This window comes from Nerophis ophidion, linkage group LG01 (genome assembly GCF_033978795.1).
Source record: "Nerophis ophidion isolate RoL-2023_Sa linkage group LG01, RoL_Noph_v1.0, whole genome shotgun sequence".
Lineage (NCBI taxonomy): Eukaryota > Metazoa > Chordata > Actinopteri > Syngnathiformes > Syngnathidae > Nerophis > Nerophis ophidion.
In genome coordinates, this window is record NC_084611.1 from 68,495,529 (window position 1) to 68,567,617 (window position 72,089).

At 39.3% G+C, this 72,089-nt stretch overlaps 2 protein-coding genes across 3 annotated transcripts; both read right to left on the minus strand.

Moving 5' to 3' along the window:
* Window positions 1-245: 245 nt before the first annotated feature.
* LOC133538007 (P2Y purinoceptor 1) lies at window positions 246-7,912 on the minus strand. Its single transcript, XM_061879270.1, has 3 exons — window positions 7,676-7,912; window positions 7,256-7,610; window positions 246-4,394 (listed from the first exon to the last, which is right to left on the minus strand). The coding sequence occupies exons 2-3, from the start codon at window positions 7,601-7,603 to the stop codon at window positions 3,867-3,869; spliced, it is 876 nt and encodes a 291-aa protein (XP_061735254.1). The 5' UTR covers window positions 7,604-7,610; window positions 7,676-7,912; the 3' UTR covers window positions 246-3,866.
* A 2,839-nt stretch (window positions 7,913-10,751) lies between these two features.
* On the minus strand, window positions 10,752-41,552 carry sun2 (Sad1 and UNC84 domain containing 2). 2 transcript variants are annotated; one of them, XM_061909594.1, is made up of 16 exons: window positions 41,422-41,552; window positions 31,816-31,924; window positions 31,629-31,732; window positions 27,700-28,089; window positions 27,581-27,628; window positions 22,403-22,477; window positions 22,137-22,288; window positions 21,407-21,463; window positions 21,185-21,220; window positions 20,915-21,109; window positions 20,691-20,828; window positions 19,412-19,505; window positions 19,230-19,345; window positions 18,983-19,156; window positions 15,545-15,634; window positions 10,752-15,468 (listed from the first exon to the last, which is right to left on the minus strand). In XM_061909594.1, exons 2-16 carry the CDS (start codon window positions 31,920-31,922, stop codon window positions 15,349-15,351), a joined length of 1,896 nt encoding a protein of 631 aa, XP_061765578.1. In that variant the 5' UTR covers window positions 31,923-31,924; window positions 41,422-41,552; the 3' UTR covers window positions 10,752-15,348. The 2 variants fall into 2 exon arrangements, with proteins under 2 accessions (XP_061765578.1, XP_061765572.1); XM_061909588.1 differs by lacking the exon at window positions 41,422-41,552 and adding an exon at window positions 41,236-41,415.
* Window positions 41,553-72,089: the final 30,537 nt, after the last annotated feature.

Genomic DNA, 72,089 nt, shown 5'->3' on the forward strand with positions numbered 1-72,089 from the left:
GATTAATTTTAGAATTTTGATGACATGTTTTGAATAGGTAAAAATCCACTTTGAAATACGATTTGAATTTGATTCTACAGATTTTCTAGATTTGCCAGAATAATTTTTTTGAATTTTAATCATAATAAGTTTGAAAAAAAAAAACAGACGCTAAAATGAAGAATTTAAGTAAAATGTATTTATTATTCTTTACAATAAAAAAATTAAAGAAAATACATGAACATTGATTTAAATAGTCAGGAAAGAAGAGGAAGGAATTTAAAAGGTAAAAAGGTATATGTGTTTAAAAATCCTAAAATCATTTTTAATGTTGTATTTTATCTCAAAAAATCTCTTTCTCAAAGTTATAAGAAGCAAAGTAAAAAAAAAAAAATTGAATTTATTTAAACAAGTGAAAACCAAGTCTAAAATATTTTCTTGGATTTTCAATTTCTATTTGAGTTTGATCTCTCTTCGAATTAAAAATGTCGAGCAAAGCAAGACCAGCTTGCTAGTAAATAAATATAATCAAAAAAATAGAGGCAGCTCACTGGTAAGTGCTGCTATTTGAGCTATTTTTAGAACAGGCCAGCGGGCGACTCAACTGGTCCTTACGGGCTACCTGGTGCCCGCGGGCACCGCGTTGGTGACCCCTGGTGAAGTCAATCTCATACACATTGTAAATCTCATGTCTCAGCTGCAGAACCTAAATATTAAGTGTTTAAAATAGTTATTTTATAGGGGAAAAACAGGATTTTCTTTAAAAAAAAAAAGTTTACATTTCAAGTGTGTAAAATAGTAGTTCTAAGGCAGGGGTCAGCAACCCAAAATGTTGAGCCATATTGGACCAAAAATACAAAAACAAATGTCTGGGGCTGCAAAATATTAAAAGCCATATTATATACAGATAGTGTGTCATGAGATATGAATTAAGAGGACTTAAAGGCCTACTGAAACCCACTACTACCCACCACGCAGTCTGATAGTTTATATATCAATGATGAAATATTAACATTGCAACACATGCCAATACGGCCGGTTTAGTTTAGTAAATTGCAATTTTAAATTTCGCCCTGAGTATCCTGTTGAAAACGTCAGTATGATGACGCGTTCGCGTGACGTCTCGGATTGTAGTGGACATGTTTTTCCAGCCCGACCCCCTGCTATAAGTAGTCTGCTTTAATCGCATCGTCTTTCCTCGTGCACCTGTCAAAGAGGCAGCTGCGTGGCTTCCCTCAGAGACACTGGCGGTCGCCACACCCCTCCAACTTTCTGGTACGACAGTATAATCTCACTAAAACACTAGTAACACAATAAGCAGATAAAGGATTTTCCATAATTATCCTAGTAAATGTGTCTATTAACATCTGAATCGCTCCCACTGCCCTGTCTTTTTTTTTCTTCTAGTCCTTCACACTCTTTCCTCATCCACGAATCTTTCATCCTCGCTCAAATTAATGGGGAAATTGTCACTTTCTCGGTCCGAATCGCTCTCACTGCTGGTGGCCATGATTGTAAACAATGTTCAGATGTAAGGAGCCCTACAACCCGTGACGTCACGTCTGCTACTTCCGGTACAGGCAAGGCTTTCTTATTAGCGACCAAAAGTTGCGAACTTTATCGTCGATGTTCTCTACTAAATCCTTTCAGCAAAAGTATGGCAATATCGCAAAATGATCAAGTATGACACATAGAATGGACCTGCTTTCCCAGTTTAAATAAGAAAATCTCATTTCAGTAGGCCTTTAAAGCAAACTAAATGATATGTACATATAGTTAGCCTAAATAGCATGTTAGCATCGATTAGCTTGCAGTCATGCAGGAACCAAATGTCCGATAAGCACTACACACAAGTCAATAACATCAACAAAACTCCCCTTTGTGTTTTCACGCACAACGTTAAACGTTTGGTGGACAAAATGAGACAGAAAAAAGAGTGGCATAAAACACGTCCTAGAAAGTCAGAGAAAGTTGTACCTGTAAACAAACTACGGGGAGTTCAAGGACCGCCAAAATTATTAGGACAAAACGGCACTCGCCAATTACGTGAATCAGTGAAGAATGTTTAATATAAACAGTGTGCTTTATAACAATTAGGGAGGTTTGTGTCATGTTTGTCCTCCTACAGAAACCATGTATTTTTTTACCCTAATTTTTTTCCATTTTTCATACATTTTTGAAAAAGCTCCAGAGCCACTAGGGCGGCGCTAAAGAGCCGCATGCGGCTCTAGAGCGGCGGGTTGCCGACCCTCGTTCTAGGGTTGATTTGTCAACGGGTAATAATCTTATGTACATTAAAGGGGAACATTATCACAATTTCCGAAGGGTTAAAACCAATAAAAATCAGTTCCCATGGCTTAATTTTCGAAGTTTAAAATTTTTTTTTACCCATCGTGGAATATCCCGAAAAAAGGCTTTTTAATGTGCCTGATTTTCGCTATCTGTGCAGCCACTGTCCATTTTCCTGTGACATCATCCAGTGATATACATGCTATCCATGCGGATAGTACAGCAAGATATAGCGACATTAGCTCGGATTCAGACTCTGATTTCAGCGGTTTAAGCGATTCAACAGATTACGCATATATTGAAACGGATGGTTGGAGTATGGAGGCAGATAGCGAAAACGAAATTGAAAAAGAAACTGAAGCTACTGAGCAAATAGTTATTAACGCTATTCAGCCATGTCTGCCTTAGCATAGCCGGTAAAATGTGCAGACCAAAAGATCGGGACTTTCGCATCTTGTGATACCTGAGCAACTTAAATCCGTCGATTGGTAAGTGTTTGTTTGGCATTAAAGACAGGGTGGAGGGAAACACTGGATGCAAATATAGCTACAAATGTACATACAGCTAGCCTAAATAGCATGTTAGCATCGATTAGATCGCAGTCATGCCGCGATCAAATATGTCTGATTAGCAGATAAGTCAATAACATCAACAAAACTCATCTTTGTGATTTCGTTGACTATCGTTGGAAATGCATCTACATGATACCCATACATCTCTGTGCCATGTCTGCCTTAGCATCGCCGGTAAAATGTCCAGACCAAACGATCGGGACTTTCACATCTTGTGACACTGGTGCAACTTCAATCCGTCGATTGGTAAGTGTTTGTTTGGCATTAAATGTGGGTGGAGGGAAACGCTGGATGCAAATATAGCTACAAATGTACATTCAGCTAGCCTAAATAGCATGTTAGCATCGATTAGCTGGCAGTCATGACGCGACAAAATATGTCTGATTAGCACATAAGTCAATAACATCAACAAAACTCACCTTTGTGATCTCGTTGACTTTACGTTGGAAATCTCTGCCATGTCTGCCTTAGCATCGCCGGTAAAATGTCCAGACCAAACGATCAGGACTTTCGCATCTTGTGACACAGGAGCAACTTAAATCAGTCGATTGGTAAGTGTTTGTTTTGCATTAAATGTGGGTGGAGGGAAACGCTGGATGCAAATATAGCTACAAATGTACATTCAGCTAGCCTAAATAGCATCAATTTGCATGCCGTGCTAATCAATGCACAGTCTACGTAAATCAACTTGAATCCGTCCCTGATCATGTTGTTACACCCTCCGACAACACACTGACAAGGCATGATGTCTCCAAGGTAGGGAAAACAGTCGAAAAAACGGAAAACAACAGAGCTGATTTGACTCGATGTTTATGTGTTTGATAAAATGGCGGTTGACTACCTAGGTGACGCCACAAGGTGACGTCATCGCTCCGAGAGCAAATAATAGAAAGGCGTTTAATTCGCCAGAATTCACCCATTTAGAGTTCGGAAATCGGTTAAAAAAATATATGGTCTTTTTTCTGCAACATCAAGGTATATATTGAGGCTTACATAGGTCTGGTGATAATGTTCCCCTTTAAGCTTTCAGACACTGACATTGTGTGGTTTCCTAGCAACACAGCATCCACAGCACTTGGCCCCCACACACTCCATCTTGGTGATGTACAGAAGCGGCTCGATGCTGCAGCTCAGGTCCATGATGGAGTAGACGCTGATGCTGATCTGGCAGCGGAACTCCACAATGGAGTAGTAGGGCGCAAAAGGCATGAGCACCGGGGGGAGGTAGTTGACCACGATGATGGCCAGGATGATCAGCACCATCTTGAGGGCCTTTTTCTTGACCGGGTGCATCACCTCTTTACCCGTCACAGAGCGACGGAGGATCCAGATGATGGAGATGTTGCACAGGACCATGACTGCGAAGGCGAAGAGGATGACACCGCTGAAGATAGGGTTGACGCTCATGGATCCCAGGATAGACTTGGCCAGGGCGTAGGCTATGATCAAGGCCCAGACCACCACGGATATACCAATGCGGATTTTGTTGTGTCGGATGCCGGTGAAGAGTATGGGGTGCACCACGGCCGTGTAGCGGTCAAGAGAGATACACACCTGAACAAAGGACATTGTAAAAAGTTGAATACTATACACACAAGGTGTCAATTTTTAAATTTTTTTTTGAATGATTTACAATTTTTAATTGTAACGATTTTAATCGAATAAAAAAATGTCTAAAATCTTTTTTTATTTTTTATTCCTGTCCATAGCAATCATATTGTTGATGTTGATGCCTATTTCTGCTGTACAGATGTACTTCAGAGAAGACTTTATTAAAGGCCTACTGAAACCCACTACTACCCACCACGCAGTCTGATAGTTTATATATCAATGATGAAATATTAACATTGCAACACATGCCAATACGGCCTTTTTAGTTGACTAAATTACAATTTTAAATTTCCCGGGAGTTTTGTCTTGGAAACGTCGTGTAATGATGACGTGTACGCAAGACGTCATGGGTTTTTAGGAAGTATAAGCACTGCACACACACACAGCTAAATGTTGTCTGATTTAACGGCATAATTATACAGTATTTTGGAGATCTGTGTTGCTGAATCTTTTGCAATTTGTTCAATTAATATTGGAGAAGTCACAGTAGAAAGATGGAGTTGGGAAGCTTTAGCCTTTAGCCACACAAACACACGGTGATTCCTTGTTTAAAATTCCTGGTGGTGAAACTTTATTATGGATCAGCGCGGTCAAGCCAACATGGATCCCTACCAAATGTCAACCAGCAGGTTTCCGTGAGAAAATTGTGGTTAAAAATTCAGTTCTTACCGGAGAAAAGCTGAGCTTGTGCCGTCCGTAGCTGCCGTCGACTCCCCTGAGACACTGCGCGTCAAGACACCCGTGGAGACACCCTTCCGACTATCAGGTACTATTAAACTCACTAAAACACTAGCAACACAATAGAAAGATAGGGGATTTCCCAGAATTATCCTAGTAAATGTGTCTGAAAACATCGGAATCCGTCCCAATGGAATCAGTTTTTTTTTTTTTCTTTTCTAGTCCGTCGCTATCAATATCCTCAAACACAAATCTTTCATCCACGCTCAAATCAATGGGGAAATTGTCGTTTTCTCGGTCTGAATAGCACTTTTTGTTGGAGGCTCCCATTAAAAACAATGTGAATATGTGAGGAGCCATCACACGGGTGACGTCATCGTCTGCAACTTCCGGTAGAGGCAGAGCATTTCTCTTAGCACCGAAAGTTGCGAACTTTATCGTGGATGTTCTCTACTAAATCCTTTCAGCAAAAATATGGCAATATCGCAAACTGATCAAGTATAACACATAGAATGGAACTGCTATCCCCGTTTAAATAAGAAAATCTCCTTTCAGTAGGCCTTTAAATGTTTGAGTATAATTTCATTAAACAAAGCCTAATTTCTTTTAATACAGAAATTTATCACAGCTGTTTATTTAATGGAGGAATGTAGTTAATCATAGAAATGATACGCAATGTTATTAAAAATGATGGATTTTGAATGGAGAATCATTTTGAATCAAGAATCAATTTGAATCGAATCGTGCGGTGCCCAAAGATTCACCGCCCTAATACAGACCGGGTAACAAATTCCAGCAAATGCACTTTAACGCTACAAAATAAATCTTGTTTTATGTTTAATATGGACATGATCCCAGTAAACTGAATTACTAAAGGAAATCAGTCAAATCCTTCATTGCCGAAACTGTATTTTGTTATACTTGAAAAATCGCAACTAAAAAAAACTAACTTTCATTTAAACAAAATGTACTTTTTATTCAATGTCTCAATATTTTAATCATTACATTATCTGTTAAATATAAATGACAATATATTAGAAAATATATATATTCTACAAGTATATTATTACAAATAGAATATATGAAAAAGGTTCCGCAATGAACTAAGGGATAAACTCCATCCTTCGATTTTCTACCGCTTATTCCCTTTGGGGTCGCGGGGGGCGCTGGTGCCTATCTCAGCTACAATCGGATGGAAGGTGGTTTACACCCTGGACAAGTCGCCACCTCATCGCAGTAAGGGGTAAACTGAAAATGATTAATTTATGAAGTGACTAGTATATAATCTAATCATAAAAGTTATACTAAATACAATGTATGAAATCATGTTAAAGTACTGCATAAAAATAAAGATTTAATATACTCAAAGAGATTAAACAATTGTTGCCAATACATGATTATTTTTTTTAACCAAATCTGTTGTAAATTTTACTATATTTGTATTTTAAATATAATAGTTAGGCATATGTTGAAAGGAAAACATGTTGCAGTCTAAATTACTAGAACTTTAATTATGCTGAAAACATTTGAAAAATTATTGCAATATAAGTTGTATTTCCAAGTATTGTAATGTATTTCCAAGTATTTAGGTCTAAATTTAAAATATAGAATAGAATAGAAATTACTTTATTGATTCCCTGGGGGAAAGTCAGCATATATACATATATATATATATATATATATATATATATATATATATATATATATATATATATATATTTCTATATACACACATACATACATATATATACAAGTATATATATTATATATGTATACATATATATATATATATTATATATATATATATATACACACATGTACGCATATATATATATATATATACACACACACAATATATATATATATATATACCAATATATATATATACCAATATATATATATACATACACACACATATATATATATATATATATATATATATATATATATATATATATATATATACACATATATATATATATATATATATATATATAAAATACCATTGTTCTACTAACTTCTTATAATGGAAGTTAACATTGTGCTTTTACCGGAAAACAACCACAATAAGTTTCTACAGAGTCAAAAATGAACTTCATAATAAACATGCAACTGTAACAACTCACCAAGAAAAACACCCCCGTGTCCTTGACGCCGTATGCAAACCTCTGCATGTACTTAATGGACGTGTTGTCCAGCAGCAGGCTGTTGATCAGCTCGATGGGCATCATCAGGCAGAAGTAGGCGTCCAGCAAGGCCAGGTTGAGGATGAAGATGTCGGAGGTGGACGCATCCCTCTTCCTGGTGGCTATCTGCCAGATGACCTGACTGTTGCAGGGCGTGCCTACCACCAGGTTGAACACCTTTACGCCGTAGTAGAAAATGAAGCCGTAGGGTGCCACGGCGCACACTTCATACTGGTACCAAAGTGGAGGTCCTCTGGTGCTGGTGAAGTTTAAAGTAGAGTTGAACATGGTAGTGCTGAAAAAAAGGAATGGTAGTCTGGTGGGCTGTACAGAAACACATGTTCAAATTGATGAGGTTACCTTAAAGGACAATGCTGCACTCCGCGGTAACTGGAACTTTCTGTGCATTAGTAGCAAAATAAAAACACACAAACACACACACACACCATTTGGGTTGGGCCAGGTGGTGGCGTTGCACCTTCTCAGCTTTGCAGCCTCCTCTCATGAATAAATCATACGGGACGTTAGCGTGCTCACAATAGTTGCATCAGGGCCCTGACATTACCGTTGCATTGTTGAAGCTGAACCCTCAGGCTACTGTCCTGGTGCAAAGTCATCGTGCAGTGCAAACAAGTGACGCAAGGCGAGAAATCCAACGCAATGTGTTACAAAGACGTGTAAAAAAAAAGGGGGGGGGCCTCCTAGGAATAAAAGAAAATCTTGCTAAGTCACAAAATACAGTAAACACACAATTGCACGCTCTCCCTGACCACCTGAGGTAAAGTATACTGTTTGGCTCTTATTAGCGCTTAAAACAGGGGTGTCAAACATACGGCCCATGGGCCAGATTAGGCCCGCGAAAAGGTTTTATCCGGCCGGATAAAACCAAGTATAAAACTTAAAGGGGAACATTATCACCAGACCTATGTAAGCTTCAATATATACCTTGATGTTTTTTTAAACGATTTCCGAACTCTAAAAGGGTGAATTTGGCGATTTGAACACCTTTCAATTGTTCGCTGTCGGAGCGGTGACCTTTCACCCGTGACGTCCAACGGGAAGCAATCCACCATTTTCTCAAACACATTACACACACTAGTCAAATCAGCTCTGTTATTTTCCGTTTTTTCGACTGTTTTCCGTACCTTGGAGACATCATGCCTCGCCGGTGTGTTGTTGGAGGGTGTAACAACACGATCAGGGACGGATTAAAGTTGAATTACGTGGAGTGTGCATCGATTAGCACTGCATGCTAATCGATGCTAACATGCTATTTAGGCTAGCTGTATGTACATATTGCATCTTTATGCCTCATTTGTAGCTATATTTGCATCCAGCCTTTCCCTCCACCCACATTTAATGCCAAACAAACACATACCAATCGACAGATTCCAGTTGCACCAGTGTCAAAAGATGCAAAAGTCCCTCGTTTGTTCTGCACATTTTACCGGCGACGCTACGACAAGACATGGCACAGAGATGTGTGGATATCCTGCGACACTCAAAGCAGATGCATTTCCAACGATAAAGTCAACGAAATCACAAAAGTGAGTTTTGTTGATGTTATTGACTTATGTGCTAATCAGACATATTTGGTCACGGCATGACTGCCAGCTAATCGATGCTAACATGCTATTTAGGCTAGCTGTATGTACAATTGTAGCTATATTTGCATCCACCGTTTCCCTCCACCCACATTTAATGCCAAACAAACACTTACCAATCGACGGGTTTAAGTTGCTCCAGTGGTCAAAAGATGCAATCGTTGGTTAGAAGGCAATCGCCAAATAGCTTCAATAGCTATTCGCTCAATAGCTTCAGTTTCTTCTTCAATTTCATTTTCGCTATCTGCCTCCACACTCCAACCATCCGTTTCAATACATGCGTAATCTGTTGAATCGCTTAAGCCGCTGAAATCCGAGTCTGAATCCGAGCTAATGTCGCTATATCTTGCTGTTCTATCCGCCATGTTTGTTTGTATTGGCATCACAATGTGACGTCACAGGAAAATGGACGGTGGATTTACAGATAGCGAAAATCAGGCACTTTAAAGCCTTTTTTCGGGATATTCTATGATGGGTAAAACTTAGAAAAAAAACTGAGAAAAATAAAATAAGCCACTAGGGACTGATTTTTATTGGTTTTAACCCTTCTGAAATTGTGATAATGTTCCCCTTTAACCTGACATTTTTAAATGAAAGAAACTGTTCTAAATGTGTCCACTGGATGTCGCAAAAGCAATTATTTGTATCTTTGTAGCTGATATTACTACATATGTACATAATAACCCACATGATGTTAGTACATCAGCTGAGGAAAATGATTAAACTACATAAATAACATCCTGTAACTTAATTGTTGATATGTTTTTATCTTGATAGATTGTAAGTCAACACCAGAGAGTTGACTGATGAACATTATCACATAATTTATTCCAAAAATATAAATAACGACAAATAAAGGTTGAATACTATTTAACCACAACAAGTGGTTAAATTGTACAACTTTATGATTTGTACAATTTCAGAATGTGCTTGTTCTATTTTTTAACAAAGAAAACAATCTGAAGTTGTCTTTATTTTTAAATTATCGTGCCGTGATTTTACCAATCCGGCTCACCTGGGAGTAGATTTTATTCCATGTGGCCCCCGATCTAAAATTAGTTTGACAGGCCCTGGCTTATAACAAAAAGCTGAAGGCCATCCAGAAAAGCAGTGTGCCACCATATCCAGCAGGTGGCACTGCCGTGAAAAAAATCTCATGTTTTCAATAAATCCAGTAACGTACTTCTTGTCGGGATCCCCAGCAAGAGCATCCAGAAGCTGCAATACATACAGAATAGTGCTGCTAGGATCCTAATGAGAGTGCGGAAATATGACCATATCACACCAAGTCTCAAATCCTTTCATTGGCTTCCTGTTCCACTGAGGATTGAATACAACGTCTCCCTACTAACCCACCAGTGCCTCCATGGAAATGCCACCCTCTACATCAAAGAACTACTCACCCCTAAATCCTCCACACGACACCTCCGCCCCGGACAGGCTAACTTCCTGCAACCGCCGAGAACAAAACTACGAACAATGGGAGACTGGGCTTTCTAATCCGCCGCTCCCAGCCTGTGGAACGCTCTCCCTGACCACCAAAGGGCACAACAGACTGTGAATGCTTTTAAAAAAGGCTTAAAAACCCTTCTTTTAAATCCTTTTTTTTTTTAGATATATGCATACTAGTTCGAACTATTAGGCTGTTCTATTTATTTTTATATTTTTTTTTACACCGTAGGACTTTATGAGGTTGTTTACTCAATGTAAGGTGCTTTCACAAATAAAATCCATTATTATTATTATTAAATTTGGATGTGGTGTTTTGAAGAAGCTCAGTTTAAATCTAAAATAATTGAGTATCAAGAGGAATCACTGCAAATCACACAAAATACTTAAAATATTTTATTCAGATCATACATTCAAAAAGTAAAACTTGTGTAACAGCAATGATTAAATATGATGGTCAAAGCCTTATAAATAACATGAACTTGCCAAATATTATACACACATTCCACACTTATGAACTTTTCTAAAAACAATGACACAAATAACGAATAGGCCCTTTTCCACCATATGAATTGTTTTCGTTTACCAGGGAAATTACAAGAAATCAGCAAATTTACGCAGGTGACATTTTTCCCAGAAAAGCTGCGTCGTAGTAAGGTGGGTATTTTGAGAAACCCTGATTTTGTTCACCCACCATGTTTAAGCTAGCAAAGAGAAAAGTGAACAGACATACTTTATAAGCCTAACGTATGGTGGACGTATGCCTTACTATTAATTATTTTACCAGGGTAAAAAAAAAAGTTCCCGGTATTATTGGTGAAAAAGGGAGTTACGTAAATGATGCTGTACGTTTTCCACAATCCAATGTAGGACTGGCGTCTTTTTTCTCATCTTACATGTTTTTTTTAAAAACAGTAGATTTGTGCTTTATTCAGCTGCAATACACACTTAGTACCCATTTACATTCCATCATAAAAACAATATTGAACACTGCAAAGTGTCATCCAACAGGAAAACTGAGAAGCTGACTACTTTTTGTGTGAGACAATTCATCGTACAACCTTGCAGGTCATTTACATTTCAAATACATGGAAGCATTTTTCTCCAAATAAATATTAAGGCCACACCAAAACGAAAAAAACAAATAATGTCAGATTTAAGTTACACAATAATATTCTTTAGAGGAAAAAAACTATATTATAGTACATTAAGTCACATATTTTTGTAAAATAAATTATATTTCTGTAAAGTACATTTGTTTTGACCTATGATGATTTTAATCTACATTTAAAACACTTCCTTGTGTATTTATTAATTATAGATTGTGAACACATTTTGCCCCAGGCACATTTTCGGCATGCTTGTGTGGAGGCGTTCCCGGATTACAAATGAAACCACACCCCGCCCTCTCCAAAAGTATAATTTAGCTTTTAAAATGCACATAATTTAAGAATATACCTTAATATCATCGCTAATATTTTCTTTTTACCCGGACACGGTCGGAATTAACTTAAAGATTCACTTAGTCACACCATTAGGTACACCTGCACACTCGCTGATCCATTCAGAGCTGCATTAAAATGTCTCCGCATGTTGCACGTCTGGTATCATGTGCATGATTAGATGTCAATAATATTTCATCCTACCATTTTTTGTGACATTTACTTACTAAAGTAGTACATCCAGCTCGTGGTGATGTCATGACGTAGCCAGATTACAAAACACAGCGAACAGAGGCATCCAAAACTGTGTGCAAGTTTTACAGACTTGCCAGTTTGTCCGGCCCATGAATATGTTGCGGCTATCTGAGCAGATAGCCACGGCTTTTAGCTTGGTGGTTAGCATGCTCGCATTTCATGCTGACGCCTATTCACGCAAGGTATGAGGAAACAACGCAGACTGCTACACGAATGTATCCATCTTATGGAAATCATTTTACGGCAACGGCATGGCTAGTTCTAGTTGGGGTGCTTATAACAAACTGCTGGGTGGGCTGTGGTTATCTGCCAGTGACTCGAAGGTTCCAAAACACAAGTTACCCAAAGGGCTCGCAAAGCTTTGTGGTGCCCATCGCACTCGCCATTCAGACTGAGTGGTAAGGTTAACGGCCATCTGTGCGCTTTTTAAAGGGATCACAGTTTGATCACACGCAAGACCTTCCCACTCTGCATGGATACAGTTTAATGTCATGCCCAGGACTAAAGTCCTAACAATATAAGAATAAAGTATTTGCAAAAATAGTGGTCATTTAAGAACTCACACATTTATGAATCAAGTATTGATATTATCAGGAGACGAGTTGTAATTTTTTAAAACAGCCGATATTTATGGAATTAATGATAATATTTACGAGAATAACGTTTCAGTATTACCAGAAGTCGCTAAACTGCTACTATCTGCTTACTTTATCGCGGTACTATACTAATACCGGTATAACAGGGGTTGGCAAACCTTTACCACTCAAAGAGCCATTTTGACCCGTTTCACAAAATAAAGAAAATAGTGGGAGCCACAAGACTCTTGAAATTTATAATAAAAAAACACTGTATACAGAGTTGTTTTTTTTTGCTTTGTGCTATGTATAAACCAGGGGTCTCAGACACGCGGCCCGCAATTAAATATGAAGGTTTGATGTTAGTGCGGACAGTGAGTTTTATATGAATGTCCCTTGTTAACATCACGCATACAATTCCTCCCGATTTGACCGGGAGACTCGCGGGTTACAAAGTGACTATTCCCTCGGACGTGTGCTGAGCAAAACCTAATCAACAGAAATAAGGGCGTGCTACGATGGTACTGTCTTTAGTGTCCTCGACAAATTGTACAAAACAGCTTACCAGTCAGGTAACGCGTGGGATGTGACCTCTGCACACGCTCGCACACATGCAACTGCAGGGCATTCTTGTTCAACAGCCATCCAGGTCACACTGAGGGTGCCGGTTTAAACAACTTTAACACTGTTACAAATATGCGCCACTGTGAACCCACACCAAATGAGAATGACAAATAAATTTTGGGAAAACATCCGCACTGTACCACAATATAACAAATGCAACCCTCCCCTCAACCCCGCCCACCTCAACCGACGCAGGAGGGGAGAGGGGGTGGTGGTAGCGAGGTGTATATTGTAGCCTGGAAGAGTCAGAGTTCACAGTGTGGCGCAAATTTGTAAGAGTGTTAAAGCTGTTTATATCACAACCCTCAGTGTAACCTACAAGGCTGTTGAACAAGTATGCCTTGCAATCGCTTGAGGATTGTAATAGAGGTTTCACACAATACGTAACCTACCGGCACGCACAGTGTTGTGTAACAGCGGGCACAGCTACATATATTAGAAGATGTTATGGATGTTACCATCACGGACCGCCCTTAATGTTGCTGTCCGAGTGAAAGTCACAGTATGCAAACCTCAGACACTTTTAGAGGAAGGCACTGAGGTCAGAAATCTCCCGGTAAATTCGGCAAGTTTACAGCTGAGCCACAGCAGAGTGATCAAAGAGCCGCGGGTTGCCGACCCCTGCGGTATACCGCACAGCGCTACTACAATGTTACTAAAATATAGAGGAATTGTTGTAAATTTATACTAAATTAATTAAATTACAATAAAGTTACAATATTTTACAAAAATACATTTGTAATATTGGGAAAATAAAGTCGTGTTTTACATTTGGAAAAGTCCTATCGTTCTTGACGGCATTGAAAATAAAGCTCTGACATTAAAAATGTAACGTCCTAATTTGTGATGGGTCAAACAATACAGAATTATTGATGCCTGATTAAAGTGATACAACTTGATGTGTGAGCCTAAGAGAAAAGACACATGACCGGTCGGATAGGACTGCTGTGTCGTTTGTGAGGCGCCAAACAGAGGAAATGCTTCATTTCGGCTCACGCACAAATAACAACTCATCCTGAAAGAAGACAACGATCTAAATGGAACTAAGAAAACTTAAAAGTTCCACAGAGTCAGATCATTTTGATCCTTAATATTCTTACAAAAAACAAAAACGACACCAACACGGTATCAGTGTGGTGTCAATGCTGCTAGTGTGACACACACTCACAAAGGTCTTGTGTACCCAACACTAGCTCAATAGTTATGAAAACAAGGTTTTAGTAACAATAAATTTGTGATTTTACGAGAAGAGAAACATTTAAATTTTGCCTTATGACATATTCGGGAATAGAGTAAGAAGACTGAATTTAATGTAAAAAGGTAAAATGTTTAAATATTACAATAATTAAGTTATGACATGGTGACAATTAAGTCATAATTTAGTTAGATTTAAGTGGGACTTTATTATACTTTGTATAGCACTAAGGTAATATAAAAATATATATTTAAAATACAACTTTAGTGTCCTATTATTCCTTTTTTTAAATATACATCTTAACTACGATGAAAACAGATTTTACTCTCTCAATTTAGTCATGTAGCAAGTTTATTTCTGACATTTTCCAAGTTTTTCTTTTCGGTGCGGCAGTCAGACATTTCTATCGTTCACCACACATTTTAATTTCTGCATTAAAGTCCTGTAACACAGACACAAGTATATTCTTTGTCAAACAAATACATTTTTTTTCCTGGCTTCTGATTTATTTACAATTCCAGTTTTTTTTTTGTCTTTTTTCTTTTTAAAGATTAGAATCATGGATCAACACGTTGCTAGAAAGAAAAGGTGTTCAAGTATTTTAAATAACAAGAAGAAAATGAATAGTTAAGGTGGAGATGTTTCATTTTAGCCTGAATTTAATAGGAGAAAATTCTTTCAGCAGGCAAAGTAAAACTTTAGTAAAGATTTTAAATTATGAGATATGTATTGCGCCTGTTCAATAAAAAGTATGTACCTCCACACTGCTTTCTTTTGTATCAACAAAGCATTTTGCTGTATAATGACGACTCTTGAAAGAATTCTCTTTCAAGAACCAGTGCAAAAAATTTATTTAGCGGCCTCTAGTGGTGGAACTCACCACCTGCAATCATGTGGCGGCCGCCATGATGCCGTGCACGCGGAAGCGGTAGAGGCACGTATACTCTACATGACCCCAGTTGCTGAGGACGCGCAGCTCCACAACTTGATAGACTACATCGCTGGGGTTCTGCAGGAGTAGAGATGTCAACGTAAGAAACCGGGTGTGGGAATTATTACATTTAGTTGTGTCACTTTAAACTCACGGGAATCTCAAAAGTCTGCGTGGGCTCGCCATCCTTGTTGTACGTGAATGTTCCCAGCAGCGTTCCTTCTTCCACTTCGTTCCTCATCCCCTGGGTCACAAATGTACACAACCCCAAATGTGTTTTCATCAACCCCATAGAGACATTCGAAACAGTGAGGCATTTGAGGCAATCTTCAAGTGCACTAAGTCTAAACAAAAAGATAAATCAAATGTTGTACAAATGTAAACAAAGTAATTAAAAACATAATTAAAATGTTTTAATTTAATCAGTAATATATGTATTGGTTATAATATCAGTCAAAAGTGTTATATAATTTATTGAAGAATTTAATTTATTTCAGATTTCATTTATTGCCATTTGGCTTTTTTCATTTCTTAACTTTGTAGTGCTGAATACAAGTTTACACAAAGGCCTGAAAAAAAAAAATGTTTTTGCCTACTTGTTTGTGAGTAAGATTGATGTAAAAACGAGTATAAACAATTAAGTATTTTTGCAGCTCTCCAAAAACGTTTCAAAATTTAATATTGGCAGTTTAGACAGATTGGGGGGAAGTGCACATTTTTAGAATTTGCCTCATTCACAATCCTTGTGTAAGACAAGCACACATACGTTTATTTTCTTTAATATCTTCAACTAGTACATAAATGCGAGCAAAAATCTGCTTACAAAGAGTGGACCCTTTGTGAGTTGCTCCATTCTACCTATAAAGTGCTTAAAAAAACATCCAAACACTTCAATCAACGTTTTACATACAGGCAGTAAGTATATAAGTAATGTCGCAAAAGGCACATTCATGTTAACATGTAATATTGAACCCTTTTTCTCATTTTAAGCATACGGTGATGCATTAATTTCATATACGCGTCACAGCGTTCACTTTTTCCTTCACGTACAACACAGTCCACAACTCACGAGAGCCAACAAACATAATAAAACATCACTTACATTATAATGTCTGCTTTCACTTAGATGCCGACTATTAGGATTTTGATACATTTCCGTATTCTTAATCCTTGCAAAAGTTTAGGGTGGGTGCAAACCAACATCATTCACATGTCTTTCTCGCCATTTCCGGGTCGAAGTTGGCTGTTAAAGTTGACCATCTCCTCAATTTATTTCCACATAATTTTATTATCAATGTGAAAGGCATGATTTATAATCTAGAATAAACTTTCACCAACTCCGAGCCGAGAAAGCAGACCTGCTGATGATGTCAGGACTCTGATCAATGCGTGGCCAAATGTAGGACCTTAATCTTAGGGTTTATAGTGATAATATTGCTAATATTGTTAACTAGTTAATATTCAGGTCACTAAATATAAATAAGAGTATTGTTGGTGGTTTTTGGATGTTTAGTTATTGGGTTTTATCGGTGCCGGGCCATGCGTTTCCAACCTAGGCCTTTTAGTGATGTCATACTACGTACAACTTGAATAAATACCTCTCAAAATACCATAATTTATGTCAATACATGGCCACGGCTTGAGAAATACTGTACAGAAACACACTTACTGGGCATTGAATAACCTCAAAAGTGGAGAAAGGGGGATATTTTTTGGAATCAGCAATTAAAACATCTTATGTGGTACTGTGAAAATAAAAAATAATTGCAAAAAACATAAAATATAACAAAAATAAGAAAGTAAATATTTAAACTCACAATTAGTAACACCCATCGTGTAAGCCATTGGCACCACTCATACTTGGTTGATGTGGATGTGGCGGGCAAACCATTTCACCGCCGGGACAGCTTCCAGGGGTTGGCCGACCTCGTCTCACAAAACCTAGTTTTTCTTTAAATATCCTCTTTGAAAACGGCCTTGCAAAATATATACACTATATGCCACCTAATCGTTTTGCACTGCTTCTTTGTGGGTTAAAAAAGTGAGTACCAGCGATTTCTCTGCCCGCCGGGTATGCTTCCAGTGCCACTTCCTGCTTTCGCACATCACAACTTGTGATTGGACACTCACTTGGGAGTGACAAGTGAGAATCCAATCATTCACGTTTAACGTAAGGCTACCTCGAACTTCTGTCAATAACCCGTGACCTGATTGGCTATTGCAACTCTCTATCAACTGAATGTACTCCGTTCGTTTACACTGCACAGTTGCCGCTAAGTGTATTCAGAGGGCCTCCGGCAGAATTCATACAGTGCTGGCAACAAGCTAGCTTAATTCTGATTGGATAAAAGCTGTAACGTAAAAACAAGCAACACTGGAGCCTAATATGACACTAAAAGAATATGATGAGTACTTTTATATATTTATGGAAAGTATACTACGAATACATTTATTTTTAATATTTTTTATAAATTTATGATCATGATTTATGTTCATACTTGCCAACCTTGGGACCTTTGAATTTGGGAGATGGTGTTTGAGGTGGGGGGGACCTTCGAATTAGGGAGATGGTGTTTGAGGTGGTGGTGGGGGGGGGGGGGGGTATGCTAGGAGCTGGGGGTGTATATTGTAGCGTCCCGGAAGAGTTAGTGCTGCAAGGGGTTCTGGGAATTTGTTATGTTGTGTTTATGTTTTGTTACGGTGCAGATGTTCTCCCGAAATGTGTTTGTAATTCTTGTTTGGTGTGGGTTCACAGTGTGGCGCATACTTGTAACAGTGTTATAGTTGTTTATACGGCCACCCTCAGTGTTACCTGTACGGATGTTAATAAAGTATACCTTGCATTCACTTGTGTGTGTGTGTGAAAGCCGCATCTTTTATGTAACTAGGCCGGCACGCTGTTTATATGGAGGAGAGGCGGACGTGACAATAGGTTGTAGAGGACGCTAAAGACATCGCCTTTAAGGCCCGCGCCCAATATTGTTGTTCGGGTGGAAATCAGAGAAATTCGGGAGAATGGTTGCCCCGGGAGATTTTCGGGAGGGGTACTGAAATTCGGGAGTATCCCGGGAAAATCGGGAGGCTTGGCAAGTATGTTTATGATAGGCCAGCAGAGAGGGCCTTGCTGGCTCTGGCGGCACAACACTGGTCGAAATAAACGCAACGGACGCATTAATGTCATGGCTCTCATTGAGTCCATTGTAAGCTGACTTTCTTCTAATGTTTAATTATGAGTTAGAATGCATTAAAAAAACATGTGTTCTTGTCTCTCATAAGGATTGTGAATTAAAGGAATTCCAAAGCAATTGCAGTTCCCCTGTAATGTCACAAAAAAGCGATCAGAAGGCCCACTGCCATCTGGTGGTGACTTGTGGTAGTGAGCGAACCTATTTTATGTTATTGGCTTTCAGCAACATTTGCCATAGAAATTAATATATTTCTGATATTACCTACTAGAAGCAGTTTGTTTTATTTTACCGTATTCAGTAGATTTTGGGCACAGTAAAAAGGAGCATATTTTGTGGAGGTACAGGTTTGAAAATATGATTTTTTTACCCCCCAAGTTGAGCCTCCAAAAACAGGAATCACTTACGTAGACGGCAAAGTCCTTGGGTGCAGAGTCAATGCGACCATTGGGGGTGTTATAGCGTGGTACGTGGTCCAGCGTCACGTGTGTTATCTTTATGGGGTGAGACAGGGCGATGACGAGCGTCCCCTGGACGCCATGGAAAGCCCAACATTTGCCTGGAAGCATCACCGGGTGGCCCTGAGAGGGAGTTGAGAAGGTTTTATCGGAATAGGAGAGAAAACACAGGAAGACATAAGAGAAAGCAGGTCACCTGAATGACAGTGCGGGGGCTTTCTGTGGGGTACAACAATGGGATTCCAAAAAAGGTGACGCATGCAGTGCGGGTCTGATATGTGTTAGAACAGCGGGTACTGATCACGCTGGCACCTGCAAATTTGAACACAAATCCCAAATTAGGTAAGGTCCATAAAAGGAAACATGGATGTTTATTACCTTGAGTTTCCAAGGCGAAGTCAGCCATTTTGTTAGCAACGGGCTGCAGGTCTGAGTGGGTTCTCTTGTCCTGTAGTCTCATTGCATCCTGAGCCTGTGTGACAATCACACGTCACCCTTGGTATTTGGGCCATACAACTTTTCCAAATTGTAGTGGAACCTCAAAAACCAAATGCTTTTGCTTTATTTTTGGAATTTTGTGAAAAATACACAAAAAACCACCCACCACTATTTTGGGTGACACTGTGTGAGACGTCAATGTATAGCGGGATATAAGTCAGCTAAGAGATAATTATGCAAACTTAGATTTTTTTGTAACACTTATTTTAAAATTAAGGTCTGAGCATTAACAAGGGATGTTGGGACTAGCACATGTACAGTATGTACTGTACAAAGACTGCATATTTGTTAATACAGTCTGACCCAAACAAAAACCGAAGCATTTTTTCTCATTAAAAATATTGCAAATTTAATTTCAGTTCCACCCAAAAATATTAACCAAAAACCCATTCTCTAAAGAACTGTTTGCACTTTGCTCCGAGTTCCTTAATTTAATAGTGATTCTCACCTTTGTCAAAATGATGAAACTCGCTATGACTGACTTATTTCACAGTCATACTTAAAAAAAAACAGTATAGACTGAGATAGCAATGTGTGTGATTCTTTAAGCACTAAAATCTGCAGAATGATAGCCAGGCAAATTAGTTTGGCTGTACGATAACTAAGATACTAAACAAAAACGGAGGCAACAACTTTGCCAAACATCATAGGAAGTGGGCTTTGCAAAAACCAGGTACCCATCCATCCATCCATTTTCTACCGCTTATTCCCTTTTGGGGTCGCGGGGGGCGCTGGCGCCTATCTCCGCTACAATCGGGCGGAAGGCAGGGTACACCCTGGACAAGTCGCTACCTCAGATAGACAACATTCACACTCACATTCACACACTAGGGACAATTTAGTGTTGCCAATCCACCTATCCCCAGGTGCATGTCTTGGTACCACTGTACTTAAAATAAAAGTTATGGCACACATTTTTCAAAATTTAAAAGATTAACAGTGACTTGCTTATTTTATATATAAACAATTTACATTATTACTTTGTCCAAAACTTAGGGCCTGGTCTAAGATATTCCCAAATAACATGTGCTATAAATAGCAAGTGCAAAAAAAGAAGTGTTAAATGGTGCAGACCGCCCTATTTAAATTATGGCTACAGATTGACTTTGGAACAGATTATTTTTTATCTCCAATATTCCTTGTAACGCTCTCAACTTACCTGGATGCGGTCAGTGAGCCACTTCTCCATGGCCTGCTGGAGCTCTGATGTGAGTTGTTTTTGGTTGGAGGTTGCACTGATGTCAGGGCAAGGCACCGGAGGAGGCAGCAACTGGATGGACGACACCTCCTTAGACAACTGCAAGCACCGAGGACGTTGTGTTAAATCCACACAGTAGTTAACGAAGCAGCTACCATGTTTTTAACTTGTAACAGCCTCATCACCTCAGCATTGTGGGCTTCTACAGCTTGAATTCTGGCACTGAGAGTGGAGAAGACCCTGTGGAAATCTTGCTTCTGGTCATGTATCCGCTTTCCCAGTATAGTGACCTCTTGATCAAGGTGCAACCCACTGCTCGCCTCTACTGCTTTAAGATCATCTCTCATACTCTGTAAATCCATCTCAAATTGCTCCTTGATCTGAAAACCCCCTCACAAAAGGTTGTTTTTTGAAGATGTACATTTGCCCTATAATTAATTCATCTCTTATTTTACCTTGTAGAGGAGCTCCTGTTTCAGCTGCAGATCCTCCTGCAAGGACATACATGCTGAGTCATATTCATCAATGCTAAAAGGTAGTAGTGTCCTAGAATAGTCAGACTTCGACCATTCAACCTATAGTTGAATCGTCAGGTTTTGGATAAAAAAAAAAAAAATCCGATTTGACGATAAACATCTTTAAAACGCAAGCCTTACTAGTAGTAATTTGCTTCTTACCAAAAGATGCTGCATCTTTGCTTCCACATCAAAAGGAACAGAGGGAAAGGCAGAATCCTAAAGGGAGCAATGAAGACAAAATGGTGCTTTATATTGGTTTGAATGGAATAGACAATAAGCGGTCACTTCATTAGCTACACATGCTTGGTAAATTAGATCTAACACAAGTGCTATTTCAGATATTCTGCCTTTAATTATTCAATCATTTTTATTTATTTACTGTATACAATCATTATGATACATTTATCATTGTAAATGTTATTCATCAATTTATATGGCATATATATATTTATTTTCAATATTTTGTCTACATTACTAATACTGTAAATAAATCCCATTTTTGTAATAAGGCTGTTTCGATCCCCAACTGTTTTACAAAAGTATTTATGTCACCATATTAAAATGCAATAAAAAATAAATATTGAAGTATATATTTATTTTATTTGTATTTCAACAAAAAAGTTTAGTCACATATTTTTTGTATATTTTCTGAATAAAGGCAGATCTGATGCTAGATTTAAGCAAATACAAATACATTTAAACAATTAAGACCAATTCACTTTAAAAATGGGACTAGACTGTAATCAATAGGGTTGTACTAAAAAAAATAGTATGATTACCAAAAACAATATTATTTGTGTTCTTGTGTTGCAAGTGTAACTAATGTGTTCAGTGAGCTTTAACTTGCAAAGCATTGTTTTATATAGATCATGCAGCTAGTTAGCGATACCGTTGCAGATGTGGGCTGTATGGTGTTTGGCTGAGAAGACAGAATGGGGGGTTGAACATGTTGATGCATGAGCTTGGTGGCCTCTGACGGGTTCTTTATGAAGAGCATGATGGAGGTGAGAGGGGGCAACAATGGAGGAAGGAACCAAACACCTGAAGGAGGGTATGAAGAAAACACTCGAGTGAATCCAAGGTGATTTTATGTTTTGACTAAGTGAAAACAAGATGATTTCATACTAATAATGTGTATTTAAGAGTGATACTTACAGGCAAGAACGGCAACAAGAAGGAAGACATAAATGCAAATCTTCTTTGATTGGTTGCTGAGTAAGCATTTAGTGGCTGTAGGACAAAGACAAGTTGAATAAGTGTTGTTTCATAGTATGCAAAAAAAAAAAGCATGTACAGTACATTATACATTCTTAAGACAGACTGTGGCTGTACATTTTTTTTCAATTTTTATGTTTTGTTTTATTCAAATTCTAGGATTAAAATCTGCTAAAATGTGTAGATTGCCTAACCAAGTTTGGAGTTTGGGTGCAGCAAGCTTTAAACTTGGGGCTTTCCCTATCAAATCTGGCCTTCCGCCGACTTAAGTACTTTTATTCTTGTGCACTTCTGAGGCTGGGATAACATGGAAGGTGAAACATTTTATTGCACTTGAAGTTTGGATGCAGTGTACACCACACTCGTAATAAAACGACATTTCTAAATATTTTCTGATCGTTTCCATTGAGGCACCTGCTAACTTGAAATGAGGATAATAGAACTATAACGACACTCTGAATTAAATATCAAAACTCAAAATGCAAATTGTCTTCTCATGACTACGACCACACGTAGAGGATATCAGCCATGTTTGAACATCCTGGTACTAATGGACATTCATTGTATATGAACCGTGATCATTGAACCAAAATAAATTCCGTAAATTCCAGACTAAAAAATAGGGTTGTCCCGATCCGATAATTGGATCGGATCGGATGCCGATATTTGCCAAAAAATGCGTATCGGCAAGGCATGGGAAAATGCCGATCCAAAGCCAGTTTTTAAAAAGAATCCGGTCCGTGTTTTCCAACGCACCGATTTAAATAATACGTTCCCATTTTCTGCTGCTCCCTACGCTCCGTTACGCTTTTTCCAGCACACCTTCAACACATCCACAGATCTGTGTTCTAACCATTAAGATGGCCGTGTGAATTAAAAATTACGGTAAAAATGTCAGCTATGTGGGATTATATTACCCTACAAAACAAAAACGATGAAGAGGTGGAGTGCAAAACATGCCAGAATAAAGTCAAGCGTGGTGGTAAAGTTGTAAGGCTTTTTAATGACTCTTGAGAGTGAGAGGCTTTTTAGCACTCATCATTGATGAACACAAGAGCAGGCTGACACCTTGAGCATATTTAAGTGCTCGTCTTTGTCAGAAAGAATCTCCCCATTATGCTTGGACTTCAAGTGTTTGCCCCCCCTGACTGGGGAAAACAATTGAAAGGAATGTGTAGATAGTTTTTTTTTTTTTAAGTTTACACTTGTTCAAGAGCAAGTATTGATGCTGAGTTATAGACATTTTATCCCACTCAGGTTGTTTGTGTGTTTTGCTTTTTTAATAATGTTTACAGCATTATTTGCACTTTATACTGTTCACTTCTTTACTGTTTAATGATACCATTTCTGTTTGTCATGTATATTTTTTTCTATTTTGTGTTTATCCTTGAATACCAACCATTGTGTATTATTCAAACTCACTTAATTCAGCTGGCTAGTTGTTATCAAGAGTACTAAAAGCCTTTTCAACATGAATCTGACATCTAAGTAGGCTAAATAACTTTAAACATTAATACATGCTCGGATAGGCCAGTATCGGCCAGTATCGGATCGGAAGTGCAAAAACAATATCGGTATCAGATCAGAAGTGCGAAAACCTGGATCGGGACATCCCTACTATAAACCACAATTTTTTTTCCTAAGCTTTAAATCCTGTGGTTGAATAAATGGTCCGGCTAATTGATACATCTTTATTTGCCAACGGCCATGTTTTGTGTTCAATAGTTTCATTTAATACAAGCAGAGACACTGAAAAGGCGTGTTTTCGTTTGTTCTCTGGACGAGTTTGTTTACTGCAGGTGCTGAAACTATTTATTTTGTTTAGTGCTTTGAATCTAAAGTAAAAGTGCTGTTCTGTCTTCTAATCGTCCATAAGGTTTTCTACTCGTATGGATTCTTCTTTCATTACTTCAAGCAACATTTGTAAGTTTTTATGCATATTTGTATACCCTATCGTGATGTAATGAAGATAGCAACGTTAGCAATAGCTATTATGTTAACACGTGTATGAGAGTTTGTGTTAGAATTATTAATATACAATAGCATTCTTTGTGGGTTTGTTTCAGTTTCACAAATTCCTCTGTAAATTCACCAAACGTTTTTGAGGAGTTCTGTTTAGCTGATTGGAAAGCTAGTTCTCTAGCTAGTGGGTTCATGATGATAACGTCTGTTTTGTTTGATCAACCATTTTACTGCTGTGGTACAGGAAACGTTTGGATTATTCACATCAAACCAGGAGGAAAAGGGTGTTGTAGTGTGCATACAAGCGCTACATCGCCATGACAATGTTAACATGTTTCTCCATATACTGGGTTAACGCATGCGCATTGTTTATGGGCGGGATACGGAGTTAACGCATGCGCAGTGTTGATGGGCGGGAAGGAAAAAGTGTTTCCGGTTTTTCCTCTGTGCAGCAGTTGATTAAAAGTTGTGAACCATAATAGACGTTGTGTTTATTCACCCATATTTAACATTGGTAGCAGAGGATGGTTGAGGATGGCTGCAAACTATAAAATACAGCCGAGGTTTGACGAGTCCAAGCCATACGAGTGCTGGAAAAATTAAGTTAACATTTGGATGCGCGTTACAGAACTCAATAAGAAAAAGCAAGCACTGGCTGTGGCTTTGGGACTTGAAGGGAGAGCCAGAGAAATCGCAATGGAGATATCTGCGGAGGAGTTGGACAATGACAACAGTATGACGACATTATATGCAAAACTGGATGACGTTTTCCTGAAAGAGGAAATGGATCGCGCATACGAAGCGTACACGTACTTCGACCGCATCACCAAAAATATTTCAGTTTCAATGGTGGACTATATTATTGACTTTGAACAGCGCTACAACCGGATGAAAATGTACGATATGACACTCCCTGATGCGGTGTTAGCCTTCAAACTTCTTGACACAGCCTGCCTCGATGAGAAAGACAGGCAGCTACACTGACGGCTAACACGGAGCTAAGCTTCCCGTCAATGAAGTCAGCTCTCAAACGGATATTCGGAGGTAAAACAACGGGCAAGTCAAGCGAGATACAACTCAACCAGGGCGCAGCTTTCCTCACAGAACAGCCACAATGGAGAGGAAGACCAAACACACCGTTCCACGTGGTCAACAAAGATCGGTGACGCCGTTACCGCGGGTACAAACCCACTGGATAAGTACGGTAAACGATCACGATGTGCCGTCTGTCAAAGCACATGCCACTGGGCAAAGGACTGCCCGCACAAAAAGCACGAACAAGTAAGATTGAGTGAAAATTACAATTTGGATGAAGTTAATATCACGCTGTTAAAGAATGATCCCCAGTCTAAAGCTGAGATTTTTATGACTGAAGCAGCAAGCTCAGCGATCATAGACACTAGCTGCACTAGAGGGCACTACAGTGAACACAAGAGTAGGAGAACACATATCAACTTTGCATGCCTCAAGGAAGGCTTTCACTGAAGTTGAATGTTCAGAGAGGATAAGAAGGGCATTAAGAAAACAGCTTAGACACACAGATGAAAAATATGAGACAGGCGAAAAGGTTTACTATAAACGAGGAGATAGTGCAGAGTGGAAGGGACCAGGAGTGGTGATTGGTGAAGATGGAGCTGTTGTGTTTGTAAGACATGGAAGTATTCTAGTTAAAGTTCATCATTCACGACTTAATAAGGTGCGCACACAGATTAAAGACAAGGAAATTACACAAAGTAAAGTTCACACTGAAACAGGATGTGAAAAACATGAAGAGAACATAACCGCTGATAGTGACACGGATGCTTTACACAGACCATCATGTAGCTCAGATAATGAAAAAAACACAGACAGTGAAAGTGAACATGACAGTGATGGAGAGGGAAACACAAGTGAAGGTGTAATTCAAAGTGATGCACCTCAGATGAATCACAGTGCCTGTGATAATCTTCTCCCTGCTTCTAATGTGAAGTTAAAAACAGGACAGATTGTAACTTTCGTGAAAAGAGATACAAGTGTAACATGTAGGGCTAAAGTACTCAGTAGAGCAGGTAAAGCAACAGGAACCTATAAAAACTGGTATAATGTGCAGCATATTGAGCCTGATGGCAGTACTGGACGAAAAGAGGCTGTTGACATGTCGTGTGTACAGCATCTTAACACTGAGTCAGCTGTCGGGGAGGCTGATGTACACATAACAAAAGACATATCATTTGATGCAGCCAAACAGGCAGAGATAGAAAGCTGGAAAAGCAATAATGTTTTTGAAGAGACTGAAAATACAGGACAAAAGTGTATCTCCACTAGGTGGGTCTGTAGTCTCAAAGAAAGTGACACTGGTATTGTACCCAAAGCCAGACTTGTAGCAAGGGGGTTTGAAGAACTTAATTTAAAAAATCTACAAAAAGATTCACCAACCTGTGCTTCTGAATCTCTAAGGCTATTGCTAAGTGTCATATGTCAAAATCATTGGAAAGTCCATTCCATGGACATTAAGTCTGCCTTTTTACAGGGTATGGAGTTGTCGAGAGACATTTATGTCAACCCTCCTCCAGAAGCTAACTGTAAGGGGGTTATTTGGAAACTAAAGAAGTGTGTGAATGGGCTTGCTGATGCATCTCTCTATTGGTACAACAAGGCGAAGGAAATCATGCTGAGCACAGGTGGTAAAGTGTCACAGGTAGACCCAGCAGTATTTTATTGGCTGGATGATGAAAACACAGTGACAGGTGTACTCGCATGTCATATAGATGATTTTATGTGGGCAGGCTCATCAAACTTTTCAGAAAATGTGATCCCTAAACTGAAGTCTGAGTTCCAAGTGGGACGTGAGGAACATGACAATTTCTGCTATTTGGGAATGGATATTGAAACTGTTAATGATTCTGTACAGTTGCATCAGCACAGCTACATTGAAAGTCTGCACCCCATTCACTTACAGCCAGTCCGTGCTCTAGAAAGAGATGCTCCTCTTAATGAAACAGAAAAAGAACAACTCAGATCAATATATTCTTTTTTTAAATATTGGCACGGATGTATATGGGAAAACATCATCGAAATGCTGAGTTGTTTGTTCCATTAGGGTTCGTAGTTTAAGCCGAGTGTATGCCTATTAAAAAGCATAGTCGTGGACACAAAAACACACAACTCGTTACATACCTAAAGATGTCAGATGTATTATTTTCGTGGTCATCGCTGATAGGGACTCTGCAAGAAAAACAAAGAATGTGGGTATTGTATAGTTTTGGACAAACCTATGCACAAGGACATGCACACACCCTTAAAACTATAGGCAGCGTTGTTGAGTCGAAGTCTGTATCCAACGCCGGTAGACCCAATGTTACTTCTGACTTTGTTGCTGCTGGTAGTGGAGGTGGAGCTGGTGGTGCAAGTTCTAGCGGTGGTAGCCGGCGGTCTAAGATTGGCTCCCTCAGAGGAGGAGTAGCCCGAGCTGTCTATGCAGCTCTTATTCTGGTCGGGTCGCAGGTACAGTACTGTTTGGCTGGAACTGCGAAACCTATCTGGGGGCGGCGTCGGGGAGTGGGCGGGGGTCTGATGTGTGGGCGATGCTGCTTGGGTGAGGGATGGCCGAGGGGTGGCCCTTGGGGTGGTGTAGGCCACAGTCCTCATTGACAGGTCCGTCTGGGTGCTCAAAGAAGGTCTCCTGGCTTTGGGGAAAACATTGTATTAGAAAGTATTTTGAAAAAAAAAATTGCAGATGTCATAACCTTATTTTATTCAGGACAAAATATTAAAAAAAATTAAAAAAGTGTTTGAAAAAATTGAAATTAAAGATACTCTGACAGATGGTTATGGTCATCCTTAATACTAGTAAAACAAAGTTTATTTTGTCATGGAAATCACATAAAAATTATATCTGGTTAAAATATGCAAAACGATTGCTATTTTACATAAGATGAAGGAATTGCTGAATGAAAAAGCATTGCTTATCTTTTATAATATCTAACACATTGTTTTTTAAGTGTTGGGTTGGGCCTGTAAAACCTGGAAAATATTTTAAATAATATATATGGGATGTATATTGTTTTTTTAATATCAAAACTAATACCAAAACCAGTATTGATATTCCTTAGTGATCTCGGTATTCATCGGTACTCTTAGCGATACTCTTATCGATACTATAATTGGTGTAAAGATGTAAAAAAAAAGCCTTTTTTACAAGCTTTAATATTTTTTGCCATTATTGATTCTTTCCAAGCTGATTATCAGATCCTTGTGCTGGGTGATCATAGGGCAACAAAAAAAAAAAAATCATCCAATCTCCATTAATATCAACATTTTTTTACATTGTTTTTAACCTGCCAGTTTTACAGCATATGTACTAAAAAATAAACTAGGGATTAGTGTTAAGTAAAAAAAAGTATGAGAAAAGCGCAATAACATAACAGTTTACCAACACATTTGAGTTTACATGCTTTTAAGTAAAAGAAAGCAAACAGATGAAACAGTAATTATTTCAACACTGGTGGTCCAATTACTGTATAGTATTAGTTTGGCTCTGTATTATGGAGTTAAGTTTCATAGTTTAAGGTGGCCGCAAGTTAAGGCGGCATGCAGAGAGATGGCCCGAGAAGGATGCAGGGCTGCCAGCTAGACCGCTGCCCCCTGGCCAGCAAGGCTCCATGGAAACAGTAAATGGGATTTCCTCTTTTAAAGTTAAAGTACCCATGATTGTCACACACACACACACACACACACACACACACACACACACACACACACACACACACACACACACACACACACACACACACACACACACACACACACACACACACACACACACACACACACACACACACACACACACACACTCTCTAGGTGTGGCAAATTTTTTATCTGCATTTGACCCATCACCCTTGATCACCCCCCCCTGGGAGGTGAGGGGAGCAGTGAGCGGCAGCAGTGGCCGCACCAGAGAATCATTTTTGGTGATTTAACCCCAATTCCAACCCTTGATGCTGAGTGTCAAGCAGGGGGTAATGGGTCCCATTTGGTCTCTGTTTTCCTCACAATGACAGCATATCAGCCACATTATGCCAATTTCTGCCAACTGTAGCAGTTAGAGTCTGTTTTTAGCACGCATTGATCCCATCTGTGATTCCAATGACACGTAAATCTTTCTGTTCACGTCTGTGTACCACTTATCCGGAAGTGTGGCAGTAAAATGTCGACTCTGATGCCTGGCTTGCGATCGACTGACACACCCTACGTGATCAACCGGTAGCTCGCGATCGACGTAATGCCCACCCCAGTTCTAAACTGTCATAGACGCACAATTGGCCAAACAATGCACCTAACAAACAAATCAGTTTGCCTGCGTACTTTTCCACGCCCAAACAAGGAATCTCACATGTTGGTGACTCAGTCTTGTCATGTTATTAATAAACTGTGTGAGTCCAACTGTGTCCCTAAGGTTCCTAAGGCTGTAATTACAAACATACCGTTGTTAGCCTGTTATCAACTGGTTGTAGTTTTTGCTAACAAACAGTTACACCACCCATTTCTGTGCTTTTTTATTGAGTACACTTGCAAAACGAGCCACCATTGGGCCAAACAAAGTTGGAAGTGCTAGCGCTTTCCTTAAGGTGTGAAACAATATTGAGATAAAAACAAGAACTTGCAGCAAGGTATAAAAGGTGGGTTCTCCTCTTCTCTCATCACCGTCCTCGCCAACAAGTCCTCGTAAATGGAAAAAAACAATTTGAAATATTGTCATCTCATAACATATATTTATTGTGTTGATATTTATTAGTGTACGAAATGGATTACATTTACATTTGTCTTGGGAAAATTGCTTCAATAAACATACGGCAATTTTCAGATTCTAATACGTTGCACCTGCCGAAAATGCATGATAAAGAAGGAAAAAAACATACACACATACATATATATATATATATATATATACACACACATATATACATATACACATATACATATTCATATATATATATACACATATACATATTCATATATATATATACACATATACATATTCATATATATATATACACATATACATATTCATATATATATATACACATATACATATTCATATATATATATACACATATACATATTCATATATATATATACACATATACATATTCATATATATATATATATATATATATATATATATATATATATATATATATATATATATATATGTCGCACTGGAGTATAAGTCGCATTTTTGGGGGAAATATATTTGATAAAATCCAACATAAAGAATAGACATTTGAAAGGAAATTTAAAATAAATAAAGAATAGTTAACAACAGGATGAATAAGTGTATGTTATATGACGCATAAATAACCAACTGAGAAGGTGCCTGGAATGTTAACGTAACATATTATGGTAAGAGTCATTCAAATAACTATAACATATAGAACATGCTATATGTTTACCAAACAATCTGTCACTCCTAATCGATAAATCCCAAGAAAAATTTTTCCTTGATGTCGCTTCTAAACTACTCTGCCAACTCCAAAGGTATGCGCCGCTTCCTCTTGTCGTTTTCTGCTGCATATTTCACTACGTCCAACTTGTAATCTGCAGTACATGATTTCCTTTTCGGTGCCATTTTTGTTCGGCCCTTCTCAGTTTTTATAAGTTACCGCCAATGATGAAATGATCCATTTTAACAGCTACGGCAGTAGCATATAGCATATAGCAGTTAGCAACCCATGACCTGCAATGCACTTCTGCCATGACCCTCCCCCGCCGAATTCTTATTGGTTGACATGTGTGTGACGATTGCTGACGTGTGTGTGACGATTGCTGACATTTTCTTTGTCTCTTCCGCGAATGAGATAAATAATATTGTTTAATGTTTTAAGGTAATGTGTTAATTTCACACGTAAGTCGCTCCGGAGTATATGTTGCACCCCCGGCCAAACTATGAAAAAAACTGCGACTTATAATCCGAAAAACACGGTAATTGAGATGAACAAAATATATTTTCCAAAAGTGATTTGGTTAGGAAGACATTCAAGACAGTATAACACAGACTTGCTGACAAGACATTAGTTCTGTTACCATGCAGTTTTATGGTAATCACACCTGGTTCTGCCATCAGTGGTACAGCAGCACAAAATAAAAGGAAAGAAAAAAAACACTAATGGTCCTGGCACTAGCGTAATGCTTACGGATGTGTCTGAGTGACAAATGTCGTACTCACCTGTGGCAACAGGTGACTCAAGGTTTGTCGAGCTAGCATTGCTGTTGGCTCTGCTGGAGGTGCGGGAGGCGGCCTTGCGTGTGCCGGCCTTCTTCTTGAAAACCCTAAAGGAAAACAAAAGTGAGCAACATTAAAAATAAAAACACGGTTGATGATTCTAGACTTTGTGACAGCCGCATTTACTCACTTGACTGGGTTCTCTCTGTACGAAATGTTTGTCACACTACTCGAGTCTGATTCGTCATCAGAGTTGTAGTAACCGGTGGACACCAGGCGACAACTCCTACGAGACATAACTGAGGGACAATACAATAGTTAGGAAACATAGAGTTACAACTGTTTGATTATCAGTATGAATGAACCAATATTATTTTTCCCCAAGCAACATGCTTGTCTTTTATCAGGGGTCCTCTGTTTATACATGCCCATCGGCACCAAATTAATTTCTTCTGAAGAGAGGTTTTCTACCAATATCACACATCCCAGAGACTGCAGAGATTCAGCAAAGGTATACACACGCTGGAAAAAACTCTCTAAATGTTTGGAATTAGGACTGCAACAAACGATTGGACTAATCTGACTCTGATCTACCCATCAGCTTTTAAATTCAACTTGACCTATGGCATATAGCACATACATTTGGTATATGCTAACGCACAATTAAAATGACTACTTATATTTCGAATATACTCGATATATCGCGAGTTTGTCTCTGTGCAAAATGTAAAATGACTATTTGGTTGGGTATTCGAGTATACGTTCTCACACAGTTGTTTTTAGCTGCGGGCATTACACTACAAGCTCTTCTCACTCTTTCTTGGCTCTCCTTCTCACAGAGACATAAAACAAGCGCACCTTCTTACATACGTCACATACCATCGCGTGTGCAACGGCATATGCTCTCGCGGTGCAGAGAGATAGCAGCATAGGTAACGTTAGCTGTGATGCTAACGGTGCGGTGCGAGTGGCAATACGAGAGGGAGAGAAGGTGCGAATCTGGTAACAAATGAAGAATAATTCCCAAAAAAAACTGCACGGGGTCCATCGTCTGGTGGTGGGTTGGCTTCAAGCGGGAAGATGTTGAACAGACAACCGTAATATGTCAAGTATGCGGCGAAAGCGTTGCTACAAAACACAGCATGTGAACATCTAGGCCGGTGCCACACTAACAAAATGCCCAAGCAACCATTTCCAGATCAACACTGTACTAAAAAAAATCAACAGAAGGCGATAATGTCCGCAGGAACCTACCATATTGCGAAGGAAATTTCGGTATTTCCTATTATGCAGCCAATTTTTAATTGACAGTTATTGAAATATGTTTGACATCATGCACAAACGTGCACTTTATTTGTTTTAAACTATTGTAGTGGTGTTCTATACAAAAAGTTCACTTAAATTTAGTGTTGTTTTGATATGTCATCTTAGTGACATCATGCACAAAAGTGCACTCATAGCTTGTTTTAAAATGTCTCTGACAATTTTGCACTTTCTGTTTTGAAATGACTTGTATGTTTGTGCCACTGCTTAATGACTTTTGGTTAATTGCCTTACTTGTGATTTCCCTGACTGCATGAACGTTTAAAATGAGCATATATTAATGCAGTATGAACAAGAGTGTTTTAATGTAAACACATAGAATCATCATACTGCTGTGATTATATGCATCAAGTGTTAATTCAAGGCTAAGGCAAAATATCGAGATATATTTCATGTATCGTGACATGGCCAAAAATATTGAGATATTGATAAAAGGCCATTGTGGAGAGGCGGAGCCGGCAGTCCGACAGAGAGGGCATGCCGGAGCCCGGCCCAAGATGGCGGCGAGGAGGCGGGAACGGCAAACAAGCGGCGAGGCGCACCGGGAGCGACGCCACAACCAAGATCAGGTGCGTAGACCACGCACCTGGCGACAATCATGCAATCCTCTCGCACTGTTTAAAAGGGCGGCAGCTGTGAATGTCGGGGAGAGAGGCGGAGAGACTGGAAGGAGCCAACGTGAAGCTGACGCACAGCGAGAGAGGAGGAGAGCCAGAGACAGACGACAAACGAGCGAAGTGGAGCTGAAAAGCGACTTGGACTGAGGTTTTTAATTTGAAAAAATAAACAAAGTCAACTCTGCTCAAAGATGTCCCTGTTTGGTTGGAGCCCGCAAGACGGCACGAGTCTGTCACAGCCATTTAAAAAAACAAACATTTTTTCCAAGATGGCACCACTGTAGTGGTTGTTGTTGGCAGGAGCTCTGTGCTCTTGTGTCATCCTTTTGTGTTCCTGGTGTTTCCCTCTTGTTTTCACTTTATATATATATATATAATTATAAATATAAGGTGGGACTTCTAGAGGGAAACACCAGGAACACAAAAGGAGATATATATATATATATATATATATATATATATCTATATCTATATCTATATATATATATATATATATATATATATATATATATCTATATATATATATAGATATATATATATGCCTTTTGGTTTGGGACCCTTTGAGACTGTGTGACAAGGGGTGGCACTTTCGTGACTTCTGTGGTGCTTTTTTGTGGACTTCTGGAACTGCCTCCCGGGAGCCTTTGGCCATGGAGACCAGCTGCTGGGTCTCTGCCACGCTAGACTCAGTTTAGAGGGACTGGAGGAGATGCAGCTGAAGAGACAGGGCTGCGGAGCTAGCACTGAGCACCGGGACGGACAGGCTTCACAGTGTCTTGGCTGAATGAGCAGGTATCGGACATCTCGGTCTCCTTAGACACATCCTCGCTCATCCATGCGGACTGGACACTGGCCGAGAGTTGGTAGGCAGCTGAGAGTGGAGTCGGCTCTCTTGGTTGCTTTGTTGGGTCTGCTCCTGTCTCAGGCCATGCTCCTTCCACCCCAGCAGACGATGGCATGGAACACCACAGAGGCCACCGCAGTGTATAGTTTTTTTTTAAAACTTTTTATTCATAGCTGTATGTATAAGTGGCTGGTTGCATAAGCTCTTCTCTTTTAATGTCTTTAATGTCCTTTGAGTTCTTTGATGTGCCCCTCTTACACACATGTAAGAAAGATGTGTGCTATGGCTATGAATTGTTATGTCCCTTGGCCTCAGTCTGGACGTCCTCTCCAGGGGCCCAGACTTACACGGATTCTTATCCTCCCCCCTATTGTTTAGCTGTTTCTCACCTTTTTTTTCCTCACCTGGGCCCAGACTTAGACAGATTTTTATCCTCTACCCCTGTTGTTTACCTGTTTCTCACCTTTTTTGTAATGTGCGCCAGAAGTTGGCAGACCCGTCAGCTATCCTGTTCTGTCTCCATGTAATGTTTGTCTGATCTTGAATGGGATTGTGCTGAAAAATGTTTATTTCCCCTCAAGGATTAATAAAGTATTTCTGATTCTGATATCACCCAGCCCTCTATTGAATACCGTCGTTGGCCACTGGATGGCGACATAACGGCAGCTATCAGACTGCTTAATATTTCTAAATGATATGAATACACCACTCAAGGCCATATTGCTTATTGACCTCTTGCCGTCTCACGGGCCAAATTAAAGATGCTGGTGGGCCGAAGTTCAGACACCCCTGCATTTCTGCGCTCTAGAGACATTCAACATGAACCAGAAAGTATCTTATTCGCCTGCATACGCACAAGTCAAACACATAGTATTTCTTTTGATGTTTGATATTTTTTCTAACTTCATGTTTCTTTAAATGATGCCTCTGTCCTGTTTGTTGCAAAAATCATAGCTATCCACAGTACGTAGTTGGACAATTAAATACATAAAACACACCAATGAGATTGTGGACTCTGCGTAACTAAGGTATTTTTTTACTTAACCGACTTAATGATTCAATGGTTACAACACAATGTGATTGTCTGTCTACTTGGACAGTGGAGTCTGCAATAAAGCTTGATTGAATAGGTTGTTGGAACCATAGAAAACATTTTTAACAGATGCTCGGTTAATCTTGGTCCACAATAATCCAGATAATCTAAAGTAGCTTGCTCGGAAACACAAAGAGACCAAAGAGAGGGGGGGAAAAGAACACAAAAGAAAAACTGTGCAGCAAAGAGAAACCGGAAGTGTGGGAGCACACGGTACAAATAAATCATTGTAAAAAAAAAACATCGACTATATAACATCTCTTTAAAAAGGTACATGAAAAGATCAGTCTAAATTTGAGAGAACCACCTGTTCCACGTGAACAGCAATGTAATCTACTCAAATACATTAAAGCTGCCAAAACCGTAGTTGCACAATAAAACAAGCCTGTTCAATGCTAATAAAGTACCTCACAGCCATTTTACTTAAGGTATAAAATGCATTTAAACCACTAAAAATAAAATTATTTTTTTCTGCCCATCACCGCCTCGAAGAAGTGTAAAGTGCATTTTATTTTGAGAAGAAAAGCCAGCTTGTATATACGGTACTGCATGCAATCAGTAATTGCAAATTAAATCAGCCATAGTATCAAGGGAATTCTTCAAAATGGCATGATGCCTAATGAGAATGGGTTCTCTATAGGGAGACACAAAGTACACGTGACGGGAAGTGACTTTAGGTGTCAGAAAAGAAGCACAAGGCGATGAGAGTAAAGGAAGTTGCGGTTGCCAGTGCATGTGTGCACCTAACAGGCAGCGACAGACCTTGGCGTGAGCAAATGCAACACAATTCTTGAATGAATTGTACAAACCCCGTTTCCATGAGTTGGGAAATTGTGTTAGATGTAAATATTAATGGAATACAACGATTTGCAAATCCTTTTCAACCCATATTCAATTGAATGCACTACAAAGACAAGAATATTTGATGTTCAACTCATAAGCTTTATTTTTTTTTTGCAAATAATAATTAACTTAGAATTGCATGGCTGCAACATGTGCCAAAGTAGTTGAGAAAGGACATGTTCACCACTGTGTTACATCACCTTTTCTTTTAACAACACTCAATAAATGTTTGGGAACTGAGGAAACTAATTGTTGAAGCTTTGAAAGTGGAATTCTTTCCCATTCTTGTTTTATGTAGAGCTTCAGTCGTTCAACAGTCCGGGGTCTCCGCTGTCGTATTTTACGCTTCATAATGCGCCACACATTTTCGATGGGAGACAGGTCTGGACTGCAGGCGGGCCAGGAAAGTACCCGCACTCTTTTTTTGCGAAGCCACGCTGTTATAACACTTGTCTTGCTGAAATAAGCAGGTGTTTGTGGATTATAATTATTGTTTTGCAAAAAGTATTTTTCCGACCAATAAGGCGAAATTGCAAAATTTCCCACTGCACACCAAACAATACAGTATCTCACGGTAAACTTGTGTGCCGCGGCACAGCGGTTGAAAAACACTGGTTTAGTCATGTGATACCAGCATGGCGCTAATAAGAGTTGAGCCCATTTAGTGTCAAAGCCCATCACTATCACGTTCAAAGAAGAACTACAACTTCACAATAGCCAGCCAACATTGTCACCACAAACAACTTCATCACATTTCAAATGGTGAATGGTAAATGGGTTATACTTGTATAGCACTTTTCTACCTTCAAGGTACTCAAAACACTGACACTATTTAACCATTCACCCATTCACACACACATTCACACACTGATGGCGGGAGCTGACTTGCAAGGCCCTAACCACGACCATCAAGGACACAACGGATGTGACTAGGTTGGTAGAAGCAGGGGATCGAACCAGTAACTCTCCCAACTGTGCCACGCCGTCCCCAATTCAAGAGATCAAGGGACACTTTTTGCACAGTTATTCTCAAAAATTCGAAAAGGCGGAATAGCTCGGTTGGTAGAGTGGTCGTGCAAGTAATTTGAGGGTTCCAGGTTCGATCTCCGCTTCCACCATCCTAGTCATTGCCCTTGTGTCCTTGGGAAAGACACTTTACCCACCTGCTCCCCGTGCCACCTACACTGGTTTAAATGCAACTTAGAGATTGGGTTTCACTATGTAAAGCGATTTGAGTCACTAGAGAAAAAACGCTACATTCATTTCACTTCACAAAAATGTTCCCAGAGTAACAAAACTGACACTAATCTTTAAACAAGATAATTAATTAGGACGGAGGAGACAACAACAGAATAAGATGATTGGCAACACTAAAATTGGCCCTAGAGCAGTGGTTCTTAACCTTGTTGAATATACCGAACCCCATTAGTTTCATATGCGCATTCACCGAACCCTTCTTAGTGAAAAATAAAATGTTTTTTATAAATTCAAGACAAAGTTATGTGTTTCTGGTAACACTTTAGTATGAAGAACATACTTCTAAGTAACAAAGACTTAATTTAGAGGTTTTTGGACACTGGGGGGAACATATTCTAAGTAACAAAGATTTAATTTGGAGTTATTTGGTTAGGGCTAGGTTTTGGTTTAGAGGGTTAGGGTTATAATGAGGCCATGCCGAATTAGTCATTAATAAGTACTTAATAATGACTAGTTAAGAGCCAATATGTTACTAATTTGCATGTTAGTAAGCAACAATAATTAATGGTGAATATGTTCCCCATACTCAAGTGAAGTGAAGTGAATTATATTTATATAGCGCTTTTTCTCTAGTGACTCAAAGCGCTTTGTATAGTGAAACCCATTATCTAATTTTTACATTTAAACCAGTGTGGGTGGCACTGGGAGCAGGTGGGCAAAGTGTCTCGCCCAAGGACACAACGGCAGTGACTAGGACAGCAGAAACGGGGATCGAACCTGCAACCGTCAAGTTGCTGGCACGGACGCTCTACCAACTGAGCTATACCGCCCATAAGTGTTACCATGTTTTTTACTGGTGCACAAAATGAACGGTGCATGAACATCACCTTGTTAAAAGAACAAAACCGACAACAACTCACAAACTCACAACAAATTACACACCTGCAAATCAGTGTGACTTCTGTAATATGCCAATAGGGAGAAGTTTTTTATTGAGACGATGAGTCGGGTGTGTTTTGACCTCCGCCGAACCCCTGAGGCCGACTCACCGGACCCCTCGGGTTCGATCGAACCCTGGTTAAGAACCACTGCCCTAGAGTGTGAATGTTGTCTGTCAGTCTGTGTTGGCCCTGCGGTGAGATGGCAACTTGTCCAGGGTGTACGATGCCTTCCGCCGAGTGTAACTGAGATAGGCACCAGCGCCCCCCGCGATCCCAAAGTGAATAAGCAGTAGAAAATGGATGGATGGAGACAACAGCAGAATAAGATGATTGGCAACACTAAAATTGGCCTTAGAGCAGGGGTATCAAACTCAAATACAGAGTGGGCCAAAATTTAAAAACTGAACAAAGCCGAGGGCCAAAATTGAACAAATTAACATTTTAATAAGACCTAAACAAGTTTTGCAATGAATATTGAACAAGCAAGGCTTATGTTACTCTATAGTGACATGCAAAATTTAGTTTCAAAAAATAATAATAATAATTAAAAAATATCAATGGCATATCAAATAAAAATTGAATAAAAATGTAATGCCTCTTTTCTATTTTCAGGCCTCTGAAGTAAGTATCAAAATAAACTTTTTCCAAAGGGTAATAATACATTTGAAAATAAAATAACAATAATGAATGAATCAAACATTCAAGTAGCCAGAGAAAGTGCAAGAATAAAAATGTTAATTATTGCTCAGTTTGCTAAACTGATTTGCTTTAACACCGAATATAAAACAAGCAACGCTTATACAACTTAACAGTGCAAAATCAACTTTCAAAAAACAAACAAAAGAATATCAATGGCATATTAAATAAAATGATAATTAAAAAAAATAGTTGTAGCGGGGGGGTTATATAGTGTAGCGTCCCGGAAGAGTTAGTGCTGCAAGGGTTTCCGGGTATTTGTTTTGTTGTGTTTATGTTGCGAATGTTCTCCCGAAATGTGTTTGTCATTCTTGTTTGGTGTGGGTTCACAGTGTGGCGCATATTTGTAACAGTGTTAAAGTTGTTTACATGGCCACCTTCAGTATGGGTGTTGACCAAGTATGCTTGCATTCATTTCTGTGCGTAAAAGCCGCATATATTATGTGACTGAGCTGGCACGCTGTTTGTGGGGAGGAAAAGAGGACATGACGACAGGTTGTAGAGTACGATAAAGGCAGGGTCCTCAATATTCTTGTCCGGGTGGAAATCGGGAGAATGGTTGCCCCCGGGAGATTTTCAAGAGGGGCAATGAAATTCGGGAGTCTTCTGGGAAAATCGGGAGGGTTGGCAAGTAGGAGTATTAGCGGTGGATGCGGTGTTACAACGCCACCACTGCTGTATAATACCGGCGGGCCAGCTCTAATGTTAATTTGATATTTCCTTAATGGCCAGTTTGACACCCATGCCTTAGAGTGTGAATGTTGTCTGTTTATCTGTGATGGTCCTGCGGTGAGGAGGCGACTTGTCCAGGGTGTACTACGCCTTCCGAATGCAGCTGAGATAGGTTACAGCACCACCCCGTGACTCTGACAGGGCCAAGCAGTAGAAAATTGGTGGATGGGTGGAGACAACAGCAGAGGTGGCATTATGATCAGTGGAGAAAAATGATATAGAAGGGAAACATATATATTTTTTTATATATGGTGAACCCACTCTGAACAAAATTTGCTGGAATATTCTAAAACATGTGGCAGAGGGGTTTGTGTGTCTGCCTCACAATACGAAGGTCCTGAGTAGTCCTTTCTGTGTGGAGTTTGCATGTTCTTCCCCGTGAATGCGTGGGTTCCCTCCGGGTACTCCGGCTTCCTCCCACCTCCAAAGACATGCACCTGGGGATAGGTTGACTGGCAACACTAATTTGGCCCTAGTGTGTGAATGTGAGTGTGAATGTTGTCTGTCTATCTGTGTTGGCCCTGCAGTGAGGTGGCGACTTGTCCAGGGTGTATACCGCCTTCCGCCCGATTGTAGCTGAGATAGGCACCAGCGACCCCAAAGGGAATAAGCGGTGGAAAATAGATGGATGGATGGATTCTAAAATATTTGTATTTTGTGTCACAATAAATTAGCCAACGTTTTGCTGAGTAAAAAGTGCACGATTGTTATAAATGGCTGCAGGAAAGAATGTAAACTCGTGGATGGCAAACATTTTGTGTGGTTAACTTTGGATGAGTGCCAGTGAAATGAGTCACGAGGAGCAAATGAATCACTGATTTTAAATAAAAAAACCTTTAAAATAATTATATATTTTTTAATATATGCAGATCGTGTTGATATTGCGATCACGTCTGACTAACTTTGTTGACGGACTTACACAAAATAAAAAAGCCAAAATGGAAGGCGTTTTAAAAGGGATTATTCTGTAAAGAACGTCTTTTTGACCGAAGTTAAGCTAAGGCTATGACGTCACCGGACTTCACACACGCCAAGATAACGTAAATAAGAGTTTTCAGCAGTTCATTCGGGACATTGAAAATGACGTTTGACTTATGAAGCAGACTCCAAAGCCTTTATCATAAAACATCTTTTATCCGACGAATTTGTTTGTAACGACACTGGATAAAAGTAGCCTGTTATTTAACTAGCCAACATAGGAAAAACAAATAAACGGTCTACCTCGGAACAACATTGAACAATTCGAGTGAACAAGGCGAAAATGAGTGTTTTGAATGTTTTAAGTTTTAAACAAATAAAATAATACAAAGTGGCAGTAACTTACCTCACAAGGCGGTGCGGTCTTTCTTAAGTTGTGGACGAGACTACAAATTCTGACAGCAAGCACTTAAAATAAGGGTACAGACGCCACAGCTATTTCCGGTACGAAACTCCAAAATAAAATTTACTACAACGTCGACTTCTTTTGGGTACTCTATGTGAAACCCTACACGGGTTGTTTAATACCTACCTTCTTGTTCGGTGATGTCTGTATAAGCAAAATGGTTTTATACAAACGTACCACGTCGTTCAACGTGTTCTGCGTCATATATGTAAGAAACTGTTTCCGGTCGTTGATAGCCCTTGACGACGATGACTCCTGTCTGACAACAACAAAACAGATGGCGCCCTCTATGGGTGATAAATAATAGTGAACGAGTCAACTGTGTTTATAACATACCAACACACGAGGGCACCATTTGCCTGTGATTAACTATAATCATAGGTTACTGGTTCTCAATCTTTTTTCAGTGATGTACCCCCTGTAAACATTTTTTTAATTCAAGTACCCCCTAATCAGAGCAAAGCATTTTTGGTTGAAAAAAAGAGATAAAGAAGTAAACAACAGCCCTATGTCATCAGTTAGTGATTTATCAAATTGTATAACAGTGCAAAATATTGCTCATTTGTAGTGGTCTTTCTTGAACTACTTGGAAAAAAAGATAAAAATAACTAAAAACTTATTGAGAAGTAAACAGGTGATTCAATTATAAATAAATATTTCTACACATAGAAGTAATCATCCACTTAAAGTGCCCTATTTGGGGATTGTAATAAAGATCCATCTCGATTCATTAACTTAATTCTAAACATTTCTACAGAAAAAAAGAAATCTTTAACATCAATATTTATGGGATATGTCCACAAATAATCTATCTGTCAACACTGAATATTGCATTGTTGCATTTCTTTTCACAGTTTATGAACTAACATTCATATTTTGTTGAAGTATATTTCAATAAATATTTTTATACAGGATTTTTAAATTGTTACTATTTTTACAATATTTTTTTAAAATCTCACGTACCCCTTGGCATACCTTCAAGTACCCCCAGGGGTACGCATACCCCCATTTGAGAACCACTGCCATAGGCAACATTAATTGAAAAAAAAAAGCATTATTTAAAATCCTCTTTTAACGTAAACGCTTATGATGAATACACATACAGTGGGGCAAAAAAGTATTTAGTCAGCCACCGATTGTGCAAGTTCTCCCACTTAAAATGATGACATAGGTCTGTAATTTTCATCATAGGTACACCTCAACTGTGAGAGACAGAGTGTGAAAAAACATCCAGGAATTTACATTGTAGGAATTTTAAAGAATTTATTTGTAAATTATGGTGGAAAATAAGTATTTGGTCAACCATTCAAAGCTCTCACTGAAGGAAGGAGGTTTTGGCTGAAAATCTCACGATACATGGCCCCTTTCATTCTTTCCTTAACACGGATCAATCGTCCTGTCCCCTTAGCAGAAAAACAGCCCCAAAGCATGATGTTTCCACCCCCATGCTTCACAGTAGGTGTGGTGTTCTTGGGATTCAACTCAGTATTCTTCCTCCAAACACGACAAGTTGAGTTTATTTTCGACCATTCTTCCAACAACGCATTGGTGAGGTCACACACTGATGTTGGTCGAGAAGGCCTAGCTCTCAGTCTCCGTTCTAATTCATCCCAAAGGTGTTCTCTCGGGTTCAGGTCAGGACTCTGTGCAGGCCAGTCAAGTTCATCCATACCAGACTCTGCTATGCATGTCTTTATAGACCTTGTTTTGTGCGCTGGTGTACAGTCATGTTGGAAGAGGAAGGGGCCTTCTCCAAACTGTTCCCACAAAGTTGGGAGAATGGAATTGTCCAAAAATGTTTTGGTATCCTAGAGCATTTAATGTTCCTTTCACTGGAACTAAGGGGCCAAGCCCAATTCCTGAAAAACGACCCCACACCATAATTCCTCCTCCACCAAATTCCACATTCGGCACAATGCAGTTCGAAATGTACCGTTCTCCTGGAAACGTCCGAATCCACAATATTTAGGAGCGAGGAAATTTCACGACTGGATTCATTGCACAGGTGGAATCCTATGACAGCTGGAAATCACTGAGCTCCTGAGAGCGGCCTATTTTTTCACAAATGTTTGTAGAAACAGTCTCCATGCCTTTAAGTGCTTGTTTTTATACACCTGTGGCCGGGCCGAGTGATCAGGACACCTGATTCTGATCATTTGGATGGGTTGCCCAATACTTTTAGGGGACGGCGTGGCACAGTTGGGAGAGTGGCTGTGCCAGCAACCTGAGGGTTCCTGGTTTAATCCCCACCTTCTACCATCCTAGTCACCTCCGTTGTGTCCTTGAGCAAGACACTTCATCCTTGCTCCTGATGGGACCTGGATAGCGCCTTGCATGGCAGCTCCCGCCATCAGTCTGTGAATGGGTGAATGTGGAAATGGTGTCAAAGCGCTTTGGGTCCTTAAAAAAAGGCAGAGAAGCACTATACAAGTACAAAGTATTACCCATTTACCATTTTGGCAATATAGTGTATTGTGTTTTTGTTATTCTCCTGTCTTCTCTTTGTTGCCTTTTGTGTTAGTTTCTCCTTTACCCATTAGTTCCAGCGAGGCACACCTGCGACACCTGCGACTAATCGCTACCCGGCATTATATATATATATATATATATATATATATATATATATATATATATATATATATATATATACATATATTTATATATAAGGTCATCACAGTCAGCTGCTCCTTGCCGGTTATTGTCACCTGTGCTCTCCATGTGCTCATGCCTGACTCGCATCCTCTAAACTCGGTACGTGCTCTCTTTTTTTTATCATCATTCCTTACCTCTTGTTTTTGCTACCTAGTTCCTCAGTAATTGAGAGAAGTTTTTCGTTGGAACCTTTTGCTGACCTCCAAGAGTCCTCCTTCTGTTTAGTATCTTCATGGTGGGCACTTCTGCCCCATCGCCTTTAGTTAATTTATTTTTGTACTTATTAAAGACAATCTATTTTTGTGATTCTACCTCGCCTCCCGTCTCTGCATCCTGGGGGTCCAGTCCTAGCTCAAAATACAACAATAATATATGAATATTTGTAATAAAAGATATATCATTCATTCAAAATGTATCAATTCTGTACACTGCTGCTGGAATTTTAATTGTTATTTTCTGGAGGGAACTCTCCTGAAGGAATCAAAAATGTACTATCCATCCATCCATCTATCTATCTATCCCTCTATCTATCCATCTATCTATCTATCTATCTATCTATCTATCTATCTATCTATCTATCTATCTATCTATCTATCTATCTATCTATCTATCTATCTATCTATCTATCTATCTATCTATCCATCTATCTATCCATCCATCTGACACTATTCTTTATCCATCTATCTATCTATCTATCTATCTATCTATCTATCTATCTATCTATCTATCTATCTATCTATCTATCTATCTATCTATCCATCTATCTATCTATCTATCTCTCCAAAAAATTCTTTTTAAGGTGACCTTGCAAAATAAACCCACACTTTGTGTATCATTGTACATGAAAAAAGTGTGTGACAATTCTATCTATCTATCTATCTATCTATCTATCTATCTATCTATCTATCTATCTATCTATCTATCTATCTATCTATCTATCTATCTATCCATCCATCCATCTATTTTATTATTTCTCCAGCATATTTTTAAGGTGACCTTGCAAAATAAACCCACACTTTGTTTATCATTGTATAGGAAAAAGGTCTGTGACAATTCTTCCCTTTTCCAAAAAATAAAATAAAAGAGTAAAATAGCTCAGCTATGGTATGTCCGGAATGTTGCATATTTGATAAATAATTCCAGAAGGTCAGGAGCGTATCAGCAACACAACCAACACTGGGCTAATGTGTGTGTTGTGCATATACAGTAGGTGTGTTTACGCCTGTTGGAGCCATTGTCTCAGAGTCTGTTATCGTTATGCAGCAGTTTCCCCTGGCTGGCCCGAGCGAGCAGGAGACAGAGCAAAAGGACTCCACTCAATCATCAGCTGCTCAACAATGAAAAGTCTGCACACTTGACAAGCTCATCACTCCCGAGGCCACTTTGAGCGCTTTTATGCACTCTTTCATGTGTGGCATTTCCTTCGCTCTTTTGCAAATGCACACGCACACACACACACACTCTACCACTCACACCCTCCTTATCTGCCAGGCAGCTGGCCCAGACACAACCACAGTACGCAAACAAACAGACACTGTCTCTCTCTCCACACTCACACACACGCGCGCACACACACTCACGCACCTTACAGACGGTCCCATTTCTGACCTGAGGTCACAGAGTTGGTACGTCATCAAAGATAGAGAGAGTGTGTGTGTGTGTGCAAAGAGAGGGTGGGAAAAAAAGAAGGTTGCCCAAAAGCGAGGGAGATGAGGTTTAACACAAGCGCACACACACATGCGCTGTTATCTGTAATCAGCAGTGCAGCTGTGCACATATATTACTGTACACTTTCCTTCGGTACACATTAGTCACATTCTTTCGCCGTCCTGCACTTATGACATCACCACCATTTTGAGGCAGCTCACGACATTGGAGACTGATGAGTAACAAGGATGACAATCCAAACAGTTCCATGTTGAATAGTAAACAAACTGATTTGTATCAATTAAACAATCCAATCCAATCCACTTTATTTATATAGCACATTTAAATAACAAAATGTTTCCAAAGTGCTGCTGACAATATTAAAAACAATATTCAAATATATAAAGTAAATATAAAAACAAAATAAAATAAATATGATTAAAAAAGATTTTAAAGGGTAAAACCAATTAAAACAATAAATAGAAATCAAAATTTTAAAACACAGAGGTCAACAAAGGACCACACAACTCACGTAGTGTTAAAAGCCAGAGAATAAAAATGGGTCTCAAGACGAGACTTAAAACACTCCACTGTGGGAGCAGTTCGAATATGGAAGGGCAGAGCGTTCCAGAGCTTTGGGCCGACCACAGAGAAGGCCCTGTCTCCCCTAGTTTTAAAGGGGAACATTATCACCAGACCTATGTAAGCGTCAATATATACCTTGATGGTGCAGAAAAAAGACCATATATTTTTTTAACCGATTTCCGAACTCTAAATGGGTGAATTTTGGCAAATTAAACGCCTTTCTGTTTATCGCTCTGGAGGAGATGACAACAGAATGTGACGTCGCCGAGGTAATACAGCCGCCATTTTCATTTTCAACACATTGTAAACATCTCAGCTCTGTTATTTTCCGTTTTTTCGACTATTTTTTGGAACCTTGGAGACATCATGCCTCGTCGGTGTGTTGTCGGAGGGTGTAACAACACTAACAGGGAGGGATTCAAGTTGCACCACTGGCCCGAAGATGCGAAAGTGTCTGCCGCCAGACCCCCATTGAATGTACCAAAGTGGCTCAACATTTTACCGGCGATGACAGACATGGCACAGAGATGTATGGATAACCTGCAGATGCATTTGCAATGATAAAGTCAACGAAATCACAAAGGTGAGTTTTGTTGATGTTGACTTATGTGGTAATGAGACATATTTGGTTGCGGCGTAACTGCCATCTAATCGATGCTAACATGCTACGCTAATTGACGCTAACATGCTATTTACCGGTGGTGCTGAAGCAGACATGGCATAGAGATGTATGGATAACCTGCAGATGCATTTGCAACGATAAAGTCACAGAAATCACAAAGGTGAGTTTTGTTGATGTTGACTGCCAGCTAATCGATGCTAACATGCTACGCTAATCGATGCTAACATGCTATTTACCGGCGGTGCTAAAGCAGACATGGCACAGAGATGTATGGATAACCTGCAGATGCATTTGCAACTATATTAAGTTTACTTCCACCCACATTTAATGCGAAAAAAACACTTACCAATCGACAGATTTAAGTTGCTCCAGTGTCACAAGATGCGAAAGTCCTGATCGTTTGGTCCGCACATTTTACCGGCGATGTTAACGCAGCTATTCGGCCATGCTATGGCTATGAATGGCGTCAATAGCTATTCGCTCAATAGCTTCAGTTTCTTCTTCAATACTTTCATACTCCAACCATCCGTTTCAATACATGCGTAATCTGTTGAATCGCTTAAGCCGCTGAAATCCGAGTCTGAATCCGAGCTAATGTCGCTATATCTTGCTGTGCTATTCCCATTGTTTGTTTACATTGGCAGCACTGTATGACGTCACAGGGAAATGGATAGTCGCGTCGCAAATAGAGAAAATCAAGCACTTTAAAGCTTTTTTTAGGAATATTCAGAGACCGGTAAAATTTTGAAAAAAATTTTAAAAAATACAACATGCCACTGGGAACTGATTTTTATTGTTTTTAACCCTTTTGAAATTGTGATAATGTTCCCCTTTAAGTCTGGTCTTGGGCACCAAGAGCTGGAGCTGGCTCTCGGACCTTAGAGCGCGCACATGATTGTAAGTTTGGATGAGGTTCGAGATATAATGAGGTGCCAGTCCATGTAAAGCTTTAAAAACAAAGAGCAAGGTTTTAAAATCAATTCTAAAATGAACAGGGAGCCAGTGCAAACTCTCAAGGATTGGGGTTAAACAAAGTAACGACAGCGCAAATAGACAATTTAACAACCGTATACTTGATGAGCAAACCAGCAAACTAATAGACAAGCAAACAGCAAAACAAACTGACCACAAAACTCCATCCATCCATCCGTTTTCTACAGCTTGTCCCGTTCGGGGTCGCTGGAGCCTATCTCAGCTGCATTCGGGCAGAAGGCGAGGTACAGCCTGGGCAAGTCGCCAACTCATCGCAGAGCCAACACAGATAGACAACATTCACACACTAAAGACCATTTAGTGTTTCCAATCAACCTATCCCCAGGTGCATGTCTCTGGCGGTGGGAGGAAGCCGGAGTACCCGCAGGGAACCCACGCTGTCACAGGGAGAACATGCAAACTCCACACAGAAAGATCCCTAGCCCGGGATTGAACCCAGGACCAAAAAACTAACACAAGATAAAAACAAATTCACCAACAGAAAACTGGCCAGCAAACTGGCCAGCAAACTGGCACCTGATAAAACTAACCTATAAAATGGACTGTGACAGTCTTAAGCCGTCGTCGCTCGGGTTCAGCAGACCACCCAGGAAGGACATGCTTTCGAGCAGGTTTGACTCTTTTATTTTTCAATAATCACGTCTCTTGCCGGGTCGCTTTTCAGCTCCTTCACTCCTCGCTCTCCTTCAGTCGGCCGCATCGTTGTCGTGCGCTCTTCTGCTTCCAACCCACGATCTCTGCTGTAGTCTCTCCAACTCCTTCCTCGATCTCTCCTCCTTCTCCCCGTTTATACAGCAGGAGGAGATGAGTTACATGTGTGCAGTTGTGTGTGCCACGCACCTGATTTAGATTGTGGAGGCGTTGCTCCCAGCAAGCCCCGCCTCTCCGCTCCACCGCATCCTCCGCCTCCTTGTCGCCATCTTGGGCAGGGCAGCGTGCCCTGCCCCGCCTCTCCACATGGACTAAACAAGCTAACAAAAATAAATATACTAAATGACTAATAGTGACTGAATAAATATTCAAACTGACCAAAAAACTAACAATTAAACTAATTTACCAGTGAACAAACTCATATTTTTCGGACTATAAGGCGCACTTAAAATCCTTTTCTCAAAAATCGACGGTGTGCCTTATAACCTGCCGCGCTTAATGTACGAAAAACAAATTTTATTTGGTACATGTTGTAATGATTAGTGTGACCGGTAGATGGCAGTCACACGTAAGAGATACATGAATGATGCAATATGACGCTAGTAAACAAGACCAAAACTTTAAATGTTTAAATTAAAATAAAGAACATTACACACGGCACTCCAAAAATCTGTCAAAATGTTTTAAGGACCGCAAAATGGCACCCATTAGCAGATATATTATCTGCCGTTTTTGTTTCACAATATAATGCAAAACCAACTTCTCTTTCCTTCTGGCACCTGCTGATGTGTATTTGAGATCTGCATAAGTCCTGAAAATTTCACATCCGCCAGTGTAGTCCGCGCCGATGCTGTAGTCGATAAGCTTCTTCTCTTTCACTATCTTCTTGTTATGGGGCATTCGCCCTCTGCTGTTGCCATTTCTAATATAAAGTATCGATATAGTAAATCGTCAATTAAATAACTTATATCTTGCAATGAAAGCGCTAAAAACTACCAATGTAGTGGGTTTACATTATTCATGCACGGAACATTAGTTATTAGACGGTTTCGGTCGGACGTTTTTTCCGGGGACACATTTCCTGCGTTGTTGCACTGGTGAGCCACGGATGAAAAGATGCTGCTCTGTTGTTGATTTGAGTAAAGTCTAAATGTGATTAAAAAAGTTAGCTCCATCTTTCGACAATTCAACTCCCGTCCTAGAAGACGCTGTGTTAGATGAGCCACGTGAATAAGACCGCCCACAAAACGGCGCATCCTGAAGCGACTGTCAGAAAGCGACTTGAAGATGGTCTGTAAAACATAATCTTTGCAACATTTTGACCAAAGAACTACCATTACATTCTATGTAGACAACAAGAAAATGTTTTAAATTTAGAAAAAAAATCCTAATACAATCCCTTTCATGCGACTTGTAATCTGGTGCGCCTACTGTATGAAAAATACATCAATCAATGTTTATTCATATAGCCCTAAATCACAAATGTCTCAAAGGACTGTAAAAACCCCTACGACATCCTCGGAGGAACCCACAAAAGGGCAAGGAAAACTCACACCCAGTGGGCAGGGAGAATTCACATCCAGTGGGACGCCAGTGACAATGCTGACTATGAGAAACCTTGGAGAGGACCTCAGATGTGGGCAACCCCCCCCCCCCCTCCCCAGGGGACCGAAAGCAGTGGATGTCGAGCTGGTCTAACATGATACTGTGAAAGTTCAATCCATAGTGGCTCCAACACAGCCGCGAGAGTTCAGTTCAAAGCGGATCCAAGACAGCAGCGAGAGTCCCTTCCACAGGAAACCATCCAAGCGGAGTCGGATCAGCATCGTAGAGATGTCCCCAACCGATACACAGGCGAGTGGTCAATCCAGGGTCCCGACGAGCGGTCCATCCTGGGTCCCGACTCTGGACAGCCAGTACCTCATCCGTGGTCATCGGACCGGACCCCCTCCACAAGGGAGGGGGGGACAGAGGTGAAAAAGAAAAGAAGCGGCAGATCAACTGGTCTAAAAAGGAGGTCTATTTAAAGGCTAGAGTATACGAATGAGTTTTAAGGTGAGACTAAATGCATAGATAGACCCGCTCATTGGCAGTGCGCCTTATAATCCAGTGCGACCCATGGTCAAGAAAAAAAAGGTACTACTAAACAAACAAAAAAATTACCAAACAATAGCTGATAAAACATATTTTACAGTAACGATCGATTGACCAAACAATGGACAACTAAACCTAACCACAAAACTAATGAATGAGCAATGGTACAAAACGACTAATAATGAATGAAAAGATATAGTAACTAACACAAAAATGAACAAATGATTGCAATAATTACCAGACGAACAACTAAATATTCAAACAACAACCTAATGTAAAAGCTATTGTACAAACAAATGAACCAACTTACTCAATGGAATTGAATGAATATACAAATTAAACAAAAAAGTAACACATGACAAAATGTATTACCCGACTGACTTTTAAACAAATAAACAACAAAAACATGTAAGAATGAATGTATGAACTAGTGCAAAAAAGAGTAAAAGAAACAACTACCTCACTAATAATATGTGAATAGTTATGCAAACTAGCCAAAAACTAATGAAAAATAAAGAAAATTACCCAAATAACTACTAAACAAACAAGTGTACGAACAATGCAGAAACAAAAGTACGAACGAATGTACGTAAAAAAATATTGAACCAATGAACTGACTGATATTAGGTGAATAAACATAAAAAATATCTAAAAAAGTAACAAATGTTAAAGATAATTAACCTAAAAGTTACAAAACAAGTAAACAGGGCATGGATGTAAAAATGAAGGTACGTAGTAAAACAGGAAAAAATCCAACCAACAGACTAATAATGCATGACTAGATTGGCAAATTAACCTAAAACTAAACGAGCCATTAAATTAATTACCCCTAAAACTACGAAACATAAACAACATCAAACAAATTTGCAGACAAACGTACAAACTGATGTACAAACGAATGTAGGAACAAATGTACCAAAGAATGTACAAACAAATAACTGGACTAACTGTCCCGTCGTGGTCGCATTTTACTGGATGGCTCTTTCTCCCAAGATTCAGACGGAAACTCCGGAGGCAAAGTGCAGGTAAGGAAATCATTTCTTCTTCATAAATCATACAGTATACCAAAAAAATGTGCTGTTAGCACGGGAAACAAAGCTAAGGACAAGGCTAGTGCGAAAGCTTAGCATACAAACAGGTAAGCAAATGGCGAAGCTTAGCTCAGGAATCAAAATGGGTAACACGCATAACTTGTTGCATTGCAAACAAGACAGCCAGACTGAGTAGCGAAAAACATGAATAAGTAACTTTCTGATTAGTGCACGGAAGCAGGTGAGGATCTTGAACACTAATCAGAGGCAGGTTAACCCCATGGTAACCAAAAACAAACAAACCCAAGGGTGCTGAAAACAGTCAAACTGAACAAAAACATGATCGAGACAACGGATCATGACACTAGCTGACTAATAATGAGTGAATAGATGTATATGAAACAAAACAAAAACCCAACAGGCCATACAAAATAATTACCCAACAAACTACTAAACAAATAAACAAAGAACGAATGTATGAATAAATGTACAAATTAATGTACAAAGGAATAATTGAATCAACTAATTGACTAAAATTGTGTAAATAGATATGCCAACTAACCAAAAAAGTAACGAACAATAAAGATAATTACCTGACAGAGTATACTAAACAAACAAACAAAAAATGGATGTATTAATAAATGTACAAACTGATGTACAAACGAATCGTTGAACAAATTAACTGAATAATCATGTGTTATTAGGTATGCTAACTAGAGATGTCCCGTAATGGCTTTTTTGCCGATATCCGACATTCCGATAATGTCCAACTCTTAATTACCGATTCTGATATTAACAGACACCGATATATACAGTCGTGGAATTAACACAATATTATGCCTAATTTTGTTGTGATGCCCCGTTGGATGCATTAAAAAATGTAACAAGGTTTTCCAAAATAAATCAACTCAAGTTATGAAACAATTTGCCAACATGACACTATGACTATTTATTATTGAAGTCACAAAGTGCATTATTTTTTTTTAACATGCCTCAAAACAGCAGCTTGGAATTTGGGACATGCTCTCCCTGAGAGAGCATGAGGAGGTTGAAGTGTGTGTGTGTGTGTCTGGGGGGGTGGGGGGGGGGGGTAGCGTCAGGTGTATATTGTAGCATTCCGGAAGAGTTAGTGCTGCAAGGGGTTCTGGGTATGTGTTTTCTTGTGTTTATGTTGTGTTTCGGTGCGGATATATTCCCGAAATGTGTTTGTCATACTTGTTTGGTTTGGGTTCACAGTGGTGACATATTTGCAACAGTGTTAAAGTTGTTTATACGGCCACCCTCAGTGTGACCTGTATGGCTGTTGATCAAGTATGCCTTGTGTGTGTGTGTAAAAGCTGCATATATTATGTGATTGTGCCGGCACGCAAAGGCAGTGCCTTTAAGGTTTATTGGCGTTCTGTATTTTTTGAAACCGATACTAATAACTTTCAAACCGATACCGATAATTTCTGGTATTACAGTTTAAAGCATTCATCGGCCGATAATATCTCTAATGCCAACTAATCAAAAAACCAACAAAAAAATAAATATATTTACCCGACAGACTACTAAACATATAAAAAATTGAAAAATGTAAGAATTTAGGTACAAAATTAATATACACATTCATCTACAAACCAATACCTGTATACAAACTAACCACAATAATTATCCCATGAACTGGTAAACAAACCCAAGTTGAATTTGAGGGTACAATTTATTAACTAATTACAAACTATGGCTAATTATTGAGGCTTATATTTGACTAGTTAGTTGTTGGTGCACACTTGCTGTTTCTACCTTTAACTGTAGACAAACTCAGTGTCTGCTTGATGATGCATGCTTGAAGTGAATTTGAAGGGCTTTGTTCTACTTCTTCTAGGTCACGTTGGCTAAATATTTGATGGCGTATGTCGGTTGAAAAGCTTGAATTTAGATGCTTAAACCAGTGATGACATCCCCACGTCTGTGACTACCACCTGAGTGTTCCAACTACTGATTGCGTTTGAACAAGAGAATAAAAGTCAGTTGATTTGTCACATGGGAGTCTCCCGGGGGTTTCCCCTAATTTAGAACACTGAGTAACTCCCAGTCTCTTGTTGATAGGGTTGCTACGGTAACAGACTCCTCTTTTTTTTTTTTCCAAAAAGAAAGTGCAGTGACTTTGAGAAAAAGCCTGGGGGGTGGGGGGTGTGTTTGTGTGTGTGTGTGTGTGTGTGTGTGTGGGGGGGGGGGGGGGGGGGTCATTTCCAGTTTTAAGTCTGTTTTTTTTCCTGCATGGAGGATGACGAAGCGTGACCTCTGTATGCTTTGGAATGTGCATAAACAGGATCCTGTCATTGCAGCTGCCAAAAACCCACAAAATATTGATTAAAAAGAGGGAAATTCCCTTCTACTAATAAGTAACTCTCTTTTTCTGTTTTCTTCTATTTTGTTAAAACTAAATATTCTATGTAGGTGTTATTATTAATCAGATATTAATTATTATGTTATTATCCTGTAATTGATATACACATAATGAAAACATATACTGTATTTTCGGGACCATAGGGTGCACCGGGTTATAAGGCGCACTGCCGATGAATTAGAGCTGGGCGACATGGCCTTTTTTAATATCTCGATATTTTTAGGCCATATCGGGATACACGATATATATCTCGATATTTTGCCTTAGCCTTGAATGAACACTTGATGCATATAATCACAGTGTCAGGGGTAGGGAACCTTTGGCTCTAGAGCCAGATGTGGCTCTTTTGATCACTGCATCTGGGTCTCTGATAAATCTGAGCTGACGTTGCTTAACACGATAAGTAATTAATAATTCCACTTGTAATCATAGTGTTAAAAATAATGTTCAAAATATAAAACATTCTCATGCTTTTTAAATCCATCCATCCGTTTTCTACCGCACCTGTTCAAGAAGTTGCGTTAATGGTAAGAAGTTATTTATTTGTTATTGGTTAGTGTGGGGCTTGCCCTCCTGGGGGTTCTTCAGAGCCCCACGCACCGACATCAGAGCCTGTTTCAGGGTTACAATATTGTTTTATTTTTCAATAAGTCTCTCAGTTGCTTTCCAGCAATTGTATTTCCAGCCCCAACCCAGTCTCTCCTCCTGGCTGCTGATTATAACAGAGCGACAGGTGATTATATAACAAGGCCCAGGTGGGCCATCTATGCACCTGTCGCTGCCGGCCCGCAGGCCCGCAGGCCACGCCCCCTCACAGTTAGCTTCAGAATAACAATGTTTTTACAAAGAATAAGAGACCTATTATACTCTTGAAATGTTGGTCTTACTTAAAAATGCACGCGTTTAGTTGTGTTCAGTGTTAAAAAAAATATTATATGGCTCTTACGGATATATATTTTAAAATATTTGGCTTTTTGGCTCTTTCACCCAAAAAGGTTCCCGACCCCTGGTCTGTGTGAAGGAGAGACTAGAAAGAGGAAGGAACACATGCAGTTTAATGCTCGCAGCTAAAAGCAACTACGTGAGAACGTATATTCGAATATCACGACATAGTCATTTTCTATATCGCACAGAAACAAACCTGCGATTTATCGAGTGTATCGATATATCGCCCAGCCCTACGATGATTAGTCTATTTTTGATCTTGGGATCTTTCTGTACCCCGCCTTCCGCCCGATTGTAGCTGAGATAGGCGCCAGCGCCCCTCGCGACCCCGAAAGGGAATAAGCGGTAGAAAATGGATGGATGGATGATCTTTTTTCATATATTAGGTGCACCGCATTAAAGGTGTCGTATTATATATTTTTTTTTCTAAATGGAAAACACGTCCTTTTGGTCTATATAACATGTAATGGTGGTTTTTGGGTCAAAATGTTGCATAGATTATGTTTTCAAGATCACATTATGCCACTTTCTGACAGCCGCTTCCGGATGTACCGTTTTGTGGGCAGTCTTAGCAGCGTCCTCTACCCGTCCTCTTTGTTGCAGCGGTGTAGCGTGCAAGGACGGGAGTGGAAGAACTGTCAAAAGATGGAGCTAGCTGTTTTAATGACATGGAGACTTTACTTAAATCAATTACAGAGCAGCATGTCCTCACAACAACACAGGAAATGCGTCCCGTGGAAAACCGTCCAACCGAAACTCTAATAACTAAAGTTCCTTGGGTGAATAATGTAAACTCACTACTTTTAGCGCTTTTCATGGCGATTGTACTGACAGATATAAGTAAGAACTTTACACTATTTTATATTAGAAATGCCAACAGCGGAAGATGAATGTCACATAACAAGAAGATGGAGAAAAAAGAAGAAGCTTATCCACTTGTGGACGAGCGCAATTATTCAGGATTTATGCAGATACCAAATACAGATCAGCAGGTACCAGGAAGGTAAGAAAAGTTGATTTTGCATAATACCACAAAAAAAAGAAAAACGCAGATAATATGTCTTACCTTATACACACCATAATAATACTTGTGTGTTTAATGCGCCAGTGCAGCTTCATAATTTACCAAAGTCGTAGTAAAACATTTTGATATATTTTTGAGCGCCCTGTGTCCACCCATCCATCCATTTTCCTACCGCTTGTCCCTTTCGAATGTTCTATCAATCAATCAATCAATCAATGTTTATTTATATAGCCCCAAATCACAAATGTCTCAAAGGACTGTACAAACCATTACGACTACGACATCCTCGGAAGAACCCACATAAGGGCAAAAAAAACTCACACCCAGTGGGACGCCAGTGACAATGCTGACTATGAGAAACCTTGGAGAGGACCTCAAATGTGGGTAAACCACCCCCCCCACCCCCCTCCAGGGGACCGAAAGCAATGGATGTCGAGCGGGTCTAACATGATACTGTGAAAGTTCAATCCATAGTGGCTCCAACACAGCCGCGAGAGTTCAGTTCAAAGCGGATCCAAGACCGCAGCAAGAGTCCCGTCCACAGGAAACCACCCCAAGCGGAGGCGGATCAGCAGCGTAGAGATGTCCCCAACCGATACACAGGCGAGCGGTCCATCTATATTTCCAATGGAACATTCAAAATGTTGGTGTTGTTTACTTGAGACATATTGCAATCATAGTGCTGTCTACACTTATCTCTTATGTTTGACTGCCATCTACTGGTCACACTTATCATTACACCATGCACCAAATAAAATAGCTTCGAGGTGAGTAAGCTCAACCAAACTTATTCCTTACTTTAGGAATTTTGAGGGGAAAAAATGATTTTAAGTGTGCCTTATGGTCCAGAAAATACAGTATAGGCTATCTGTTATAAAATAAAGTATTGGCATTGTTAAAATGTAAATATCTTCCATATTTTATATAGAGTTATGTATTTTTAGGTTGTATTTATTAATGTATGCTCTATTTTCATTGTTTTGCTTTACTGTATTATTAAGCAGTTGTGTTTTTCACACCCATTTAGGGAATATGGCTACCTTGCTAGAAAAAGGGTGAATACAATCTTCCATTTCATTCCTTTCTTTAAATTCATACTAAAACTATAAGTTCTATCGATATCTTAAGTAATAAATTAAATGATATGGCATCAGAGGCTTGGTATTGGACTGAGTTAGGAGCTATTTAACCAACAGGAAGCAATACATGATAGGTGAAACAACGTCAACAGGAACTAAACATGTGGTGCACCCCATGGATCAATACTGGGACCAAAATTATTCGATTTCTATACAAACTAAATGTGTAAATGACAAATGACTTACAGTTAGTATTGTTTCCCTATGACACAACTGCGTTTTTCTCAGTAGAGAAGACGCAGCAACTAATACAAATAATAACAGACTAAATAAACAAATTAAAAAGATGGTCTGACAAAAACAGACAATCTTTGAATCTCAGTAAAACTAAAATAATGCGATTCGGTAACAGTAGAAAAGAAAGCCAAACACAAATGCAAATAGATATTGAAAGGGTAAAATATATAAAACATGTTGGCGTAATAATCGATGAAAAAAAAACTAACTGGAACTCTCACATAAAAAATACACAACATAAAGTGGCAATAAATATTTTAATAATGCATTAAAATAATGTTTTTGGCCAAAAATCACTTAATATTCTCTACTGCTTGCTCACTAGTGTTACCATATCTGAGTTATTGTGCAGAAATATGAGGACAGCTACAAAAATACACTTCATTTACTAACCATGTTAGGAAAATATCAGTTAGAATGCTACATAATATAGGTTATTACGAACATACGAACACTTTATTCATTGAATCCAAAATGCTGACACTCAATGCATTTTCAAACAGCTAAAATCGTGCACAAAGAAAATGATAATCTGCTGCCAAGAATGTACAACATTTTTTCTGAACAAAAAAGGAGACATACAACCTCAGAGAAAAACAAATTAATTAAAACATTTCTATGCACGTACAACACTTAAGACCTTGAGTATTTCAGTGTGTGGAATTAAATGAAGGAATGGATTAAGTAAAGAAGTCAAACAATGTACTAATACGATCCAAGTATAAACAAAAGAACAAGAAAGAAGAATATTGATAAACGTCTTAAACATTGTTGAAAATGAGATATTATGCATGTTATTATGTGAAGCATGGCTGTTGTAGTCCATAGATGTAAATTGTGTTATAAGAAGAGAACAGGAAGTGGACACATTGTTAGTAATTTCTATGAATCGGAAAATAAGTAGAATTAAATAAGCTTTGCTTCTTCCTACTCCTTTTCGAACATGTGGTAAAGAGAAATGAGAATATTTAGATTATATGATGCATCATGTTGTATCTGTACACATGTTCAAAATAAACGTAAACTCTCATTATAAACATAACCAATACACTGCGTGCTTTTTTCCCCCCTACAAATTTTGTGAAAAAGAGCAGCAGGCAAATGGCGAAAAAGCTTGTCGCACAATCTGGGTCACGAGCAGAGTTGAACTAACTGGCAGCAGCGGCACGACACACGTCTTAATCTGTTGAGCCCCATGTGGTCAATCCTAAACTCTCTGGTGACTCATGTGACAGCAGCAGCAGCAGCCCTAATCCCGTCTCAGTCCAGCGAGACTCTGAGCTGAGCGGTGATGTCATGGCGGCAAGTCAGAGGGAGTCAGTCCGGGACTTTCTCATACCATAACGGTATGAGATGTTAAGGTATGAGATGTGCACCAAGAGAAAATAACTCAAAATAATATCTTCAAAATCATGGTAATACTACACTGACTTGTCATGAGGTGCATAGCACATCTGTTGTTGCCATGGAGACCATAACGCCCTTACTTTGGTGCTCTATATTATTAGTATGTAACACGGTCAATTAAATATATTGTATTACATTATGTTATATTATTGCTATAAGTACACAAATTGTACAGTGGGGCAAACAAATATTTATGGTCAGCCACCGATTGTGCAAGTTCTCCCACTTAAAATGATGACAGAGGTCTGTAATTTTCATCATAGGTACTATCAAATGTGAGAGACAGAATGTGAAAAAAAGTCCAGGAATTCACATTGTAGGAATTTTAAATAATTTATTTGTAAATTATGGTGGAAAATAAGTCTTTGGTCAACCATTCAAAGCTCTCACTGATGGAAGGAGGTTGTGGAGAGACGGAGCCGACGAGCCGACAGCGGGCTGAGAGGAGCAGCGGACCTGACCAAGATGGAGGCAAGGAGGCGGGGCATGCAGCAGATAGGAGAGGCGTGACGCACTCGGAGCGGCGCTGCAGCAGCAATCAGAGTCAGAGTACACAACAAACCCGTGCTCAATCCCTGAATCTTGTGCTGCAGCATAAAAAGGGCGAGGGAGGAACGATCGCGGCATAAGTAGGAGAAGGAACCACCTGACAAGACCGACCACGAGCACGACGAACGAGACCCCGAAGACGATGACCCCCCGCAACAGACCGGCCACCGAAACGTGCGCCGCCACGACCAGCAGGAAGAGCCCGTGCACTGAAAAGTGGCGCGACAGACAGGCAAGAAGACATCATGGATATTGAAAAGATAAACATGGGTCAAACCTGCTATGATGCGTCATGTGTCCGTCGTCACTGCAACCCACACACGGATGGCAGGAAGTCCGTCACAGAGGTTTTGGCTCAAAATCTCCCGATACATGGCCCCATTCATTCTTTCCTTAACACGGATCAATCGTCCTGTCCCCTTAGCAAAGAAACAGTCCCAAATCATGATGTTTCCACCCCCATGCTTTACAGTAGGTATGGCGTTCTTGGGATGCAACTCAGTATTCTTCTTCCTCCAAACACGACGAGTTGAGTTTATACCAAAATGGATACATGGATGATACAGCAGAGGATTGGGAGAATGTCATGTGGTCGGATGAAACCAAAATATAACTTTTTGGTATAAACTCACCTCGTCGTGTTTGGAAGAAGAATAATACTGAGTTGCATCCCAAGAACACCATACCTACTGTGAAGCATGGGGGTGGAAACATCATGCTTTGGGGCTGTTTTTCTGCTAAGGGGACAGGACGATTAATCCGTGTTAAGGAAAGAATGAATGGGGGGGCCATGTATCGGGAGATTTTGAGGCAAAATCTCCTTCCATCAGTGAGAGCTTTGAATGGTTGACCAAATACTTATTTTCCACCATAATTTATAATAAAAAATTCTTTAAAATTCCTACAATGTGAATTCCTGGATTTTTTTTTCACATTCTGTATCCCACAGTTGAAGTGTACCTATGAGGAAAATTACAGACCTCTGTCATCATTTTAAGTGGGAGAACTTGCACAATCGGTGGCTGACTAAATACTTGTTTGCCCAACTGTATGCATCATGGAAATACTTGATTTTTTTGTTATGTTAATATGTGGACCCTTTTGCCTTAGTGTGTCACCCTTACTGCATTAATTGTTGTGATACCTGCCTCTTCATACGTATTGGACACACCTTTCTACTCCCATATTTGGCCAAGATCTCTAAGTGGCATGCGAATGCAATAACATGCAAACGTGTTGTTATTGTTCGCCGCTTGTCCCTTTCGTGGTCGCGGAGGGAGGTGGAGCCTATCTCCGCTGTATTTGAGAAGAAGGCGGTGTACACCCCGGACAAGTCGCCACCTCATTGCAGGGCCAACCCAGATAGACAGACAACATTCACACTCACATTCACACACTAGGGCCATTTTAGTGTTGCCAATGTCAATAGCCGTTCTTGTTTCTTATCACAATATTTTGTGTAGGGGCCACAATATTAACTGCATCGATCTGTAACTTTGTGTTGACTTTATCAGATGCAACTTAAACTCACAAACAAGCCAAAATAAAAAAACAAATACTGTATTTCCTTGAATTGCCGCCGGGGCGCTAATTAATTTAAAACCTCTTCTCACCCCTGCACTTACCAAAGGCATGCGGTAAAAGTAAGCATGCGCTAATTATTTTAAAACCTCTTCTTACTCCGGCACTTACCAAAAGCATGCAGTAAAAATTTGAGTGTGATGTAAGCTTGGACCTTAAATCCTACTGAATAGCTCTTAATCTTCTTCCCTTTATGCAATTTCAAATTACCGGTATTGAAATCAGCCTCCTCCATTTTGAAAAGGGTCAAACTCGTGACGTCACGAGTTTGACCAGGCGGTAATTCAAGGCAGGTGCATACTATATGCCCTGCAGCAATTCAAGGAAATACGGTAAATTACATTTGTTTTCACATTTATTTATAATATTTTTCAATCTCTTATAAAGCTGCAAACTTTCAAAGTTTGCATTGGAATGTATTGTTTGAATGTGCACTGGCTCACACAAAGGAATCCACGGTAAAGACATAAAAAGTAACTTAAATATAGTATTATTTAATCATTGCAGTATTTATTTATAAATGTAAGTATTTATTGATATAATTCATAATATTCCCTTTAGATTATTATTTATCTATATTCAATTTAAGTTTTGTTTATTTTATTTTTTATTATTTATCCCTACTTAATTTTTTGGTGTTTATTTTCTGTTTATTTTAATACATTTTATAATTATTACAACTTTTATATAATTTCTCTTTTTTTTAAACTTATTTTTGGGTCTCTCAGATAGCTGTAATCTTTCAACGTTTGCATGACAATATACCGTTTGAATATGCAATGTTTCACACAGCAGTTCAGAAAAAAAGCTCTTCATTGTGTTCCAATACGTTGGACGCTCACCTTCCAAGTCGACTCATCCCTGAGACAATCTCAGGAAACGGAAGCATATTTTTTTTCATATGGCCGACCTGCAGGGAAAACAAAGCCACTCTCCTTTTAAGGACTCTTTTGGCCGACCGCATGAAAGTCTCAGCCCGTCGTCCAGCACCTGTGATGTCAGCGACAAAGAATTCCCCCCTTGGCGAGACTACACGGAGGCTTCTGTTAATTATTGACCACGTGTCACACAGAATTTGTCAAACTCTTGTAGAGAATGTCTTTCACAACGTTTGTATTACTTTCAGTGACTCTTTGTCACTCGTATACAGAACATTGTCTCTTTACATAACCCTGGCTTGATTTAGTTAGGTTAGTTAGTTAGTTTGCAAGATTACGCAACAATGATTGGATGATAGTAATTAGAAATAACTGACTTGATTTTTTTATTAGGCAATTTGTTGGTAAAATGATTTTTTTTGTTTGTACTTTTGTTTGTTAAACATTTAGTTTGTTGTTTTGTGTTTTAGTCTTTCATTCATCAATGAATTAACAGTACTTGGTTCGTTGGGTAATGTCAGGACTGTGACTTGGATTAGTTTTGCTTCTTCGATGCAGAGGGAATTTGGGACGAGCCAGGCGTGAATTAAGGTACATATTTATTTTACTCATAACAGGAATAAACAAAAAGCGCGTACGAGGGCGGAAGTACAAAAAACTGGGCTGTGAAACAAAAAGACAAACACAGAGGCTATAACTATTAACACGAAAAGAAAACACTTGCTCAATGGCATGAATAACAATGAACAATGAACTAAAACAGCACGATGGCATGGCTATAATCAGCAAAAACAAAACACTTACTGTGTCCAAACAAAAGGGTTTGAAAGCAAGGAGCGTGGCAGGTGATCGAGGGCATGAAGGTAGCATGTAGCAAGTAGTACAGCAAGTAAGCAGCACGCAAGTAGTATGCAGTATGCAAGCAATAGCAGAGTTCCCAGGCCGATGAACAGAAAACAAATGGTTTAAATAGTGGCTATGGTGATGAGAAACAGGTGTGAGACTGAGGGCAGAGGCGTGACTTGGAGACCAGGTGGAAACTAATGCGTGACTATGGAAACAAACAAAACCAGGAAGTTCAAAACGGGAAACAAGAGTCCAAAAACAAAACATAAACATTATCAAACATAAACCTAATTTACAGGCATGACAGGTAGTTAATCTTTCAGTTTGTAAATTAGCTATTTTTTTTTTGTTTGTAAGTGTTTGTTTGTTGGTTAATTTACTTTGTTTGTTCATGAATCAGTTTATTAGTTGAGTTAGTAACATTTTTTTAGTGTTCGCTTGTTAGCGAGTTACTTGTTTGTAATGTCAGTTTGTACTATCCTTGAGCAAACTCTAGTAAATCAGCAAATTAAATGTGTTCATTTGTTTACTGGTTGTGTATTCATTCATTGAAGGCCTACTGAAATTAGATTTTCTTATTTAAAAGGGGATAGCAGGTCCATTTTATGTGTCATACTTGATCATTTCGCGATATTGCCATATTTTTGCTAACGGGTTTAGTAGAGAACATCCACGATAAAGTTCGCAACTGTCGGTGTTAAGAGAAAAGCCCTGCCTTTACCGGAAGTCGCAGACGATGATGTCGCAAGTGTGGGGGCTTCTCACATATTCACATTGTTTTTAATGGGAGCCTCGAACAAAAAGAGCTATTCGGACTGAGAAAACGACAATTTCCCCATCAATTTGAGCGATGATGAATGATTTTGTGTTTGAGGATATTGATAGCGACGGACTAGAAAAAAACAATAAAAAAACGCAAATGCATTGGGACGGATTCCGATGTTTTTAGACACATTTACTAGGATAATTCTGGGAAATCCCTTATCTTTCTATTGTGTTGCTAGTGTTTTAGTGAGTTTAATATTACCTGATAGTTGGAAGGGTGTCTCCATGGGTGTGTTGACGCCAACGTCTCAAGGAAGTCGACGGCAGCTTTTCTCCGGTAAGAAGCGACTTTTTAACCACAATTTTATCAACGAAACCTGCTAGTTGACAATTGGTCTGGATTCATGTTTGCTTGACCGCGCTCTGATCCATAGTAAATTTTCACCTACGGGAATTTTAAACAAGGAATTACCGTGTGTTTGTGTGGCTAAAGGCTAAAGCTTTCCAACTCCATCTTTCTACTGTGACTTCTCCAATATTAATTGAACAAATTGCAAAAGATTCAGCAACACAGATCTCCAAAATACTGTGTAATTATGCCGTTAAAGCAGACGACATTTAACTGTGTGTGTGCGCAGCGCTCATACTTCCTAAAAACGCGTGATTATTACACAACATTTTCAAGACGAAACTCCAGGGAAATTTAAAATTGTAATTTAGTAAACTAAAAATGCCGTATTGGCATGTGTTGCAATGTTAATATTTCATCATTGATATATAAAATATCAGACTGCGTGGTGGGTAGTAGTGAGTTTTTGGTAGGCCTTTATCTTATTAGTCAGTTAGTTGGTCTGTTGGTTAACGTGTTTTTTTCTTTCAGTTGTTATTTGTCAGTTATTAATTTGGTTAGTTTGTTCGTTTGAAATTAGTTTGTTGGTTGATAATTGCTCAGGAATTAGCTGTTTTGTTAGTTGTTTGATTTGCTATTTTGTTCTGTCGGTCCGTTTTTTAGTGTCTAAGTGTTTGATTGATTGATTGATTGATCGATACTTTTATTAGTAGATTGCACAGTACAGTACATATTCCGTACAATTGAACCCTAAATGGTAACACCCAAATACATTTTTAAACTTTTTTAAGCCGGGGTCTACGTTAATCAATTCATGGCAAAACACATGTAAACTTGATAGCACACGCAAAGCTGATCCACTAAGATTGTCTGCAAGGGACTGTGTCTCTCAAGGGAGCAGAAAGATGAGTGCAATCCATTTAGCACATCTGTCTTCATGAATTTGCAGAATAAATGCTGATCATCAGAGCGCCCGCAATACTGAGAGGAGAAGCAGCAAATATAATCACTTAGCACGTGCAATGTGATTTATTAAGGTTGTTGCTGCTCTGTGGACACTATTTTGCGTCATTATTTTAAAAAAGTATGTGCAAACTGACAGTTGCGCACAAAGCTGTAGGGAGGTGATGGCACAACAAATGTGTGTCATCATACATATATATATATATATATATATATATATATATATATAAATACAGTCAAGGTCAAAAGTTTACATACACTTGTAAAGAACATAATGTCATGCCTGTCTTTGTGTTTCATCTGACCACAAAACTTTCCTCCAGAAGGTCTTATATGTGTCCATGTGATGTCAGATGAAACAGAATTGAGCTGTTTGACCACAATACCGAGCAAAATGTTTGGAGGAGAAAAGGTAAGGCCTTTAATCCCACGGAACACCATTCCTACCGTCAAGCATGGTGGTGGTAGTACTATGCTGTGGGCCTGTTTTGCTGCCAAGGGAACTGGTGTTTTACAGAGAGTAAATGGGACAATGAAAAATGAGGATTACCTGCAAATTCTTCAGGACAACCTAAAATCATCAGCCCGGAGTTGGGTGTTCCAGTAGGACAATGACCCCAAACACACATCAAAAGTGGTCCATGTCAGAAAACTAACACATTCAGCTGAACTGCACCAATTTTGTCAAGAGGAATGGTCAAAAATTCCACCAGAAGCTTGTGGATGTCTACCAAAAGCGCCTTATTGCAGTGAAACTTGCCAAGGGACATGTACCCAAATATTAACATTGCTGTATGTATACTTTTGACCCAGCAGATTTGCTCACATTTTCAGTAGACCCTTATTAAATTCATAAAAGAACCAAACTTCATGAATGTTTTTTTTTGTGACAAACAAGTATGTGCTCCAAACACTCTGTCACAAAAAAATAAGAGTTGTAGAAATTATTGGAAACTCAAGACAGCCATGACATTATGTTCTTTACAAATGTATGTAAACTTTTGACCACGACTGTGGACTGTCAAAAAAATATTAGACATATCGTCAAAGAGTAAATGAAACCAAATGTCTAGGTATAATGATTGATGATAATCTGAACTGGAAATCTCATGTAAAAAATATACAACATAAGGTAGCAAGAAATACATCAATAATCAATAAAGGCAAATATGTTCTAGACCAAAAATCACTTTATATTATCTACTGCTCACTAGTGTTACCATATCTGAGTTACTGTGTAGAAATATGGGGAAATAATTACAAAAGTACACTTCATTCACTAACAGTGTTACAAAAAAGATCAGTTAGAATAATACATAATGTTGGATATAGAGAACATACAAATCCTTCATTTATTGAATCAAAGATACTGAAATTCCACGACATAGTGAAATTGCAAACAGCTAAAATTATACACAAACCTGCTACCCAAGAATATACAACAATTCTTCTCAACAAAAGAAAAGAAATATAATCTTAGAGAAAAATGTAATTTAAAACATTTGTACGCACGTACAACACTTAGTGTATCAGTATGTGGAATTAAATTATGGAATGGATTAAGCAAAGCAATCAAACAATGTACTAATATCATCCACTTCAAGAAACTCTCCAAACTGGAAGTGTTTACAAAGTACAAAAAAGAAGAACCATGATAAACATTCTGATTTTTTTCACCCGTTCATTCTCAAAATAATCTTACTTATCTCATCGTATGGAATAAAACTTACTTCACCAATTATTTATTTATTTATTTATTTTTATTGTGATTACTTATTACTTATGGAGTATACATTGTGAATACATTGAGAACAGGAAGTGAACAAAAGTTTTAGCAAGTGTTATGTAAAGAAAAGGGGTAGGATTAAATAAGCTCTGCTTCTTCCTACTCCTTTTCGAACGTGTTGAAAAGAGAAACTGGAAATTATGATGTATCATGTTGTATGCATGCATGTTCAAACTCAAACTCAATATTCACCAATATCATTTTATAATTTTATAGCTGCTGGATGATTTAAGGGGCTGGTTAAAACTAACTAAATTGTTATGTTTTGGGGTTTACTGGTGTTTTAAAAAAAATGCTGTTAGTTTGTTGTATTGAGGAAATATATTATTATCATCATCGGGCAACCCTGGGGCCCGGGGCACACTCGACTACACGGCGCCATGGCAACGGAGGGGGTCCTCCTTTCAAGCCCTGCATCCTTTAATAGCACATCTGGGAAGGTGTGGCCTCTATAGTGGACTGGGCTGCTGGGTTTCCACAGCAGTAGTGGCTGAATGATTTCCCCAGTGGCCTTTTAGCAGAGTGACAGAATATCCCGTAAATACGCTCTAAGATAGAATGCTCCGACCAGTGGATGTTTTGGACACATCCAGGCGTTTTTGTAGCGTAAGTAATAGAGGAGAATAGGCTCTATCAGCATTCTGATGATGTAAATTCCATCTCATTGCCGATGAACGGGTGCCAAATCTTGTGCAGCTTATCCATTCCACGTCTTTGTGGAATTTCATATCCTTTGCAGCGTTCATTATATAAGACCCAAGATACTTGAAGTCGGTTATTTGGTTTATACTGTTGCCAGAAGATGACAAAAGGCAGCAATTTGGAACTGACGAGATTACTTCTGCCTTGGTTTAATTGCATCCATCCATTTCCTACCGCTTATTCCCTTTGGGGTCTCGGGGGGCGCTGGTGTCTATCTCAGCTACAATCGGGCGGAAGGATGCGTACACCCTGGACAAGTCGCCACCTCATCGCATGGCGGTTTTACTGCAATGGAGTCCTATTATCAATCAATCAATCAAAGTGTATTCATACAGTATAACCCTTAATCACAAGTGTCTCAAAGGGCTGCACAAGCCACAGTGACATCCTCGGCTTAGATCCCACATCAGGGCAAGGAAAAACTCAACACAATGGGATGCAATGGTATCTAGGAGGGGACCGCAGATGAGGGACCCCCACCCCTGGGCGACCGGGGCAATGGACGTCGAGTGGATCTAGTTAATTGTGTGAAGGCTTAGTCCATAGTGGGGCCAACAGGAAATCATCTTGAGAGGAGACAAGTCAGCAGCGCAGAGACGTCCCCAACTGATGCACAGATGAGAGTTCCACCCCATCTACCGACTTTGAACAGCTAGCGCTCATCTGTTGTCACCTAATAACCTCTCCACGCAGGATAGGGGGGCAGAGCCGAAAAAGAGACGGCAGATCAACTGGTCTAAAAGGGGGGTCTATTTAATGGCTATACCAGGGGTCACCAGGCCGCGGGCAGCAGGTAGCCTGTAATGACCAGATGAGTAGCCCGCTGGCCTGTTCTAAAAATAGCTCAAAAAGCAGCACTTACCAGTGAGCTGCCTCAATTTTTTTTTCAATTTTATTTATTTACTAGCAAGCTGGACTCGCTTTCACTTTGCCCGACATTTTTAATTCTAAGAGAGACAAAACTGAAATAGAATTTGAAAATCCAATAAAATATTTTTAAAGACTTGGTTTTCACTTGTTTGAATAAATTAATTTATGTTTTTACTTTGCTTCTTAGAACTTTCAGAAAGACCATTTTAGAGAAAAATTACAACCTTAAAAATGATTATAGGATTTTTAAACACATATACCTTTTTACCTTTTAAATTCCTTCCTCTTCTTTCCTGACAATTTAAATAAATGTTCATGTATTTTTTTTATTGTTTTTTATTGTGAAGAATAATAAATACATTTTAATTCAATTCTTAATTTTAGCGTCTGTTTTTTTGATGAAAAATATTTGTGAAATATTCCTTCAAACTTATTCTGATTAAAAAAAAAAAAAAATTCTGGCAAATCTCGAAGATCTGTGGAATATAATTTAAATCGTATTTCAAAGTGGATTTTTACGTATTTAAAACATGTTATCAAAATTCTAAAATTAATCTTAGTCAGGAAAAATTTCTAATGATGTACAATAAATTATTTTATAACATGTTTTTTTAAAATTTCGAAATTAGCTAGTTTTTCTCTTCATTTTTTTCGGTTGAATTTTGAATTTTAAAGAGTCGAAATTGAAGATAATCTATGTTTCAAAATAAAATTTTCTTTTTTTTGTGCTTTCTCCTCTTTTAAACCGTTCAATAAGTGTTTTTTTCATTCTTTATTCTCTACAAAAAACCTTCTGTAAAAGGAAAAAAAAATGTACGTTGGAATAACAGACAGAAATACCCTTTTAAAAAAAAAATATATATAGATTTATTTATTAAAGGTAAAAAGAGCAAATTGGCTATTTCTGGCAATTTATTTAAGTGTGTATCAAACTGGTAGCCCTTCGCATTAATCAGTACCCAAAAAGTAGCTCTTGGTTTCAAAAATGTTGGTGACCCATGGGCTAAAGTATACAAATGAGTTTTAAGATGGGGCTTCTGCTGAGGTAGCATCTCTAACTGTTACTGGTAGGGCATTCCAGAGTAATGGAGAGCGAATAGGAAACGCTCTATAGCCCGCAGACTTTTTTAGGGCTCTGGGAATCACTAATAAACCGGGGTTCTTAGCGAGTCGGGATTCAGGATTTGTGACAAGATTGGAGAGAAAAGCGATGTCGTCTGCTAAATTGAGGTCAGTAAGGTGTGAGGCAGGATGCTTTCTGCTTGGTCTCGGGTGGAGCTCTAGGCCCTTTTGGTTAATTGTGTCTAGAGAGAAGCACAGGATGTACTCCAGTACAATGATAAACAGAGGTGAAGCTAGCGTACCGCCTTGTAAGACTTCCGCTTCAATTTGGAAGGACGGAGTTTCGCCATCAGCTGTGATTACTGAAGCCTGAGTGATGGCATAGAGCGCTTTAATTGAGACAATAATAGGTTGTGAGATGCCATAGAGGGGGAGGATGTTGAACATGGCTTACTGATTATAAGCCATGTTCAAGTCCACAAAGCATATTGTAAAGTCCTTGTTGAGCTTTTTGATTTCCCTAATAATGCGAGGTAGATGCAACATTTGTAGGATGGTAGATTGGTCCCTTCTAAAGCCATTCTGGTTGTCAACTGCAGGCACAAGCCGATTCAGTAGGAACTTGTTGTAGATTTTGGTTGGGATCGGTATTAGAGAGGTAATTGGAGGCCAATGTCAGGTCACATTTTTTGCGAACAATACCAGCCTTCGTCCAGGCAGATGGTGGCGATAAAACAGAAATATTGTGATCACAGAACTTGAGTATATGTACCATGAATTAATTAACGTGGACCCCGACTTAAACAAGTTGAAAAACTTACTGGGGTGTTACCATTTAGTGGTCAATTGTACGGAGTATGTACTGAACTGTGCAATCTACTAATAAAAGTTTCAATCAATCAATCAAAGCAGTAGATCAGAAAAAAGGATGAGACTTAGTATTTTATTGGGGGCACGACACTTGTTGGTTCTCAGAGACTCTACTGCTCCATACTCCTGTATGGTGAATGGAGACGCGCTAACAGTGACGTGCTGTCAGGGGAGGCAAGTGAGGCAATGCCTCACCTTGCCGCCAGGAGGGGTAAAAAGGCTTAACTATGAGATGTTCAAAAAACAGAGTAATAAAATAAGTTTGAATATTTCTCTTTTGGTCTATGCTTTCTATGGGATTTTGGTGGGGCCCATGTATATTTGGATAATTTTCATGGTCAACATCGCGGAAATTCTGTGTTTCCTGATCAAAATAACGCTGCAGACCAGAAGTGAGGCAGACACAGGTGGTGCCTCCATGGCTACACACAAAGTGTATTGAGCCTGTGCGGGAGAGGGGGCGCGTGGTTGATGCCACGGGGAAAAGGCAGGCCATGAGGCAGCAAGTACCTCTGCCTCAAAGTAGGGGGCGATACATTGTTCAATGCCTCAGCAGTAATCTGACTCGCCACACTGGGAGAAATGGGGGCGCTAAAGCTAGCAGACACATGTCTCTCCAGCGGAAGCCAGCCTTTTTTCTTGTTTTCTTTTTAAACTGTATTTATAAAAAACATGGCATTTTTATTAGAGTAAGTGTGACGCCTAGCTGGCATCGTGGCTGTGTTTGCGTTCTCATGTGGGAGCAGCGAAGATGGAACACAGTGTGAAGGTAGGAACAATAATTTATTAATACTATAAAACAAAGTAAAAACAAAGACACTTGCACAAAGGCACTAACAAAAACCAACAGAAGGCGCTAGCGTGTAAGCTAGGGACAAACAAAAAAAATAGCATAGAAGCTAATATAGTACGAAAGGTAGTTACCACAATGCGGGAAGAGCGGTGTCACTTGTTGCATGAAGCAAATAAGAGTCCCAGAACGAAAGACAAACAAAGGCGGTCTTAAATAGAAGGCATATTCAACAATCAGGTGCGCGACGACAAACAAGAGACAGGTGACACTAATGAGTTACTAAGACAACAGGAACAAAACAGGAAGTGCCACCGGGAACTAAAGACGTCAAATATCAAAGAGGCACTGATAACAAAACAGAAGCAAACACAGAACATGACCTGATCCAAGTCATGAATTTAAGTAAAAAAAAGAAGAAAAAAAAACCTCCAAAAGTATTTATGCCTCACCTGGTGTATAGTTCACCGCACGTCACTACACGCTAATGTTCCTGACTCTGATTAGCCTGTCCGTAGTGTTTTGCCCTAATCTTAACCAATCGTGACTCACCATAGTAAACCAGCCAATCATCATGGATTTTCTTATACGTGGAGTTTCACTAGTCCATCTCTCTCTTTCTTTTCTCTTTCTCTTCTCCCTCTCTCGTCTTTTGTAGCTTGTGGCTTTGTAGCTAAGCTACGGAAATAGCTACTTGTTGAAAAAGTAGCGAAGCTACTGCCAAGCTACCGAGAAATGTAAGCTACGTAGCTTCGCGCCATGTCACTCAAAGCGAGTATGACGATCCTCCTGGTAGAGGGGTATCCCTTTATGGAGGATGACTGTGCGTGACTTAGTTTAACATGGGGAGACTGGTGCACAGACAGTCACCACACGATCCTTGACGGATCCGGGTCAGGGTCCAGTGGCATGGAGTCCGAGACGACTGGGGACCCTTTTTTGCTGCAACCTTCTTCTGCCATCACAGCCGTTGTGACGCTCCATAAGGTTAGCAATCATCCTCCGCCTGTTCCACCGTTTAGGTTTTGGGTCGTTATTTCACCATAACTGGGCCCACACTTCTTTCGCCATCGCAGCCGTTATGGTAGTTCTTACATCTACCGTCTTCCGCTTGCTCCGCCGTTGAGGTCTTCACTGTATCCCTGGCTAGGGGGAAGTCAGATACTAGGCCTTTGCCAAGGGCCACCTGGGGTAACAGTTGTAAAGGGGTTAACCTCCTAGTGCCCCAAGACCCCATAGAGGAGCCTCCACTGCCGGATGCACTTTAACGTCGTGCCCAGGACTACATGTAACGAGCTACTGCCCAACACTGATTATAGCCCAAGCTGCTGCGTGTAGGTTTGAAACGCTTCTGTATCCGATTCGAT

Bases quoted from the DNA above. Each gene is read 5' to 3' on its own strand.
- LOC133538007 (XM_061879270.1), bottom strand. From the start codon at position 7,603: ATGTTCAACTCTACTTTAAACTTCACCAGCACCAGAGGACCTCCACTT. The intron at 4,395-7,255 runs GTGAGTTGTTAC...TCCTTTGTTCAG, and splicing joins ACACGGGGGTGTTTTTCTTG to GTGTGTATCTCTCTTGACCG.
- sun2 (XM_061909594.1), bottom strand. From the start codon at position 31,922: ATGTCTCGTAGGAGTTGTCGCCTGGTGTCCACCGGTTACTACAACTCT. The intron at 28,090-31,628 runs GTGAGTACGACA...TTTTCCCCAAAG, and splicing joins TGAGTCACCTGTTGCCACAG to CCAGGAGACCTTCTTTGAGC. The intron at 15,635-18,982 runs GTAAGTGATTCC...TTTGTGACCCAG, and splicing joins CCAAGGACTTTGCCGTCTAC to GGGATGAGGAACGAAGTGGA.